Below are 72,089 nucleotides of genomic sequence, written 5' to 3' on the forward strand. Positions count from 1 at the left end.
TAAGCTCCAGGGAAAGGCCTGGAGTGGATTGGAGATGTTAATACAGACAACAGTACTATAAGGGATTAAAGTTTTGATCCCTTGCCTTGAATGTATTAGCATTGTACTCATATCTTAATCAAGCTTTATTTTTTAATTACAAATATAATGTCACTACATTTGTCATTTTTGTTTAAAATAGAAAGTAGGCCATATCTTATATAAGAAAATTGTGTGCAATAATTACAGTAACTATATAAAATATATGCAAGGAATAAGTACATCTACAATGTATAATTCATTTGCATTTGACAAGTTCAGAGAAAATATTCCATTATCTATTCTATGTTGGTGAACCCGAAATGTATACCTATTTTGTTTTCTATCATAACATGCCTTACCAGCCAAAATTATCTTTTAATAGCTCTTAACCTTATACACTTTACATTTCTTTAGTGGATTTTTATCTTAGTCTCATAAATAAGGAAAACTATCTAATCTTCTAACACCTCAGGAACCCAAGATGAAATAATATTTACTGAGTAAGTAAAAAGTATGAAAAAGCAACTTCCAAGAAAATGTTAGAAATGACCAAAACAACTGGCAGTCTGAAAAAGTCACTCAAGGTACCCAAGCATCATTTGGGTATCCTGCTCAACCTAAATCATAATATATCCAAAATACTTTTCTGTGAAACAAGATATTCTGAAGGTCTGTCCCTCAACTTGAGAGTGATTGACAGTCATACTTTTTATATCTTCCTTGTCCAACTAGAAAAGCATACTCTCAACAGTCAAGGCAAGAATAATTACTTGACCAGTGACCTATTTTTGTCATGAAGAAAATATTATCTGTGTGGAGCTTATTCAATATCAGTCATCTTCTTAGATGTAGATTGGTGCTATCAGGAGCAAATATGTCTCATTGTCATAAACAAAAAACCTATATCATTAAAATATCTTTAATATCATATTCTCTGAGCTTTGAAGTATAGGAAGATGACCTGTCTGTCTAAAATATATCTTTGTTAGACCTCCAAAACCTACCTAATTTGACTACAAATTCTATTGTAGTAAGTGATTTACTATTAACCAACATTTCCTTATTGTCTGAAAAAGTTGATATACATTATTAAATGAGTTGTATAGATATAGTTGAATAGGCATTTCTTGAACAAGAGTAGAAATGTATGTACTGTATATTTTAACAAAATTAATCTCATAATTATATCAATATACAAAATTTGTAGGTATTATGCAGAAGTCAAAACCAATGTTAAACAATTAAAGTAGTAGTTGCTTTTTAAAAGTAGATTCAATAATCTACCAATTTATCTTACCATGACTATATCCTTCCCTTTTACTTATAAGAGTAGATTCAATAATCTACCCTTTTAGTCTGTCATGTCAGCATCTTTTATTTCTTTCCCAAACAAGAATTCTAAATCTCATCTCCTTGGTTCAACTTTCTTCTTGACCATGAAAAAAGACAAAATATAACCAACACATAACCCATTAAACCACCAAAAGTAGTAACTTCACCATTTGAGAATATAAGTGTCATATTCGTTTTATTTAAAAAAAAACTATCATTTTTTTCATTTTTTGAGGGGAGTTCAAGGCAACCTTTCAGGAGGTCTTGGTTCATAAAACTACATTGGTCTGGACTGATTACATAGGTTCTCATCCTGTGTAGAAATCAAACAAAAGCCTCCTGACAGAGCAATATATCCTAGATTCAAATTCTGAGGTCATGATACTTTTAAAGTACGTATGTTGGCTACTTAGCTTCTTTACAGTCAAAAATTTCAAAGAAAACATAGTAATCCAAACTCTCTGTGAGTTTTCTATCTTTAAGTGGCTTATTTTTTCTTTACTCCTTTTAATCTGTCTATTTCTTTTGATAACTCTCTGAATTTATATTCTTTTCTAACCCAAGCCCATTTACATTTATCCAACAATGTGTTCTATATAGAAGTTTATTATATCTAAATCTGTCCTCTTGTGTATCTGTAATCCTTTACTGTCCAGGAGCATTTCTTAAAATGTTAGCTTCTTTTATTTTATTTTTTATTTTTTTCAAAGTTTATTAAATTATAATAAATTATAATTTATTAAATTATGAAAAATATAATTATATTTCCATTTCCGCTCCTCCTCCCAACACCCTCCCACTACCCCCACTCCCTCTCCTCCTCCCTCGCCATCCCTAAGAGCAGTCAGGGTTTCCTGCCCAGTGGGAAGTTCAAGTTCCTCCCTCCTCCCGACAGGTCCAGGAAGGTGAATATCCAAACAGACTGGATCCCAAAAATCCAGTATATACAGAGGAAATAAGTCCCAGTGTCATTGTCAATGGCTTTTCAGAAAGACTCCAGGCCAGCCACATTCAGAGAACACGGCCACATTAAGAGAATCTGGTTGGATCATGTCCTCGTTCAGTCCCAGTCCAACTGGCCTTGGTGAACTCTCATTAGTTCAGTCCCCTTGTATCAGTGGGTGATCGCATCCCTCGCAGTCCTGATTTCCTTTTTCATGTTCTTCTTCCTTCTGCTCCTCATTTGGACCTTGGGGGGCTTAGTCCGGTGGTCAAATGTGGGTCTCCATCTGTATCGCCATCCATCGTCGGATGAAGGTTCCCTCTGGTCTTGCCTTCTTTGCTCACGTTCTCTTTTCTTCTGCTTCTCGTTTGGACCTAGGGAGTTAAGTCCAGTGTTCCAATGTGGGTCTCTGTCTCTATTTCCATCCATCCCCAGATGAAGATTCTATGGTGATAAACAAAATATTCATCAGTATAGTTATAGGCCAAGGCTGGTTCAGGCACCCTCTCCGCTCTCCAGAGAACAATCTGGGGATCTCTCCTTGGACCTGGGATCCCATTTATAATCAAGTCTCTTGTAAACCCTAAAATGACTCCCTTAGTTGAGATATATTCTTCCCTGATCCCGTATCCATCCTTCCTCCCTCCCCCCATCCCAGTCCCCGGAGCTTTCCCCATTCCTCCCCTACTCCCTTCTCTCTAACCCTCTCCCCTTCCAACAATCCTCTCACCCCCCCATGAACCCGAGGTTACCTGGCACTCTTGTCTATTTCCAATCTCCAGGAGGATAACTACATTATTTTCTTCAGGTTCACCTTCTTATTTAGCTTCTCTAGGATCACGAATAATAGGCTCAAAGACCTTTAATTATGGCTAGAATCCACTTATGAGTGAATACATACCATGTTCCTCTTTTTGGGTCTGGCTTACCTCACTCAGTAAAGCGTTTTCTATGTCCATCCATTTGCATGCAAAATTCAAGATGTCATTGTTTTTACTGCTGAGTAAAACTCTAATGTATATATGTTCCACACCTTCTTTAACCATTCTTCTATTGAGGGGCACCTAGGTTGTTTCCAGGTTCTGGTTATTACAAATAGTGCTGCTATGAACATAACTGAAAAAATGCTTTTGTGGTATGATAGGGCATCTCTTGGGTATATTCCCAAGAGTGGAATTGCTGGGTCTTGAGGGAGGTCGACTCCCAATTTCCTGAGAAACCGCCACACTGATTTCCACAGTGGCTGCACAAGTTTGCATTCCCACCAACAATGGATGAGAGTTCCCCTCATTCCACATCCTCTCCAGCATAGGCTATCATTGGTTTTAAAACTTAAGCTGTAGAATTACTAGGGTATATATGGTACTCACCGCTTTCCTCACCCAGCCCAGCTTGGCAAAGTTGTTTGTTGCCTCTGATAGCCATGTCCAGAACCCCATTCTCAGGGATACAATCAGGCTATGCTGCCATTAAGCAAGCTGTAGCAGTCTTCTCTCAAATCCATTTAAGTTTTCAGTAGTCAGAATGCCTGAAAAAGAGAGTTCATGCTGGCAGCATGGCCCAGAAAGCCAGTATTTCAAAACTGTGTGGCTCCTTTTGTTTGTGTTTTGCTAACACTATAGCAGAAAACCTTCTCTTAAAGGGACTGTTGCATGCGACCCTCAAACGCAAGAAGCTGTATTAAACTCTGTATTTTTGAATCTCAAATTTCTTTTCATGCTCTCCGGATTTAAGTGGATTTTGGTTGGCCATGTGGGCACCAATTTGTTGGAGGAGGGCTACTAGTTAGTGCCTGGCTAACTCAGTTAGTACAACATGAGACTCTTAATCTCAGGTCATGGATTTGAGCCCCACTTTCTAGACAGGTAAAACAGAGTTAAGAATGGCTTCTTGGTAGCAACATTTTCCCAGGTGGGCTCAGCAAACAGAACCACAACCCCTTTAAAGAGACTCTTTATCATAATCCTATTTTTTTTTCAGATACTCATAAGATTTGCAGTGCCCCCAGTCAGCAGGAAGTAGTCTAGAAAACTAGACTCACATTCCTACAAAAGGGATTATGTCTGTTGGTTTTTATTTAGAGTCTTGCTTGCTGGTTTTTACTGATAATGATCAGAAAAAGAGTTAAATAAACTAAATTAAATGTAAGATTCTTGTTTTAAAAAGAAAAAAGTGGAATATAAATATGATACAATAAAAGGGTAGATTATTTTATCTATTTGAAAATAAAAGTTAAGGATATACTGATAATTTAGAAAGGCATAGTATTGAATCTACTTAAAAAACAAATACTAGTTTTAAAAGTCTTACCTTGGACTTTTATATATTATATGCAAATTTTGGATATGAAATTAACTTTCTAAAATTATATAGCTCATTACACAATGTAATGAAAATCTCTAGTCTTTGAAAATTATTATTACCAACTGTTTAGGATAATCATGAAATGTAGGTTAGTAATTAGTTACCTATTATAATCAAACATGGGGTCACATTAGGTATGTTTTCATTGTCAAACAAAGATATATTTTAGATTGACAGGTCAACTTCAAACACTTTAGGCATCTACAGATTATGTCATTTGAGATGTTTTAATAACATAGGCTCTCTTTTAGATCTTCAGAGAAGATAATGGACATTAAAAAAACTCCACATGGAGTTAATTTCTTTGTGGAAAATTTAAGCCATAGGGGGAAAAAATGACCCTGCTTCTACTGCTGAGAATATGCTGTCCTAATTTCATAAGCAGAACACAAAAGAAAGTGACTGCCAAATATGTTCACGAAAAGAAGGGACATCCCTTCTGATTATCCTCCTTGAAAGAAAAAAATCTGTTGGATATGCTAGTCCTGTAGGCTGAAGATGGATGTGTTTGCAGAAGAACTTTAGGTGACTGTCCAGGCAGACAACTATTCATGTCATTACTCACATTTTATGGAAGTTCCTTGCTTCCACTCCCTGCTTATTCTGTTAAGATTATGTACTTATTGATTCTCTGAGGGAGTTGATGAATAATAGTTTTTATCACTTACCTGATGCAGAAAGAAAATTATGATACAAACTAAATTAGATGCAGGACTTCAAACTCACAAAGAAAGGATAGATATGGAGTATTTTCTATGAATTTTTCAAATGAAAATGAAATAGACATTTTTCTCATAGTTATTGCCCATATGTATTTTATATATGTATTATATTTATTGTATAGTATTTTTATATTATTTATAAACTTCTTTTTCATTTTAGACAAAAAATGAAAATGTAGTTGCATTTTATTTCTTTTAATAAAGATTGCCTGAAGATTATAAAAGTACAACAGTCCTAATGGCCAGCCTCACTGACCAGGCAGCAATAACACAGTTATAATCACAGTAGCTATACCAGATTGCCATAGAAACCAGGCAGTAGAGGTACACATTGTTAATCACAGAACTAGAGGGTATTATAAAATGTTAGGAGACAGCTCTCAATCTCTGTCTCATTCTGAGTTTTCCTGAAGGCAGTTTACCATTTTTGGGCTGAGTTTGAAGTAAGATACAGAGGCTGGCAGCTTTGATTTTACAATCTTCAAATTGATTTCCAATATCTGTTTCTGGGCTTTTATTAATCATGCTTCAATAACAAGTAAAGTGAAATAACCAAGGAGATCCATGGGAAAACAATTCAATTACAGGCAATTTTGCCTCCATGTGTCTCTTCATTCTGTTTTCTTTCTTGTACTCTGTTCTAATTCTTCTGTCTTAAGTCTTTACCATTTCTAAGTTGTAATTCTTTCTCAATCCTATACCAATTTCAATTTTCTGTTAACTTTTTATTTTTTACATGCTTCTTCCTTTGTCCAAAAAAAACCAAAGAGGTACAGACAGCCACATTTTTAATGTTTTACATGAAAATTCAATGTTTCTGCTGGCCCTTTCTAGTGACACCACAAGCAGGCAGAGGGTAGATACTCAGAAAGAAGTATAGCAAGAATCTGTGGTTTACTGTAATCTCTATGAAGGAGCCTTTGAGAATTAAGTTCTTTTTCTTTAAGAGCCAAGAAACTTTTTGATTAAGTGTTAGCTTCCACGGTGTCCTGGGATTGTGGTCACCATGAAGAATGTTGCATAATGGCTTGAATACAACCATGGGTTTCTCTATGTCTGATCAAACCCAATTACTATTTTTAAGCAGTCTTTGGATGTCATTTAAAGTTTATAAATGATTCATTTTGAACTGCTAAGGCTAGGCTAGGGACAAACAAAATGTGTTTGGATAAGAAGGTCCAAATAAGAAAGTGGTGGATATGTTTGGATTTACTCAGGGTGTCACCTGATACCAACAGAAGATTAAATGTTAAATAAGAAATTGTAACATCAGTTACAAATAGACTCAAATACAATATATTATCCATACAGTGAATAAGGAATACATCAGAGGACTTTATATAGACTGTAAAAAAATGAATTTACAAACTTCTGACAAAAGGTTCAGCTCATTTTAGTCATGTGTGACAAGGTTTTCCACTGTTGATAAGGTCTCTGGAAATTAGTTGGAGGTAAAATAAAATCAAAATGCTGAGAATTGCTGGGTTGTAAAGGTATGGTAAAGAAGAAATTCTGCAGATCTATTAAAATGATATGAGAATTTTTGTAAATGGCCATTGGAGATGGGAGCCAAGGTCTCTTTGGAATTGCCCAGATTATGTACAGCTGAGCAAAAGCATAACAGATGACTCAGACGTAGTATCCTGATGAGAGAAGTGTCCATTGCTTCCTAGGTAAGGAGTGTTAAACATGGTTCCAAATTCCTCAAGTGCTGTTAGGATATACTGAGAAGACACCCTGTAAGGCAGGTGCAGAGGAATGTTATAGATAGGTTTCCTGTGCCTGGAAATTATCTCTTCCTGTAATATGTATTGTGTAATCATTAATAGTATGATTTCTTAAATATTATATTTTGGAGGATGTCAATTTCATGTATACTGTGCTTTCCTCAATAATATTAAAATTACAAAACATATCTTGAGCTCTGGTCCTCCTGCATCATGTTATTCTTTTTTCAATGAAATATGGGTGTGGGACTGATCCTACCAAGGGCAGTGGTCCCTTTAGGGACAGCCATTCACACAAGGGGTTGTTGCAGTTGTCCCAGGCTCCAGCAAGTCTCCAGAGACCATAGTGTGTTGCGTCACCGTGGCAAGTGGAGAACACAGCAGGTGGGAGACAGTCGTACATCATTGAGAAAGAGTTTGGATATAGAGTTTAGTTACTGTGTTATGGAGTGGAAAAAAAAGGGGGAGGGGAGAAGGGGGAAGAAGAGAGAGAGAAAGCCACAATGAGAGTGGGGGATGAGAGAGAGAGACAGAGAGAGATAAAGAGAGAGACCTCTTTGAGAAAGAGAAAATAGAGTATATATGCTGGAGGAGGTGGGATATTCACTTCCCTTGGTGGAAGGGAGGAGGTTAGGAGTGGCCAGGGCTTGTCTCTTATAGGGACAGTGTACACTGGTGAGAGACCAGATCAGCAGCTCATAACATATCACCCCAAGAGTTTCAGTTGTGATGCAAGCATTATGACAGAGGGTTGTGAGGAAATGAATCCAGGGTTTTGTGCATACGAGGCAATTGATCAACTGCTTAACAACATTTCACTCAGTTTCTAATATTTTGATTTCTACATGGAAAAGTAAAGAAACTAATGAACAAAGAGTTTGTTTCTATTGTGAAATATATGTAAATATTTTTCAGATCATAATATACTTCATTTTCTTCTTTCCTTTCTACTGTACTAAGATTCCTTTGTTGACTTCTGTTCTTATTCAAGTTCTTTGCCTTTTTCTTTACTTTGTAAATATGTATGGTTCCTTTTCTTCCTTCCATGTTGTGTGTGTGTGTGTGTGTGTGTGTGTGTGTGTTTGTGTGTGTGTATGTCTGTATGAGTATGTTTGTATGCATGTATGTGTGCATCCCTAATTATGGAAATCCAATCCCATCACTCCATATAATGTTACTTTTAAGTATGTTTTTAGGACTGTGCAGTATTGGATAATGTGTAGGTATACTCTTATCACTTGAAAACTATTTTTCCTACTTAAATTGCCCACAATCCTTTAACTAGAGTTGAGCACAGTAAACTCTCCTTCTTTCATGTTTATTGGATTCATTCTGCATTAGGTCATGTTTCTGGAGTGTTGTCTGTTAGGTTTCTTGATTGTATCTTTTATAACACTTATAAGAGACATACTATTAGAGAAAAATTGGTTACCCTGGCTCATACCCCTTTCCATTTCCTCTTCCACAATATATTCTTAGCCTACGATGCATAAGTTATTTGTAGATATATTAGTTACAGTTTTCCTAACAACTGTGGATTTTGATATGTTTTTCTGTAATGGTCTCCAAATTTTTCACAGAGGAGTTCCCTTGAGGGGAAAGATAAATATGATAATTTGTATTAAGATAAGATTCATTGGTATATGGAACTTATCTAAAAAATGTCCATTTCTTTTACATTTTCCAACTTTGTGGCATATAAACTTTCATAGTAAGATCTAATGATTCTCTGAATTTCCTCTGTGTCTGTGGTTATGTCCCCCTTTTCATTTCTGATCCTATTAATTTGCAAGTTCTCTCTCTGCCGTTTGATTAGTTTGGATAGGGGTTTGTCAATCTTGTTAATTTTCTCCAAGAACCAGCTTTTTGCTTCATTGATTCTTTGAATTGTTTTCTGTGTTTCTATTTTGTTGATTTCAGCCCTCAGTTTGATTATTTCCAGTCTTCTACTCCTCCTGGGTAAATCAGCTTCTTTTTTTTCTAGAGCTTTCAAGTGTGTTCTTAAGTCTCGTATGTGTGTTTTCTCTGTTTTCTTTAGGTGGGCACTTAGTGCTATGAACTTTCCTCTTAGCACTGCTTTCATTGTGTCCCATAGGTTTGAATACGTTGTGTCTTTGTTTTCATTATATTCAAGGAAGACTTTAATTTCTTTCTTTCTTTCTTCCTTGACCCAGGGGTGATTTAGTAGTTGACTGTTCAACTTCCATGAGTTTGTTGGCTTCCTGGGGGTAGCATTGTTGTTGAATTCTAATTTTAATCCATGGTGATCTGACAAGACACAGGTGGTTACCAATAATTTTTTGTATCTGTGGAAGTTCGCTTTGTTACCAAGTATGTGGTCAATTTTCGAGAAGGTTCCATGAGCTGCAGAGAAGAAGGTATACTCTTTCCTATTTGGGTGGAGTGTTCTATAGATGTCTGTTAAGTCCATTTGATTCAGTACCTCCAGTAAATCTCTTATTTCTCTGTTAGGTTTCTGTCTGTTTGACCTGTCCATTGGTGAGAGAGGAGTGTTGAAGTCTCCTACTATTAGTGTGTGTGGTTTGATGACTGCCTTGAGTTCTAGAAGAGTTTCTTTTACATATGTGGGTGCCTTTATATTAGGGGCATAGATATTCAAGATTGAGACTTCTTCCTGATGAATTGTTCCTGTTATGAGTATGAAATGTCCATCTCCATCTCTTCTGATTGATTTTAGTTTGAAGTCGATTTTGTTAGATATTAGAATGGCCACACCTGCTTGTTTCTTAGGTCCATTTGCTTGGAAAACCTTTTCCCAACCTTTACTCTGAGTAGGTGTCTGTCTTTGTGTTTGAGGTGTGTTTCCTGTAAACAGCAGAATGTTGGATCCTGTTTTCATATCCAGTCTCTTAGTCTGTGCCTTTTTATAGGTGAATTGAGTCCATTAATATTAAGTGATATTAATAACCAGTGGTTGTTGACTCGGTTATTCTCTTCTCTTTTCTTTTTCTTTTTGTAGTAGAGTGTGTGTTTCCCTTCTTTGTGTTGTACTGGTGATGGGTCACTAGATGTCTGAATTATTGTAGGCAGTGTTGGCAATGTTGGATTCCTTGATTTATGATTTTCCTACTATTACTTTTTGTAAGGCTGGGTTTGTTACTACATACTGTTTAAATTTGTTTTTATCCTGGAATATTTTGTTTTGTCTGTTGATAGTGAATGATAGCTTGGCTGGGTATAGTAGTCTGGGCTTGCTTCCATGGTCTCTTAATTTCTGCAGTACCTCTATCCAGGACCTTCTGGCTTTCATGGTTTCCATAGAGAAGTCCAGTGTAAGTCTGATTGGTTTACCTTTATAAGTTACTTGACTTTTTTTTTCAGCTCTTAATATTCTTTCTTGAATCTGAATGTTTTGTGTTTTGATTATAATATGGCGAGGGGACTTTTTTTTATCCAGTATATTTGACGTTCTGTATGCTTCTTGAACCTTTATAGGAATATTGTTCTTTAGGTTGGGAAAGTTTTCTTCTATAATTTATTATGTTGAATATATTTTCTGGGCTTTTGATCTGCAATTCTTCTCCTTCTTCTACTCCTATTATTCTTAGATTTGTTTTTTATTGTGTCCCTAATTTTCTGAATGTTTTGTGATGAGACTTTTTTGGATTTGCTGTTTTCTTTGATCAGATCGTTTATATTTTCTCTATGGCGTCTTCAGAATCTGTGATTCATTCTTCTATCTCCTGTATTATGTTGGTTATGCTTGTTTCTGAAGTCTCTGTTTGTTTACCTAGATTTTCCAGATCCAGCCAGCCCTTTGTTTGTGTTTTCTTCGTTGCCTCCATTTTAGTTTTCAATTTTTGAACTGTTTTCATTACGTGTTTGATTCTTTTTCTTGATTTCCCAGGATGTCATTTACAGATTTACTCATTTCTTCAAACTTTTTGTTATACTTCTCTTCCATTTCTTTACTCATTTCTTCAATCTTTTTGGTATACTTCTCTTCCATTTCTTTAAGTGACTTATTCATACCCTGTTTAAGGGACTCTATTGCTTTCATAATGACACTGTTTTCCACTTCTTCAGGAATAGGGTGTTCAAGTCCTTCTGTTGTAAGATTGCTGGGATCTGTTGTTTTCATGTTGTTATTCAGATTATTGGAGGAATTCTTGCATTGGTGCCTGCCCATCTCTTTTTTCAGATGCTCCTCAAGGATCTTCTGGTACAGGGTTAGGTTCCCTTGTTGGCCAGGGACCTTGTCCTCTGACGAATCTTTCCTCCATTGGATCTTCTGCAAAAGGATCAGTGCTCATTGCTGGCCAGAAATCTTTCTGACTGAAGGTCTATCTTGCTGCAGGCAGGCAATTAAAACAAAGGAACTCCCTCCTGCCTGGTTGCACTCACTAGCCTGTTCTGTTGCCCACACCAGATAGGCTGGGGGATTTTATGGCCCCAAAAAGGGAAGGGAGGAAGGGAAGTGGTTCCTGGGTGAAAGCTGTGATAGGATAGGAGGAGAGAGGGCTTAGCAGGGAAAGCTGCCCCTGCAGAATCACCAGGGAGATAAGAGTGGCAGGGAAATTCTGTGTTCCCTTGCCGGGCTTCTGCCATGGGTCAAGAGCACACTTACCCCTCTGCTGGATCTTCTGAAACAGGATCAGTGCCCCTTGCTGACCAGAAATCTCCCTGACAGAAGTCCTGCCTTGTTGCAGCCAGGCTATTAAAACAAAGAAACTCCCTCCTACCCAGTTGTACTCACCACCCTGTCAAGGCACCCACGCAGGCTGGGCTTGGGGATGTTATGGCCCCAAAAAAGGGAGGGAGGAATGGAAGAGGTTCCTGGGTGAAAACTTGGGAGGAGATTTTAGCATGAACTCAGACACAAACCTTCATAGGCAGGAACTCAAAGACAGCAGAGAATATTAAGAACTACTAATGCTATTCGGAATGAACAAGTGCCACTGACATTATAGACAGTTTTGAATTTGTATCATGTGATTCCTTCTAAGCAAACACATGTCTGTTTACATGTGTTTACCTTTACTGTAGGCAAATCCTCCAGAACAGCATACATGGAGCTCAGCAGCCTGACATCTATGGACTCTGTCATTTCTTATTGTAGAAGACACAGTGTTACAACTACATGGTAAGTCTGTCAAAACCCTGGAAGAACAGGAATTTGAGCTGGTAGCGAAGATTAGCCTGGATAAAATATCAGAACCAATCATTCTGAGTGTCTATTTGTCAGCCATTTTTTCATGTTCTTGTAGGGTTTTTCTCAACATTACCAAAGAACATCAGAGAAAGAAGATATGCTGATTCTGGATGTCCCGTACCCTCCACCATACCTTGACAAGATTTTGTCACTTATTATCTTAGACTTGCTTCTGCTTAAGAGAAACAAAAATTTTTTTAGCAAATTCTGACATAGGAAACTTTAACATCATATTGTAATATTATCAAAATATTATAAAGCTAAGAGACTAGAACTATATTTGGTGTAAATGAGAATATACTATATGAATTTATCCAGTAAAACACAAATCAAAAATATCAGGGCAAACTAAGATTCAGTTTGATACATATGTACACCACATACTTTGTTGGAAGTTTTCCCCATAGTTTTATGGAAAGTCATTTTACCATTCTTCATTAATGCAATTTATTTAGAATTATTTATAATCCTAAGTTGCTTTAGGAAGCATTAATAAAATTTCTTATTGTTTTATAGTTAAAGATGTAGCTACATTTTATTCTGTGGATTATTCACATGTGTAGTCTCCTACTTTGTACTTTAACAACATTTTGGACCCTTGCTCAGAAGACAGTGGGCGAGAGGTGAAAGATTCCAAACTGGAAATGTTAAAGATTAGTTGAAGTTATGAGGAGTCCTGCATGCTCATTACCCTGTTTCCAGAAATGGAAATGTCTTTATATCAAGTACTAGATTGACATTGATGGACATTGAATAGACATCATTGTATAATACACCAGTCCTATAAACACACACAAATATACACACAAATACAATTTTTTATCAGAAGCAACAAGGTCAACATAGGACTCCTATTGATTTTTCACATTGTCATAACTTTCACATATCTGAAATCAAATATTCCTGACTATGTTTGGTTCTTAAATTTTGTTTTATTTATTTTTTTTAACTAGGAGATTTCACATATACATCGGTTATTAAATGCCTGAATCTCCAGAGCAGAAATAAAACTGCCACTGTTAACATGACTACAATCTAATATTAAAACAATTTAAAAAGAAAAATGAAAGCAACACAGTTGACACTGGAGTTTTCTGGTATAAATGGTTTATTTTATGTATTTATATGTTCATGTGATTGTTATCTATCTATTGTCTCAAATTAATACCAGACTGTTGTGTAAACAAGAACTTGCAACTAGAATACTCAATTTCTTTCCCATCTCACACGGCTTCTCTCAAATACATGAGCACCCACAGTTTGAGTGTAGATTACAGTGTCTGTTTTCCTGCCACTGCATTTATTTTCCTCCTGAAATTTATTCTCACCGATCATCATTATCCTTCCTTAACCTCTAGGCATTTTCAAGCAAATACTCAGAAAGTTTCTTCTGTACCAAGAAAAACTGAACAGAAATTTCTTAGCTTTTTGGCATAATGCCCTTTTGTGTCACATAATGTATCAATTCCACCATGAATACTCCTGTTCAAGTATAAACTTCAATGTCAATACAAAAATCAAAGACAGAGGTTTCCTTATCTAGAAATTCTGCATAAACATTAACAGAAAGACTAAGAGTGGTATGAATGTAGGGTTATTGTTAGAGTTTAACTGGCTAGACCCATGCAGGATTCAAAGTGCAGACTTTTGCAGGAATAAGCTAGCATTCTCAATAAGAGCAAAAGCTTCCATCCTTCAGAGAATTGTTCCTTATGCACACTCTGATGCATCACATTAACACAAGATTCCTAGGAGAGCCTATCTGAACTACACTGGATTGCTGACAGAATATAAAACTGGCTAAAAACATTTTAAAACAATCGCTACATGGGAGTGAGATTAATCAACTGATGATCATTTTCTGTCAAACTAAACAAAGAGAAAAACATTCAGGTATTGCATGTTATGAATTTGAAATGACGTAAAGTCCATATGATCAATACCTTTGCTAAACATTTTTGCCATAAGGCAGCAAAAACTAAAACCAAAAGAAATTAAGTATGCTCATCTTAAGGTGCAGGGACAGAAAGGTCAGCAGTGGTGTTTTCCTGACACTAGTCAGAGTTTACTCCTCTCATTTATTTAGATACAGGGCCCAGGAGACCATCTCTTATGGCTGTTAGTACCCTCTCCTATAAGGATACAAGATCTGACATGGAGAATTCAATTAAGTCCTAGAATCTATGACACTCTCCTGAGAATGTTACAATGACAGAAACGATCCAGTTAAAGGCCCTCTCAGTCATAATGAAAAAAGTTTATCTCAATGTAGAATCTATTACTCTATTGGAAAACTAAATCCTGACTCTCTTGTCTTTTATAGAGATTTTTTTTTAAATTCTTCATGCTGAGACTCACCCTACCCAGTATAGAGTGTCATGACCTATGAAGGGGTTAGTACTGGTTAGATGGAAGGAAATCAGATCAACACCCTATAGTGGAGGATCTAGAATACTCTTATCCTCTTGGAACTCATAATTATGTTTCCTTTATTACTATTGAATCCAAGGTCTGCACATTCAGGGATATCACCAAATAGAACCCACTAACAAAGGAGATGTGTGTGAAAGATGATTTAATTGTTGCTTTTAAATTTTTAATGAAAAATTTTTTGAGACTTCCTTAATCTGAGGACTATATTCATCAATTTTCCCTACTTAAATTTTCCCATATCCAACTCTTATTCCCTATAAAATTCATGACTTGTTAAATTTTTAAAGATAACATTTACCAGTCTCTCCTTCCTCTATGACTGTCTTAATGTGTGTTTGTGGTTCAATTCCCAGTAACCAGTTCCTGAGTTCAATTCCCAGTAACCACATGGTGGCTCTCCACCACCTGTGATCAGATCTGGTTCTCTCTTGAGGAAATTTACTGATCAGCTGTACTCATCAGCTTAGGCGATAAAACCAAATATGGACAAGTTCAACAGAACTACTATATATGTGCTTTCCACACTTGCTTCTGCAATGCCAGGGCATAAAATCATTTTAAATTTTTCAACCAATCAGGGAGCTTGTTCTTAAAGAAACCTGATTCTCTCTTTCTTTAAAACTATTGATTGAATGTAACTCTTCATTCAGGGGTGAGAAACAGAGAGATTTTCTCCTTTGGAAGGGTATCTAGTTTAGGTTTCAATATTGTCAAGATTTCATGGGTGCAGCATCCCTGGTCTATCTAGAAAATACCATCTCATAATTACATCCTGGTCCTCTAAATTTTACAATATTTCTGTCTCTTCTTAAGGACTTTCCCTAAGACTTTATTTTATGATTGTATTCAACAAATATCAACTGAAAATAATCATCACAGGGTAACATTCTCTTTACTTGTTTACCTGATATGAATCTCTACAACAGTCTTCATGTACAAATAAAAACAAGAACTTTATTAATGCATGTGTTTGAATTTTTATCTGAGGGCATAAATCTCAGACAATGGTTAAAATATAATAGTGACTTTCAGGGAGAAATTATTAGAGGTCAAACGAGTTTGTGGCTGTGTTTGTGCTCATCCTTTTTCTTTGGTACCATGTAAGCAGAATACCTTTTGCTGGTATAATCAATCAATCTGAGATTACATTTCAGAACTACTGTATAAGATTATACATATTACTGACACTGTTCATCTGGCCAAGAGCCAGGTACTAGATAGTTCGGGGAGTAATACTGCCCTGCTAAAGAAGGCATGGGGAGGAAAAATTCTAAAAAAATAAAACAAAACAAACAAACCAGTACCGTAGCACTTGGAAGAATGGACTTTGAGTAGGAAACGCATTTGGTAAGCAAGAATAATGTCAAATGGAGTGGAATTTCAATTGTATTTCAAAAAAAGCCTGCCTGAAAATCTGAGAGTAAAAGAGCCCCACTCGTCAGTCATTCAGACAAGGTAATCATAGTACACACTATAAATCTAAGAAAACCAAAATGCCATGTATTAATCCCAGTATCCACACTAGTTGTCATAGAAACCAGGCAGAACATGCATTAATCACAGTGGTACATGCTATTCATCTCAGCAAGACCATGGTGATGACTGCTCAAGATATTGCTCTTGCTTTTCTGAACTGCTTGTATAATAAAGCAAAATTAATAAACGAAAAAAATAAATTAATAAATAAAGCATGGTTAATAAAATTTCAGAAAGAGAAATTGGAGTTCAACCTGAAGGTGGAAAATCAAAACAACCAGCCACTGACTCTTATCTTGACCTTAGTCCAAAATGGTGATCCTGACTTCAGGACTCTCAGAATGAGAATGTGTGTCAAGAGTTGTTTTCTCCCATCATATAATCTTCTTTAAAGACATGGTGGTGTGGAGAGGTGTGGAGTTGTGTGGAGAGGAAGGTAACTGGAAGAGAGTGTATTTTGACATAGGAAGTATCTGAACTACATGGTGCTAAATGTCCTAAATGTCTCCTAAATGTCCAGGTGAATCTTTACTGACAGAGAGCATAGCTTGTTGTTAGGTAGAAAAATGGCAAGTCATTGAGGAACTCAAAAGCAGAAGGATATGACATGAAGGCATAGGCCCACTTGGATTTTTAAGAAAGCCATAAATATCTGGGAGTACCTTTGTCATGGGGAGCAGCAGTTATATATAGTAGGTGGGAAAGTTCAATCCTAGAAGACCTAAATGCTTAACATGGGTCTATTTCATGTGTTTTTTATCACTGATCAAATAATAATCAAAAATACTGTTTATTTTTATACAGTAGCACCTCTATTTTTGACAATCAATCTTAGGGCTTTAGGGCAGAAATTCTGTATCAGTGATCTATGGGCTCAGCCTCAATTTGAATCTTCAATTCAATGCAAACTTTTATTATTCACTAAACCTTATATAACCTGCATCAAGTCATATAGTATTTCTGATCTTAATTTCTTAATAAATCATTTAATAATTTATGCAAAGACAGTAAAAGGGTTTGCTATTTTAAAGGTTAATAATGTAAAAAAACCTTATATTTCTATATAAAATCAAAACTTTGTACTAGGTTCAATTTAAGAAAATATTTCCTTATTCTCTATTGGTTTTTTTTGCACAGTTTCATTCAGACAAATCACTACTCAAACCTATGCTTCTCCTGTTCCAATATCTCACTTGTCATGCCATGGTGGGAAAGAGCACAGGTCTTCAGGCATGCAAATACACTCTACCAACTGAGCTATATTTCAGAGACCTAAAGCTGGACAATATTCTGAGAGTGGGACATTCAGTTCTATACAAGATGTCTTCCTAAAATCCATTGTGTGCAGAATTGTCAACTGTTTCTCTCAGAATGTGCTTACATTCTACAAAATGGATGGATTAAGAATTAGGTGTGGTCCCTATACAACAACAATATGTCAATGGTCAAATTTTATAGGAAAATTGGAAACTTGTAGGCAGACTTTTCTTTCTTCAGTCTGCCTGTAAACAAATAACATAAACTGAGAATTTATAAAAAAATTAAATTTTTGGTATATCACTGGATTGTTACTCATCTTTATTTATATTAAAACATTTCTATGATTCTATATGTTTCCACATAGGTCTTCTCTTTACCTCTTCTCCATCCTGTTCCCTCTGCATCTTCTGGTGAGCTCTTCTAACACTGCCCTTCATCTTCTCAGAATTCTCTTAGTCTTACACTCCTGCACCATCTTTCCTACCAAGGTGTAGACCCATCAGATTTTTAGTAACCAGTGAGAATAATGCATATTTAAAGTGTGCAAAGATTGTTGCATATCAGAATCCCATTTCATTGGTGAGAAAAGGGAATAACACTAGTAGCAGTGTGGGCATACGAATCAAAAATCAAGAACTCTGAAAATGTAGTGTGAACAGAAGATTAGTACTGAGTGGTGACCTTCAACGACAGGAAGAGAAGAACTTAGTGGGGATGGTGGGCTAGGAAGTGGGTGTGGTTTCATGTCAAGATGCGTTTACTATAATGAATGTAGTACTTATGTTTTCTTATTCCATACACTATCTGTAGGAAGTCAGACAAAATGTTGACCATCTTTTATTAACTGAGTAGGGTAGTATCCACCTCCAGTTTATAAAGTCTAACCTGACTACCCTCATGCAAATGTATCTTCTAGCTCTATGTTAAATTCCCTCCTGTACTGTGGAAACTCACATCTTTCTCAAGGAGGCCGACCTCTGAAGAAAAGGAGGTGTATTCTACAAGATGAAACTGTTTGATCTGCTTTACCTGGTGACAGCCCTTCCTGGTGTTCGAGTGTTTCCACTTCATACATGTGTCCATGCGGGGTTCTGACAACATGTGATTAACAGAATTGACTTTTTTGTCTAAAGGAATTCTGTCCCAGATTCTGCTTCAGGAGTCAGGACCTAGTCTGGTGAAGCCATCACAATTACTGTCCCTCACCTGCTCTGTCACCGGTTACTCCATTTTCAGTGGTTACGACTGGAGCTGGATCAGGCAGTCCCCAGAGAAGAAGTTGGAATGGATAGGATTCATAAATAGTTTTGGTGGTACTAATTACAACTCATTATTTAAGAGCCGCATCTCCATCACTAGAGACACATCCAAGAACCAGTTCTTCTTGCAGCTGAACTCTCTGACCACTGAGGACACAGCCACTTATTACTGTGCAAGAAGCACAGTGAGGGAACTTCAGCAATAGCCCAGACACAAACCACCCTGCAGAGGACCTGTGGAATGGCAGGGGGAGCTCAGCCCTAACTGATCTCAGGAACTTTAAAACTTCAGGCAGAGAAAGAAAAACACATGATTTTCTCTGACTTTTCTACTAACTGCCTAAGGACAGAGAAGATGGAGGTTCATTCCTCTCTCTGATCATGAAATACTTTGTTTCTATGAAGTCACATTTATTTATTTCTGACTGTGTCACTAAGACAGGGTATGAGGCAGTATTTCACGTCATTTTGAATGAGATTGAAGCCTTTACCAACAGAGCCATCTTTCTGGTTGTAGGAATATATTTTAATGATAGTAGCTCTTTAAAACTCAGCAGATTTCACGTGACAGTAATTTTCCTGTAACAATTGAGATTCCACTTTTGATTGTTATACACTCCTCTCTGTATGTTGGAGCACATCCTAGTCTGTTCACACAAACCAGTTGCTGGGATGCCTACAGATTGATACACATTGTGCTTTGGGGCTCCACATACCACTACTGCTGTATTACCAACTGTCTAATGTACAGCAGTGTATGTACTGGTGTCAAGTGTGTATGAGGGAATGTATGCAACTCTGTTGTCAATGTTTACTGTCTTGCAAAGACAAAATATTTTGTGTAAGAAAATATATCAGTTGGTTGTAGAATTTCAAACATCACATCAAATAAATATTCATGTTCACACTTATTATTAATATATTTAAATGTGACAGAAAACAATCCACCTCTGACGTAGAACAGAATTGAAAAACTTGTGTTTAAATATATTTGGACCTTCACCTTGAGAGATTGTTCATTTACTTGTGATTTCATTCAAATATTATTAGACAAATGTAATTCTAACGCAATATAGACCCTGAAACACATTGTCTCACTTATGTAACTAAAACAAAATCAACAGTGTAAATGGAATCTTTTCATACTCCCACTTAAGTGAACAACCACTCTATTCAGTTAACAAGACTTATATTAAATTCTGGGATTTTTTTGTGAAACTCTTTCTGAACATTAGAAAAATTTGAACAAAACAAATGTGATTAATATTGTCTGAAATTAATAGCCCCCAAACTATCATAATTTTACCAACAAGGTAAGACACCATGCATCGTTGTTGCAGTACCTCAGAACCTGCTCTTAACATCTGCCTCTTTATTGCAAATATCTGTCACCATCATGGAAAATAACAGCCTAAAGATAATTCAGAAAAAAATAGCGACTGAAATATAAGATTTCTAGGAATGAAGAAATTGACGGACACCCAGCCTGGCCAATCAACACCTACAGGCTATCCTCAGTTTTAAGGATAGCCTTGTGAAAAAAGTAGTGGGATTCTAGTCAAGATTGAATGTTAGAGCAGGGATTCTGTCCTCAGCAACCATGGATTGTGCTCATTCCCCACATTTCTGAACCTGGATTGTGTCTTTTTTTATTTTTATTTTTCTTAAAAATATTCAACTTCTATACTCCTCCTATTTTCTTCCCCCTCCCCTACTTTCCTCCCCCTCCCTCTCTAGTACAAAGAGCAGTCAGGGTTCCCTGCCTAGTGGGAAGTCCAAGGTCCTCCCCTCTCCATCCAGGTCTAAGAAGGTGTGCATCCAAACAAACTAGGCTCCCAAAAAGCCAGTATATGTAGTAGAATCAAAACCTAGTGCCTATGTCCTTGACTTCTCAGTCAGCCCTCATTTTTAACCACATATAGAGAGTCTGGTTTGATCAGATGCCCCATCAGTCGCAGTCCAGCTGGCCTTGGGGAGCTGCCATTAGATCAGTCCCACTGTCTCAGTGGGTGGACGCACCCCTCGAGGTCCTGACTTCCTTGCTCATGTTCTCCCTCCTTCTGCTCCTCATTAAGACTTTGGGAGCTCAGTCCAGTGCTCCAACGTGGGGCTATGTCTCTATCTCCATTCATTGCCATATGAAGGTTCTATGGTGATATGCAAGATATTCATCAATGTGGCTATAGGATAGAACCAGTTCAAGTGGCCTCCCCTCTGCTGCCCAAGGAAGAAGCTGGGGACATCTCCTTGGACACCTGAGAACCCTTCTAGAGTCAAGTCTCTTGCCAACCCTAAAATGGCTCCCTTTATTAAGATATCTACTTCCCTGCTCTCATATCCACCCTTCCTCCATCCTAAGCATCCCATTCCCCTGAGTTCTCCCCATCCTACCTTTCTGCCTTCTCTCTCTCCCTCTCCCCTTACCCTCACCTGACCCCCATCCACAAATTCTCAATTTTTGCTTGCCAATCTTTTCTATTTCCAATATCCATGAGGATACCTATATGATTTTCTTTGGGTTCACCTTCTTATTTAGCTTCTCTAGTACCATGAATTATAGGCTCACTGACCATTAGATATGGCTAGAATCCATTTATCAGTGAGTACATACCATATTCATCTTTTGGGATTTGGGATAGCTCATTCAGGATAGTGTTTTCTATTTTCATCAATTTGCATGTAAAATTCAAGATGTAATTGTTTTTTATTGCTGAGTAGTACTCCAATGCATATATATTCCACACACTTTCTTTAAACATTCTTCCACTGAGGGGCACCTAGGTTGTTTGCAGGTTCTGACTATTACAAATAATGCTGCTATGAATATAGCTGAACAACTGCTTTTGTAGTATGAGAGGGCATCTCTTAGGTATATTCCGAAAGTGGTATTGCTAGATTTGGGGGTAGGTTGATCCTGAATTTCCTGAGAAACTGCCATACTGATTTACAAAGTGGTTGCACAAGTTTACTTTCCCACCAAGAATTGGATGAGTGTTCCCCTTAATTCACATCCTCTCCACGTTGGTGTTTTTGATTTTAGCAATTCTGGCAGGTGTAATATGGTATCTCAAAGTTGTTTTGATTTGCTTTTTGCTTATCACTAAGGAGGTTAAGCATGACCTTAAGTGTCTTTTGACCATGTGAACTTCTTCTGTTGAGAATTCTCTGTTCAGTTCAGTGCCCCATTTTTAATTGGGTTAATTAGCATTTAACGTCTAGTTTCTTGATTTCTTTATATACTTTGAGATCAGACCTTTGTCTGATTAAGGTTTGGTGAAGATCTTCTCCAATCAATATGTCACCTTTTTTCTTAATGACAGTATCCTTTACTTCTGAGAAGCTTCTCAGTTTTAGGAGGTCACATTCATTTAATGTTGCCCTTATTGCCTGTGCTATTGGACTATACATTGGAAATAGTCTCCTGTGCTCATGTGTTGCAGACTACTTCCCACTTTCTCTTCAATCGGGTTTAGTGTGTTCAGATTAATATTGAGGTCTTTAATCCATTTGGACTTGAGATTTCTGAATAGTGATAGATATGGAAGTATTTTCATTTTTCACAGGTTGACATCCAGTTTTGCCCAGCACCATTTGTTGAAGATGCTTTCTTTCTTCCATTGTATAATTTTAGCTTCTTTGTTGAAAATCAGGTGTTCATAGGTTTGTGGGTTAATATCCGGGTCTTCTATTCGATTCCATAGGTCGACTTCTCTGTTCTTATGCCAATACCAAGTGGTTTTTATTACTGTAGCTCTGTAATAGAGTTTGAAGTTAGGGATGGTAATGCCTCCAGAAGTTCCTTTCCTGTATAGCGTTGTTTTGGCTATTCTGATTTTTTGTTTGTTTGTTTGTTTTCCATATAAAGTTGATTATTAGTCTCTCAAGGTCGTTAAGATTTTGTTGGGATTTTAATGGGAATTACATTGAATTCATAGATTGCCTTTGGTAGAATTACCATTTTTACTATATTGATCCTCCCAATCCAAGAACATTGGAAATCCTTCCATCTTCTGGTGTCCTCTTCAATTTCTTCCTTCAATGCCTTAATGTTTTTACTAAATATATCTTTTAATTCATGGGTTAGAGTTACCCCAAGATATTTTATGCTATTTGTGGCTATCATAAAAGGTGAGGGTTCTCTGATTTCCCTCTCTGCTTCCATATCCTTTGTGTAGAGGAAGACTACTGAGTTTTTTGAGTTGATCTTGTAACTTGCCACATCACAGAAGGTATTTATCAGCTGTAGGAGTTGTTTGGTAGAGTTTTTGGAGTCACTAATGTACACTATCATATCATCTGTAAATAATGAGATTTTGACTTCTTGCTTTCTGATTTGATTCCCCTTGATCTCTTAATGTTATCTTATTGTTATTGCTAGAAATTCAAGAACTATGTTGAGGAGATATGAAGAGAGTGGACAGCCTTGTCTTGTTCTTGATTTTAGTGGAATGACATTGACTTTCTCTCCATTTAATTTGATATTAGCTTTGGCTTGCTGTATATTGCTTTTATTATATTTAGGAATGAACCTTGTACCTTTATCATAAAGGGGTGTTGAATATTGTCAAATGCTTTTTCAGCATCTAATGAAAAGATCCTATGTTTTTTCTTTCAGTTTATTTATATGATGGATTACATTGATAGATTTTCATATGTTGTACCAACCCTGCGTCTCTGGGATGTAACCTACTTGATCATACCGGACAATTTTTTTTAATGTGTTCGTGGATTCTGTTTGCCCAAATTTTACTGAGAGTTTTTGCATCAATGTTCATGAGTGAGATTGGTCTGTAATTCTTACTTGGATGATTTTTGTGTGGTTTTGGAATCAGGGTGACTGTAGTTTTATAAAAATAATTTGGCAATGACTCTTCTGATTCTAGTATGTGAAACACATTAAAGAGTGTAGGTAACTGCTCTTCTTGGAAGTTCTGATAAAATTCAGCATTAAAACCATCAGGACCTCGCCTTTTCTTGGCTGGGAGATTTTTATGATGGCTTTTATTTTCTCATGACTTTTAGGTCTATTTAAATTGTTCATCTGGTCTTGATTTAATTTTGGTAAATGGTACTTATCTAAAAACAAGTCCTTTCTTTTACATTTTCCAACTTTGTGGCATGTAAGCTTTTGTTGTAAAACCTATGATTCTCTGAATTTCCTCAGTGTCTGTTGTTATATGCCCTTTTTCACTTTTGATCTTGTTAATTTGCATGTTCTCTCTCTGCCTTTAGCTATGTTTGTAGAAAGGTTTGTCAATCTTGTTGACTTTCTCAAAGAACCAGGCCTTTGTTTCATTGATTCTTTGGATTGTTTTCTGCTTTTCTATTTTGTTGATTTCAGCCCTCAGTTTGGTTATTTCCAGTCTTCTACTCCTCCTGAGTGAATGCTTTTTATTTCTAGAGCTTTCAGATGTCCTGTTAAGTTTCTAATGTGAGCTTTCTCCATTATTTTTAATGTGGGCTCTTAGTGCTATGAACTTTCATCTTAGCACTGCTTTTATAGTGTCCCATAGATTTTGTATGTTGTGTCTTTCCTTTCGCTGAATACAAGAAAGACTTTAATTTCTTTCTTTACTTCTTCCCTGACCCAGGGGTGGTTAAGTAGTTGACTGTTCAGCTTCCATGAGTATTTAGGCTTTCTGGGAATAGAATTATTGTTAAATTCTAACTTTATTCCATGGTGATTCGAAAAGACACAGGTGGTTACTAATAATTTTTTTTTTTGTATCTGTGGAAGTTTGCTTTGTTACTGAGTATGTGGTCAATTTTGGAGAAGTTTCCATGTGATGCTGAGAAGAAGACATATTCCTTCCTATTTGGGTGGAATGTTCTATAGATGTCTGTTAAGTCCATTTAATTCATTACCTACATTAATTCTCTTAATTCTCTTTTAGGTTTCTGTCTGATTGATCTATCCATTGGTGAGAGAAGAGTGTTGACGTCTCCTACTGTTAGTGTGTGGTGTGTGATGTCTGCCTTGAGTTCTAGTAATGTTTCTTTTACATAAGTGGGTGCGTTTATGTGGAGGCATAGATATTCCGGATTGAGACTTCCTCTTGATGAATTGTTCCTGTTATGAGTATGAAATGTCCATCCCTATCTCTTCTGATAGATTTTAGTTTGAAGTCAACTTTTTAGATATTAGAATGGCCACACCTGCTTGTTTCTTAGGTCTGTTTGCTTGGAAAACCTTTTCCCAACCCTTTACTCTGAGTAGGTGTCTGTCTTTGTGTTTGAGGTGTGTTTCTTGTAAACAGCAGAATGTTGGATCCTGTTTTCACATTCAATCTCTTAGCCTGTGCTATGGTGAAACAAGGTGCTTAGCCTGAGCTAAGGTGAATTATAGGTGAATTTAGTCCATTGATATTAAGTGATATTAATGACCAGTGGTTGTTGACTCCGGTTATTTTTTTTTTTTGTAGTTGTAGAGTTGTGTGTTTCCCTTCTTAGAGTTGTGCTAATGAAGGGTCACTAGATGTCTGAGTTATTGTGGGCATTGTTGGATTCCTTAGGTTGTGATTTTCCTTCTATTACTTTCTGTAAGACTGGATTTGTGGCTACGTATTGTTTTAATTTGTTCTTATCCTGGAATATTTTGTTTTCTCCATTGATGGTGATTGAAATTTTGGCTGGGCTTTCATAAATGGTCTCTTAGTGTCTGCAGCACATCTATCCAAGACCTTCTGGCTTTCATGGTTTCCATAGAGAAGTCAGGTATAAGTCTGATAGGTTTACCTTTATAAGTTACTTGACTTTTTTCTTTGCAGCTCTTTATATTCTTTCTTTATTCTGCGTGTTTTGTGTTTTAATTTTTATATGGTGAGGGGATTTTTTTGAACCAGTCTATTCAGTGTTCTGTATGCTTCTTGTACCTTCATAGGAATATCCTCCTTTAGGATGGGGAAGTTTTTTTTCTATAATTTTGCTGAATATATTTTCTGCACCTTTGAGCTGTAATTCTTTTCCTTCCTTTACCCCTATTATTCTTAGATTTGGTCTTTTTATTGTGTCCCAGATTTCCTGGATGTTTTGTGATGAGAATTTGTTGGATTTGCTGTTTTCTTTGATCATTGCGTTTATTTTCTCTATAGTGTCTTCAGCATCTGAGATTCTTTCTTCAATCTCTTGTATTCTTTTAGTTATACTTTTCTCTGTAGTCTCTGTTCATTTACCTAGATTTTCCATATCCAGCCGGCCCTCGATTTGTGATTTCTTCATTGCCTCCATTTCAGTTTTCAAGTCTTGAACTGTTTCCATTATCTGTTTGATTATTTTTTTTTTAGATTTCTAGGGTATCTTTGAGGGATTTATTCATTTCTTCAAACTTTTTGTTATTCTATTTAATAATTTAAAATAATATTAAATTTTGTTAATTTAATATTAACAAACTTTTTGTTAATATTAAATTGTTATAACAATTTATTATTGTTATAATAAATGCATGTTATTCATACATTTCTATAAGGGAGTTTTTCACATCCTGTTTAAGCGACTCTATCACTTTCATAATGTTGTTTTCTTTCTATTTCTTCTGGAATAGGGTGTTCAAGTTTTCCTGTTGTATGTTCATTGGGTTTTGCTGTTATCATTTTGTTTTTCCTATTGTTGGATGAAATCTTGCATTGGTGCCTGCCGATTTCTTCCTTCAAATGCTCTTTGATGTATCTTCTGGTACAGGGTCAGGACTCCTTGCTGGCCAGAAACCTCACAGACAAAAGCTGGATTGTGTCTTTCACCAGATTCAGCTGAATATCAACAAGACCAATGAAAATAAGTTTTATATTTTGGAAGTGTTTTAGAGAAAAGTTTTTTCTTTTTTTTACATTGACTATACGTAGCAAGTTTTGTTTGCAAAGATTGTAGAAATGGATATTTTCTTCCAAACAAACACATACTTTTGAAACACACAGGAGAACACAAGGATATTGACATAATCTGAGTCTTATGTTTCTCTGTGCCAATATTTTACAATGGTTTTATCAAATCAGTTATAGTATGAGAATTGTTAGAAACTATAGCATGGAGCTTCTTATAATTAAAAGAAACAAGAAAGAATCACCTTCTTTACTTTCCTTTTTCCTGAATAACACTAGTTGTATACAATCAAGAGAGTCATGAAGGGCCCTAAAGTTTCTGTCTATAATCAGAACATTGCCTGTTGAAGAAGTATTATCAGAAGCTTTATTCCAAGCTTTTAATATTAGCTTGGGTTCTTTGGTCATTAACGATATGAAGACTGGCAAACCATTGGGCAACTGTTTAAAAGTCTCATTACCCTATACTTTGATAATAAGTAATTCCTAGAGGAATCCTTGTATTTGGTTATAAGCTGCATTGGATAGGGATTTGTTGATACTGTACTGAAGTCAGAGATTAGACTGATGGGTGGTGAGATTTTTCATAGTTTGCCACTCAAAGGGTATCCTGTCATGTATACTTGACCTATATCTACTATTCATGTAGTTAAAATACTCTCATCCCCATTCTCTGTAACACTTTTTTAAAAATTGTTATATATGGTGAATGCAGGATTTTCAAGTGCAGGATTTTGCTGAACTTCTTTTTCTAATTGATTTCTTATTGAGCTCTACATTTTTTCCTACTTCCATGCCTGTCTCTCCCTTCCCCTTCAACTTTCCCCCTCAAAGTCCCAATGATTTCAATTTAGTCAGCAGATCTTGTTTTTTTTTTTTCTACTTGCCATGTAGAATAGATCTATGTACGTCACTCTTAGTGTGTTCCTTTTTGTCTGAGTTCTCTGACATTGTAATTTAAAGGCTGGTTTACTTTGGTTTATGATTAAAAACCACTTAGGAGTTAGAACATGTGATAATTGTCTTTCTGTGTGTGAGTTACCTCACTCAAAACAGTTTTCTAGTTCTATCTATTTTCCTGCAAAATTCAAGGTGTCATTATTTTTTTCTACTGTGGAATACTCCATTGAGTAAATGTACCTCATTTTTCTTATCCATTCTTTGATCGAGGGACATATAGGTTGTTTCCAGGTTCTGGCTATGGCAAACAATGCTGTTATGAACATAGTTGAGCACATGTCCTTGTGGCATGATTGAGCATTCTTTGGATATATACCCAAAAGTGGTATTACTGGGTCTTGAGGAAGGTTGTTTCCTAATTTTCTGAGAAATCTCTCCACTCACATCCAAAGAAACTGTACCAGCTTTCATTCCCACCAGCAATTAGGAAGTGTTCTTTTACACCACAACCTCTCCAGCATAAGTTTTCATCAGTGTTTTTGATATTACATTCTTATAGGTGTAAGATGGAATCTCAGAGCTGTTTTGATTTGCATTTCTCTGATGACTCAGGATGTTGAATATTTCTTTAAGCATCTTTCAGTCATGTTAGAGTACTCTGTTGAGAGATCTCTATTTAGGTCTGTACTCTATTTATTATTGTAGTATTTGTTCTTTTGAGGACCAACTTTATGATTTCTTTGTATATTTGAGGATCAGCCCTGTGTCTGATGTTGGGTTGTTTAAGATCTTTTCCCATTCTGTAGGCTGTTGTTCTGTCTTGTTGACCATGTTCTTTGCTTTGCAGAAACTTTTCAGTTTTGGAGTTCCCATTTATTAATTGTTTCTCTCAGTTTTGTGCTGCTGGGGTTATATTTAGGAAGTGGACTACTCTGCCAATGCGTTCAAGTGTGCTTCCCACTTTCTCTTCTATTAGGTTCAATGTTGCTGAATTTAATTTGAGGTCTTTGATCCATTTGGACTTGAGCTTTGTCCCGGTGATGGATATGGATCTATTTTTATTCTTCTACATGTTGATATCCAGCTATTCCAGCACCACTTGTTAAATATGATTTCTTTTATTCCATTTGATAATTTTTGCATTTTTGTCAAAAAGCAGGTTTTCAAAGGTGTGTGACTTAATATCTAGGTCTTCTATTCAGTTCTGTTGGTCCTACTTTCCATTCTTATGCCTATACCAGGCTGTTTTCAGTACTATGGGTCTATAATAGACTTTGAAGACAGGGATGGTGTTACCTCCAAACTTTCTTTAATGGAAAAAATGTTTCTTCCTGAGGAGCTTTTTAAAAATTTCAGTGACTATGGATCATGTAATTTATTACTATTTGGCAGGAAATCATGCACAGATTATATAAGAAATTCAATAGGAAAAACATTTCTGATATTTCTTCTCCCTTTTTTGAGACTGTTTGGAAGTCCTATGTTGTAGGATGTTGCTTGTTCATAACCCATTTAAACAAACCTCATAAATAATTACACAAAAAGTATATTATTTAAATCACTGCTTGGCCAGTCACTTAAGTATATTGCTAGCAAGCTCTTACATCTAGAATTAACCCATTTCCATTATTTTATATTTTACTATGGAGTTTTTGGCCTACTGGAAAGGTGCTACCTGACAGCTCATGTCTTTCCTTTCTGGCAGCTACATAATGTCTTGTGATACTGCCTTCTTTCTCTCAGCATTCAGTTTAGATTTCCCCTGCCTAACTTTTTCTTTCCTGCACAGGCCAAAGATAGTTTCTTTATTAACCAATGGTATTCACAGCATACAGCATTCCACATTACCTCCCCTCTTCTCTTTAAATAAAAGGGAATGTTCCTTAACATAGTAAAATTTCATATAACAGAACAGTTATCATGCAAGTATTGTTGTTCCATTATATATATATATATATATATATATATATATTAATTTTCATAATTTAAGAAAACTATTATTATAATTATCTATTCTTCAACTGCATCAAAGACTCAAGAATGATCTAATATTACCTAAGTAAACAGGAAAGTCATTTTGAACAACTTCCAAAACTAGAATTGACAGAGACATATCACTGCCTGAATAGCATGTCCGGTAGTTTCTTTTATGAAGCAGCAACGCAAAAGGACTGCCTCACCTTTCTTTTAAAACTTTGACAGTTATGTCTCTGTGGATCCTTCATGTCTATTTTATGCAGCATAACACCAAGCAGCCCAGGCAAGAGCAGTTTCTTCATCAAATGGCTAGCAAACTCCATAAGGAACCTCTACAGTGCACATCTTCCTTTTAAATTTTTCAGTGGCTCCAGGAGCAGATGTTTCATACTGCTATAAAAAGTCCTAAGTTCTTAAAATATTTTAGCACCATATTCTGAAGGTCTCTGAAAGATTTGAAGAATACCTAATTAACTGAAATATAACTCTAAATATCTAGAAAACCTAACTAACATAACTATAATTTTGACTATTATAGATGGTTATCTGTTAACCTATATTTCTTATTTATGCATCACATTTATAAATTATCTGGACAAACATAATACCTTAATCAAGACCAGGAAAACATATACACAGAATAACAAAATTCACCTAAAATTTGTATCAATAAAGTGAGATCCATACTAATGAAAATCTCTATAGCATATCACCTTTTAAATGGAAACAAACATTTATAAATAATATTTGTAAATCTGGGCATAGTTCTCTCTAAACTACTTTCTGTTTCTTGTTGGGTAAAGTATTTTTGGGGGTTATAATGGTGAACATTTGGGGGTTCCATCAACCCTTATTAGTCTGGAATTAGTCTACATGTTCTCATCCTCCATGGAAACAAAGAAAAGCCTTTTTTCCAAAGCAACACATCCTTAGATTCAAACATTGAAATCAAGGTAACTTTAAAGAATATATGTTTGCTTAGCTTGGTAGTTACCAAAAGTGTCTCTCTGCAGTCAAAATATTCAAAGAAAGCACAATAGTATACATAATCCAGACTCTGTGTATATAGTATCAATATGTGTCTTATTTTTCTTTACTACTTCAGTCTATGCCTGTCTGTACTCTGTCTCTTTAAATACTTCACCTTTATAAAGATATTGATTTTCTTTTATAAATGTCTATATTCTTTTTCTTCTATCCCTCAAGCCCTTCTCTCCCTTAAGAATCTGGGGACCTCTTCTTGGGCCTGAGAACCCCTCCAGAAACAAGTCTCTTGCCAACCTTAAAATGGCTCCCTTATTTGAGATATATACTTGCCTGCTTCAATATCCATTCTTCCTCCCCCCCATCTCATTATCCTACGTCATCATCAATCCTCCCCCTCTCCCTTCTCTCTAACCATCTCCCCTTACTTCCAACCCCACACCCCCCACCCCCCATACACTGGAGTTTGCCTGGCAATCTTGTCAACTTCCTATATCCAGGAGGATAACTATATAATTTTCTTCAGGTTCACCTTCTAATTTAGCTTCTCTAGGATCACGAATTATAGGCACAAGACCTTTAACTATGGCTAGAATCCACTTTTGAGTGAGTACATACCATATTCCTCTTTTTGGGTCTGGGTTACCTCACTCAGTAAAGCATTTTCTTTTTCCATCCATTTGCATGCAAAATTCAAGATGTCATTGTTTTTTTACACTGAGTAAAACTCTAATGTGTATATATGTTCCACACCTTCTTTAACTATTCTTCTATTGAGGGGCACCTAGGTTTTTTCCATGTTCTGGCTATTACAAATAGCGCAGCTATGAATATAGTTGAACAAATGCTTTTGTAGTATTATAGGGCATCTCTTGGGAATATTCCCAAGAGTGGAATTGCTGGTTCCTGAGGGAGCTAGACCCAAAAAGAGGAACACGGTATGTATTCACTCATAAGTGGATTCTAACCATAATTAAAGGTCTTTGAGCCTATTATTCGTGATCCTAGAGAAGCTAAATAAGAAGACGAACCTGATGAAGATTATTTAGCTATCCGCCAGGAAGTAGGAAATAGTCAAGAGTCCCAGGTAACCTCGGGTGCATGGGGGGGAGGGTTGTTGGAAGGGGAGAGGGTTAGAGAGAAGGGAGTAGGGGAGGGATGGAGAAAGCTCCATTGACCGGGATGGGGGGGAGGGAGGAAGGATGAATATGGGATCAGGGAAGAATATATTTCAACTAAGGGAGTCATTTTAGGGTTTACAGGAGACTTGATTATATATGGGAACCCAGGTCCAAGGATAGATCCCCAGATTGTTCTCTGGACAGAGGAGAGGGTGCCTGAACCGGCCTTGGCCCATAACCATACTGATGAATAATTTGCTTATCACCATAGATCCTTCATCTGGCGATGGATGGCGATACAGACCCACATTGGAGCACCAGACTGAGCCCTCCACGGTCCAAATGAGGAGCAGAAGGAGGAAGAACATGAAAAACGAAATCAGGACTGCGAGGGATGCTATCACCCACTGATACAAGGGGACAGATCTAATGAGAGTTTACCAAGGCCAGTTGGACTGGGACTGAACGAGGACGTGATCTAACCAGATTCTCGGAATTTGGCCGGATTCTCTGAATGTGGCTGGTCCGAAGTCTTTCTGAAAAGCCATTGATAATGACACTGAGACTAGTTTCCTCTGCATATACTGGATTTTGGGGATCCAGTCTGTTTGGATACTCACCTTCCTGGACCTGGAGGGAGGGGGGAGGAACTTGAACTTCCCACAGGGCAGGAAACCCTGACTGCCCTTAGGGACAAAGAGGGAGGAGGAGGGGAGGGAGCGGGAAGGTGTTGGGAAGAGGGGCGTAAATGGAAGCTTTTATAATTTAATAAAATTACTTTCAAAAAAATTAAAAAATAAATTTATATTTACATTTTATTCTGTTTTGTTTTGAGATAGGTCCTCATGAAGCATAGGTGGGTCCCACACTGTCAAGGGAGCCAAGAGAGAAGGCAAACTCCTGATTCCCTTGCTTCCACCTCCCACATGCTGGGCTTGTATTGTGCTCCAGCATGCCTGACTTTACTCATTAAAGTGTTTAATTCTCTGCATTTCTTTGCTTAAGTAATGATGTCCATTAAACAAGCTCAATGATGTGGAAATGAACAAACATCATCTCTATAGAAATCCTTATTCTCTGGAATCTAAGAAACATCACCTGTGTGGTAGAGCTGTCAGCCTCAGGTTCTTTTTGATGTTTATAACCTAGTTAGCACTCATCCAATGCTTAAAGCAATAGAGTCCTTTGTCAGAGACATTCAGTTCTTAGCAGTTACTCCACAGGAGGTAGGATTAGAGAAACTGTGCTGGGGAGACTCAAGGGCTTTCTGGGTGCAGGCTTGAGAACCTGAGGTCCATACCCAGGACTCATGTAAACAGCACACCTGTAGACCTGAGAAATGGTTCAGTGTTTAAGAGAAAGGACCTCTCTGGCTGGCAGAGGGCTCAGCCAGCACCCCCATGGGCAGCAAACCTGTCAGTAACTCCAGTCGCAGGGGATCTGATGTCTGTAGTTTTGAAGGGGAGCCACATTCATACATACATGCCCAAATAGATACAAATACAGAAACACAGAAACACACACACACAAATAAAAAAAAATAGACAAAAAAAATAAAGAAAAAAAATAAACTTTTGGCCAATATCAATGGATTGTTACACACTTTTATTTATATTAAAACATTTCTATGATTCTACATGTTCCCACATAGCTCTTTTCTTTACCCCTCCTCCATTCTGAACCCTCTACATCTTCTGGTGACCTCTTCTGAGTTTGTCCTTCATCTTCTCAGTATTCTCTTAGTCTTACTCTCCTGCACCATCTTTCCTACCCAGGTGTAGACCTATCAGATTATTAGTAACCAGTGAGAATAATGCATATTTAAAGTGTGCAAAGATTGTTACACATCAGAATCCCATCTCATGAGTGAGAAAAGGGAATTTTAATAGTAGCAGTGTGGGCATACGAATCAAAAATCAATAACTCCGGAAATGTAGTGTGAACAGAAGTTTGGCACTGAGTGGTGACCTTCAAATACATGAACAAAGAATTAGGTGGGAATGGTGGGCTCAGAAGTGAATGCGATTTCATGTGAAGATGTATTTACTATGATGAATGTAGTATCTAAGCTCTCTTATTCCAGACCCTATCTTTACGAAGTCAGAGACACTGTTGACCATCTTGTATTAACTGAATAGGGTAGTATCAACCTCCAATTTATAAAGTCTAGCCTGACTTCCCTCATGCAAATGTATCTTCTAGCTCTATGTTAAATCCCATCCTGTACTGTGGGAGCTCACATCTCTCTCAAGGAGGCTGACCTCTGGAGAAAAGGAGGTGTATTCTACAAGATGAAACTGTTTGATCTTCTTTACCTGGTGACAGCCCTTCCTGCTGAATGTCCCTACTTCATACATTTGTTCATGTGGAATCCTTACAACATGTGATTGACAAAATTCACTTTTTTTGTCTAAAGGAATTCTGTCTGAGATTCAGCTTCAGGAGTCAGTACCTGGCATAGTGAAGACATCACAATCACTGTCCCTCACCTGCTCTGTCACCGGTTACTCCATTACCAGTGGTTACAACTGGCACTGGATCAGGCAGTCCCCAGAGAAGAAGTTGGAATGGATAGGATTCATAAATAGTTTGGGTGGTACTATTTACAACTTATCATTCAAGAGCTGCATCTCCATCACTAGAGACACATCCAAGAACCAGTTCTTCTTGCAACTGAACACTTTGAGCACTGAGAACACAGTCACATATTGCTGTTGATGAAGCACAGTGAGGGAACTTCAGCTTTAGCCCAAACACAAACCTCCCCATAGAAGACCTCTGGACCAGCAGGGGGAGCTCAGCCCTAACTGATCTCAGGAACTTTAAAACTTCAGGCAGAGAAAGAAAAACACATGATTTTCTCTGACTTTTCTACTAACTGCCTAAGGACAGAGAAGATGGAGGTTCATTCCTCTCTCTGATCATGAAATACTTTGTTTCTATGAAGTCACATTTGTTTATTTCTGACTGTGTCACTAAGACAGGGTATGAGGCAGTATTTCACGTCATTTTGAATGAGATTGAAGCCTTTACCAACAGAGCCATCTTTCTGGTTGTAGGAATATATTTTAATGATAGTAGCTCTTTAAAACTCAGCAGATTTCACATGACAGTAATTTTCCTGTAACAATTGTGTTTCCACTTTTGATTGTTTACATCCTCCTATCTGTATGTTGGAGCACATCCTAGTCTGTTCACACAAACCAGTTGCTGGGATGCCTACAGAATGATACATACTGTCTTTCTGGGCTCCACATATTACTACAACTATATTACCAACTGTCTAATGCAGAGGAGGGTATGTTCTCATGTCAAGTGTGTAGGAGGGAATGTATATAATAACTCTGTTGTCAATATATACTTTTTACAAAGACAAAATATATATTTGATAGTATAATTTAAAACACCATGTCAAATAAATATTCATGTTCATACTGATTATGGAGTTAATTTCTTCATGTAAAATTTAAGCCATAGGGAAAGAAAATAATAATCCTGCTTCTACTGCCAAGAGTATGCTGTCCTAATTTTATAAGCTGGACACAAAAGAAAGTGACTGCCAAACACGCTCAAGAAAAGAAGGGACATCCATTCAGAATATCCTCTTTGACAGAACAATCTGTTGGAAATGTTAGTCCTGTAGGATAACTATATGTTTTTCTTCGGGTTCACCTTCTTATTTAGCTTCTCTAGGATCACAAATTATAAACTCAAAGACCTTTAACTATGGCTAGAATCCACTTATGAGTGAGTACATACCATATTCCTCTTTTTGGGTCAGGGTTACCTCACTCAGTAAAGCGTTTTCTATTTCCATCCATTTGCATGCAAAATTCAAGATGTCATTGTTTTTTACCGCTGAGTAAAACTTTAATGTATATATTTTCCACACTTTTTTTAACCATTCTTCTATTGAGGGGCACCTAGGTTGTTTCCAGGTTCTGGCTATTACAAATAGTGCAGCTATGAACATAGTAGAACAAATGCTTTTGTAGTATGATAGGGCATCTCTTGGGTATATTCCCAAGAGTGGAATGGCTGAGTCCTGAGGGAGATTGACTCCCAGTTTCCTGAGGAACCACTACACTGATTTCCACAGTGGCTGCACAAGTTTGCATTCCCACCAACAATGGATGAGTGTTCCCCTCACTCCACATCCTCTCCAGCATAAGCTATCATTGGTGTTTTTGACTTTAGCTATTCTGACAGATGTAAGATGGTATCTCAAAGTTGTTTTGATTTGCATTTTCCTGATCGCTAAGGAGGTTGAGCATGACAATTTTGAAAAAAAATATTCTCCTACTCATAGTTTCTTAATTGTCTATATTCCCTTTATTAGAATTGAGGAACAATAAAGTGTCATTCTTCCATAATATCATGTTTATTGGTTTCAATCTGCATTAGGTCATATTTCTGGATCCTTGTTAGTAATACTTCTTGATTGTATCTTCTCTAACACTTTTGACAGTCATAACATTAGAGGAAAATTAGTTACCTTGGCTCACACCCTTTCCATTCCCTCTTCCACAATAACTTCAGAGCCTATGATGCATTACTTATGTTGTAGATATAACATTTGCAGTTTGCCTAACAACTATGAATTTTGATCTGTTTTTCTGTAATTTTCTCCAAATTTTGCAGAGAGGAGTTTCTTTGAGGGAAGAGATAACTATGCATATTTGTACATATGAAGACAAGATTTAGAGTAAGTTAGAAATTAGCTAGTTTTGTTACATTTTAATATTTATTTTATTTCCTTTAGTTTTATGCACGTATATATTTATCCAACACTGTGACCCATTTAGAGGTTTTATTTCTGTCTAAATCAGCATTTCTATTATATCTATAATGTTGTTTTTTACAACAGCACTTTTAAAATGTCAAAAAGCTTGACTAGGGTAACACTGTGGCATTGCTTTTTGTCTATGCCTCACTAAACATCGTAGAAGTATATTTCCTGCCATCTCTGTGAGCCATGCTCACCTCCCCAATTCCAGGGGTGCATCAGGTCTATGTTGCCATTAAGCAACTTGTAGCTCTCTGCTCACAAATCCCATCTAAGTGCTCTGTAGCAGGACATTCTGAAAGGGCTTTCAGAAAGAACCAGGAAGCTATCTCTTAAAGAAGCTATGCCTCTGATTGTGGCCAGTAAAAAGAGCTAATCTGGACAACATGATGCTCCAATTTAATCCATTTGGAGGGGGGTCTAGAAGTCCTTTTTAAGTTTTCTTAGGCTTTATGTGGATGTACATTGCTGAACATTAGGTGCTCTTATTTAAGCAGAGAACCTGCTTTGTTTTCCTGACTACTCAGACTCATATTGTCACAGAGAAACTATATTAATTTGTACTCAGTTTGGCCAATGTTCATGACATATAACTAGTTAGCTCTTATAACTTAAATTAACCTATTTCTGTTAATCTATGTATAAACACGGAGCTGTGGCTTACCAGTATAATTTTAATCTTTCTCCTTTGGCAGCTACAAAGTGTCTCTTTGACTCCACCTACTCTGTAGAGTTGTGTTTGGGTTTCCCATCTGAATATACTCTGCCTTCCCATAGGCCAAAGCAGCTTTCTTACCAACTAATGGTAATAAACTACATTCACAGCATTCAGAGAGAAAACCCACATCAGGTTACAAACAATTAATTGTTGTTGAGTGAAGAATGACTATTTGGCGAACTACAATTACCATGATAGGTGATACTTACATAAATATTAGGCCTAAGTAAGTTGACTCAGTACATTTTACAAATAAATGTGTGTGTATGTATGTAAGAATGAAGATATCTCTGAGAGGTGATATTATGTCCCTTTATAATCACTAGCAATTTATAACTGAATTCTGTTGGTGTAGAGATTTATACAAGGTGTATGTTTTTATTTATAACTTTTCTTTTCCTATCATAAAACTATGTCGTCAAAGACAATTTAAGAAAAGAAATTTTGTTTTGCCTCATTACTTCAGAGATAGTATCCAAAGAAGCATGGAGGAACCAAGTAGCACATAGTGGAGAGAAATCTGAGAGATCACAGGCATAATGCAGAGAGAAGTTGAATGAGGGTGTGAACTCTCAGAGCCCACCATTAATGATGCTGTTTCTGCAGGAAAGTCACCCCTCCCAAATCTTTCCAAAAAAATCATCTGAGACCATGATCAAAGGACTAATATTATAATACACATTTTCATTCAAATCAAATATTCTTCTGTCACAGAGCCCTTGGTCTGCTAACCCTTACACCTTAATACTGATCTCACAAAGGCAACATTATTCTTGTGAAAAAGAAAATAATCGGTTCTTCCCTGATCTTCTAGTGATCAACAGATAACATGTACTTTTGTTAAATAACTTTTTATTTGTGAATGGCATTTTTATTTAAAAATACAAGTCATCTAGGTGACAAACTCATGTCATCTGTGAAACACTTTTTTTGACTTTTTCTCTTTTAATCTCTTACTTCTCACAAAAACAAATGGAAATATTTTAATCTACAGAAATTTTAAAATATTAAAAGCTTAGAAAGCGTCAGAAATGAATATTATTCACTTAATTTGAAGACAGAAATGATGCAATGACAGTTTAAAGTTCATTTTCAATAAAATTTAGGATTCACAAAGTGCATATGATAATAAAATGGCGATCTTATTTTATTTATTTATATCTTATTTTTATGCAAAAAAGCAATGTACAGATTCAATGCATTGAATTCCATTGCATTGAATTCCAAAATCCCAGCAAAATTCTTCACAGACATCAAAAGCACAATACTCAACTTCATTTGTAAAAGTAAAAAATTTAGAGGAGCTAAAACAATTCTGCACAATAAAGGAACTTCTGGAGGCATCACTATCCTTGACTTCAAACTCTTACTATAGAGCTATACTAATAAAAACAGCTAGGTATTGGCATAAAGAGACACATAAACCAATGGAATCAAATCGAAGATCCTGATATTAATCCTCACATCTATAAACATCTAATTTTTGACAAAGAAGCCAAAATGTTACAATGAAAAAAAGGAAATCAACTTTAATAAACGGTGCTTGCATAACTGGATGTCAACATGTAGAAAATTGCAAATAGATCCATATCTATCGCCATGACAAAACTCAAATCTAAGTGGATCAAGGACCTCAACATAAAACCAGTTACACTGAACCTGATAAAAGAGCAAGTCGGAAGTAGCTTTGAATTCATGTGCATAGGAGATCACTTCCTGAATATAACACCAGTAGCACAGACACTAAGAGTAACAACAATCAATAAACGGGATCTTCTGAAACTGAAAAGCTTCTATAAGGCAAAGGACACAGTAAATAAGACAAATGACAGCCTACAAAATTGGAAAAAATCTTCACCAACCCCACATTGAACAGAGGGCTGATCTCCAAAATATATACAAAGAACTCAAGAAAGAAGACATCAAAATACAAAATAATCCAATTAAAAATAGGGTACAGAGCTAAACAGAGAATTCTCAGCAAAAGAATCTCAAATGGCCGAAAAACTTTTAAGAAATTGCTCAACATCCTTAATTATCAGGGAAATGCAAATCAAAATGATTCTGACATGCCATCTTACACCTGTCAGAATGGCTAAGATTAAAAGTACTGAGGACAGCTTATGTTGAAGAGGATTGGAGTCAGGGAATCACTCTAATACTGCTGGTGGGAGTACAAACTTGTACAGCCACTTTGGAAATCAGTATGACAATTTCTCATAAAGATGAGAATAAGTCTACCTTGAGACAACTCCTAGGCATATACCCAAATGACACTTAATCATACCACAAGGATGTTTGCTCAACAATATTCATAACAGTGTTATTCATAATAGTTAACACCTGAAAACAACCTAGATGCCTCTTTTTTTTGAAAGTAATTTTATTAAATTATAAAAGTTTCCATTTCCGCCCCTCTTCCCAACACCCTCCCACTCCCCCCACTCCCTCCCCTCCTCCCTCTTCGTCCCTTAGGGCAGTCAGGGTTTCCTGCCCTGTGGGAAGTTCAAGTTCCTCCCCCCTCCCTCCAGGTCATTTTGAATGAGGCTTCTGTTCCATGAATGAGGATCAGGCTATTTGATTCAAGTGCACATTGTCAAGCTGGGGTCCTAGTCCCCTGTCCCTGGCATATCTCAGCCCCCAGGCCTGGTCTGGACTCCAAATCCCAGCAGGCCACATCCTGACCCCTCCCTGGGGATAGGGTCAGGACCACTCCCCAGGGTACTTAAGTGATATCCCTAAAGAGCAACATGTGGTCTCCCTTTCTTCCTCCTGAGCATCATGTTTCTGCAGCTTCCCGGTTACCCCTAGGGACCAACCGAGAGCAAAGATCTCCCATTAAACCTGGATATTTCTTAATTTGACTTATTTTGATTTGGCTTGATTGGGAATTTTTGCATTGGCAGGGAGCTTGTGTTAAGAAATATTTATAACAGACATAGTTATATTGTCCTATATTAATGAGACAAATTCTTTTATGCATTTCTTGATGATTATGATTATAGTTGTTTTGTGCCCTGTGATTATTTCTCTCTGAAGGTATTCTATCCATATTTCTTTGTGTGTCTCTCTGTTTGTGTGTGTCATAGAGAGGGGTGAAAGAGAGAGAGGTAAGGGTGGAAATGTGAGTACCAGTATAGACTGTATGTTGAGATTAGAAGACTTTCCACCTTTTTGATACAGGGTCACTAGTTGTCTATCACTAGATATGTCAGGCTAGGTGACTGATGAATATCAAAATTCTCTTAACGACACCAGTCATCTCAAAGTAGGAATGGTTGTGTTTCAGAAAAAAGACTACCAATGTCTTACAAAGTTACTGGAGAACTTAATTTTTGACCTCACGTTTGTACAGCTAGTTCAGCCACTTGTTTCCCACAGTGTAAAATACATTAATACATTTTCTTTCTTTCTTCCTAATGTGTTTGTAGCTTTTATACTGAAAGTACTTAATTTTATGAATTATATGTTTTACATTATTGGAAATATATATGTTACCTTTCTGTTAAATCACATTGTTCATTTCCATGTTTAATTATGTTAAGAAACCTCAAGTGGTTCTCTTTTCATTGAGGTAAATAAAATACTTGATGTAATTCATAAAATTTTCTAGAACATTCTGAGGAAATTTCCATCCACATTCATGAGTTATTTTGCTGTGCTTTCATATTAATATTATCCTATATTATTTCTAAAATCAATGTCTTTCACTATGACATTTTCATACATGTATGAAGGCATAAGTCACAAAAAATCCCACACCAGTTTTGAATTATGATTAATAGAATGGTTATTTATTCAAAAGAGGAAAAAACTTACAGATTACGGTCATAAACAACAGCCCTTCTGTGCAATCAGGAAAGGAGTCTAGGAGCCAGAAGTGGATCCAGAAGCCAGAGAGAGAGTGAAGGACAGCTGCTGCTTTTTTAAAGACAGTAAGACCACACCCCAATGGTCTGGTATCTCAGCGGCTATTGGCTGAAGGAGCAGAAGGAGCTTCTGCAGCATCTCCCCCTTTTGTTTAAGTAAGAGAGTTCTAAACCTACTATGAAACTATATACAATAAGTACAAATCTATGAAATTATATTCAATAAATACAAATATCCTTTTCTAACTAGCTAAAGTCTTGTATAACAAATAACTTGGCCAAGTCATGAGAGAAAAGTAACTACATTTATATAACCTTCAACCCCATCAAATATCTGAGAAGGGAAATAAGGTTACCTGAGTAATTAGGAAGTGCAATTCCTAAACAACTTCCAGATCGTGTAACAAATCACAGAGACAACTACCTGGGCAAACACCCAAAGTCACATTTGCAGCGTTGAAGCAACCAACTTTGGCTGAGGGCTAATGTTACTGACATACCATTTTCAAAGGCAAGAAACTTTTCAAAACAATCTTACCCTGTCTTGGCAGGATATGACAGTCCTGTTTTATCCATTTACGGATACTCTGTAACTCTGTCAGTAGTTGAGATATGGACATTTCTTTACTCAAAGTCCAGTTCTGCCAAGGAGAAAGGCTCCAGGTGGAGTGTCTTTGGTGCTCAACATTCTCTCGGGAATAGATCGGTGTTGCTATGAGTGATTGTGTCTCACTACCACAGAACTCTGAGTTAGAATAAAGGCCATTTTCTACAGCTCTTTGAAGAGGTTGAAGATTAACTATCTATACTGAATATAATCTCTATGTCTAAAGAACCTGATTAGCCTAATTATAAATGACTAAATTGGATGACTATTGATCTATATGATTCTCAATACCTATCTAACTTAAAGACTAAGACAATACACAACTGTGCAATAAATGAGGACAATATGTCTTCCAAATATAAACAATGTACAAGTTTACATTGCAATATGATAAATATATATCAATACATAAACAATATATAAGTATCTTAATCAGAGGTAGAAACATACAATGCAATATGGTAAATATACATATATCAATACTATATATATGTATATATATATATATATATCAATACATAAAAATGTTTTAAACAGAGGTAGAAGCATGCATGCATAAAATAGTCAACATAATTTAACTTCGTATCAATATATAAGAATCAATAACAATATATTTGTCTAAAAACAATAACTCACAAGTACAAATCTATTATCCCATAATCCAATTATCCCTCTTTTTTTTAAAGATTCCTGCACTTATAAAATTCCTTCCTCAACCCTCAACCATATATTAATTATAACCAACCCCTAAATGATGTCCCTAAACCCAAGGACAAACTTTACTGGGAGAGGGGACATCGTTCTCTAGAATTACTTCCAGCTGTCATGGGGGCGACATTCTTTCTGGGGGATCCTGTGAAAGTAAAATGATGGTTAAATTTAAATATCAATGTCTTTTAAAATTGCAAATAGTCTCTGAGTATTTTGTGGAGGTCTGGCCATAAAGTTGTACAAGATGTGCACCATTTCAGCTAACAACGTTGGAACCGTCTTGTGCAGCTTGTACCCAAAACAGTCCTTGTAGGCGTGCTATCAGTATCATGATATCATATCAAACAGGTGGAGTTGTTGTTATGGGGCCCCATCTTCTTCCTGGAAACTTCAAATGTCACAGCAGGAAAAACTCATTTTTCATTGTGGAAAACTTAAACATTAATCATATAGACATATACAGACATGCATATATTCAATGAATGGCATGATAAATATATTTAATGAAAGGTATGATAGATATGAAGAAAAGTAAAGATGTTTTCTAAACTCATATTTCTTTCTGTGCCATATCATGACTCTTGACATGAGACAGAAACTCCAGAAACTCTGGGTTATTCTTTTAACAACAGGCTTGGAATTAGAGAGGGACTGAGCCAGAATCCAACTCCAAAACCAGCTCTATAAATTTAGAAATATGATTTAGTATATTTTTATGAATAGGTAACAGAACCTATTCAGTTTTTTTGATAGTCCCTATTGGGCCATTATTTTCCATCTGCCAGTATTCAAATATCCAGGGTCCCCTTGAAATTTTCTAAGATGAGTGTTTTCCTCTGGAGATAAGAACAGAACCCTGCCCCATTCTATATATTTTTCTTACCACCTGTAGGAATATCATCATTGTGGATGAGCTGTCATTTCTCCTTTCCAAGAGGTTTCTCCTCTTCAAATCAAACCTTTATTTATTTTGATGGTATCCACAACTTTTCTTCTCCTGTGGAAACAAGAGAAAAACCCCTTCCCCAACATAGCACATCCCCTGGCTTCCATTGAGAGGTCAGCACGTCTTTGAAATAAACAGGTTGGTTTAATTCAGAATTATTTTCCATTATCCAATGCCTCTCTGCTGTTGTTGTTCCTTTATCATTAGCATTAAGAAAATTCAAGGTTAATAAAGCATTATGCAATCTATTTCTGGGGGTATCTTTCATCCCTTACTGTTTGTTCAACATATCCTTTATAGTACGATTTGATCTTTCTATAACTGCCTGACCTGTAGGATTATTTGGTATACCTGCAATATGTTTTATATTATAATAAGCAAAAAAGCATTTCATTTTCTTAGATACATATGCTGGACCATTGTCTGTCTTTATTTGTGCAGGTATACCCATGACGGCCATAACTTCCAATAAATGTGTGATTACTAAATCAGCCTTTTCTGAGCTCAGGGCAGATGCCCTTTGAAAACCTGAATACGTGTCTATGGTATGGTGTACATATTTTAATTTACCAAATTCCATAAAGTGGAACACATCCATCTGCCAGATTTCATTCCGTTGAGTACCCTTTGGGTTGTTCCCTGCAGGCAACGGTGTTTGATTATAGAAAGAACAAGTAGGACATCTCTTTATAATGTCCTTAGCTTGTTGCCATGTAATGGAAAACTCTTTCTTTAAGCCTTTACTATTGACGTAATTTTTTATGAAATTCTGAGGCCTGCAATATACTTCCAATCAATAATTGGTCAATTTCAGTGTTACCTTGTGCTAGAGGGCCAGGCAGACCGGTATGGGACCGGATGTGTGTTACGTACATTGGACAAAGCCTATTCCTAATTATGTCCTGTACCTGGAAAAACAATGAAGTCAACTCTGTGTCATCTGGTATGAATTCAGTGGTTTCAATATGTAAGATAACTCTTTCTGCATATTGTGAATCTGAAACTATATTAAGAGGTTCTTTAAAATCCCTTAGCACCATAAGAATGCCATATAATTCTGCCTTGTGGACAGAATTATAAGGGCTTTGTTCCACCTTACTCAATTCTTCAGATTTACAAATTGCTTTCCTGATTTATTTGCATTGGTATAAAATGTTCGGGCTCCAGTTATTGGAGCATCATGTACAATTTTAGGAAGAATACAAGAAGTTCTCTTTATGGGGCTAAGTCTATCACTTTTGGGATAATTGCTGTTAATATCTCCCCAAAAATTAGCACAAGCTCTTTGCCATGGTTCATTATCTTCCCATAACTTTCTTATGTCCTCAGTAGTAAAAGGCACTATAATTTCTGCTGGGTCTATTCCTCCTAGTTGACAAAGTCTCAGTTTACCATTTATAATTATTTCAGAGACTTTTTCTACAAACGTTTTTAATTTTTTACTTGGTTTATGAGGTATAAATATCCACTCTAAAATAATATCTTACCTCTGCATTAAAATCCCTGTAGGAGAAATTCTGGAAGGCAATATGACTAGGATGGAACTAAGATTCGGGTTCACCCTATCCAAATGTGCCTCCTGTAATGTTTCATCAATCATTGTCAGTTCCTTTTCTGCTTCAACTGTCAATTTTCTGGGACTATTCAAATCTTTATCACCATCTAAGGTTTTGTTTAAATGAACTATTAGATCAGGTGTTATCCCAACAGCTGGTCGTAGACTTGAAATGTCTCCTATCAATCTTTGGAAGTCATTAAGAGTCCATAACTGGTCTCTCCTAATTTGTGCCTTTTGCGTTCGAATTTTCTCTAACCCTATTCTGTAACCTAGGTAACTAATAGAATCTCCTCTTTGAATCTTTTCAGAGGCAATTTGTAATACCAACCTAGGCAAGACTTTCTTTACTTCTTCAAACATACTTTCCAAAGTATCTTTATTTGAATCAGATAAAAAAAATGTCATCCATGTAAAGATAAATTATGGACTTGGGAAATTGCTTACAAATTATTTCCAATGGCTTATTAATAAAATATTGGCACAATGTGGGACTATTGAGCATCCCCTGTGGGAGGACAGTCCATTGATATCTCCTAGTAGGCTGAGAATTATTATAAGTAGGCACTGTGAAGGAAAATTTTTCTCTATCCTTTTCTTGCAAAGGTATAGTGAAAAAACAATTTTTCAAATCAATAACTATACGAGGCCATCCTCTTGGTAATAAAGAAGGCAAAGGAATTCCAGATTGTAACAGACCCATAGGTTGAATTGCCTTGTTGACAGCTCTTAGATCTGTCACCATTCTTCATTTACTAGATTTCTTTTTTTACAACAAACATGGGAGAATTCCAAGGGCTGGTTGATTCTTCAATATGGTTAGCATCTAGTTGCTCTTGTACCAGCTGTTCCAAAGCCTGTGACTTATCTTCAGCTAGAGGCCACTGTTTGATCCATATTGGCTTCTCAGTTAGCCATTTTAAAGGTAGGGCTGTTGGTACCTCTAAAAGTTTGCTATTTGCTATATGTTCTTGTACAGCCTGAATGGCTGGTGACCTTTTTCCATAATAACTCATTATATCCTTCCTAGAATTGTGAGTTCCTGGAACTACAGGAATGTTAATCTGGGTATTCCATTGCTGTAGCAAGTCACGGCCCCATAAATTTATTGCAATATTGGCTATATATGGCCTTAGTCTTCATATTTGCCCTTCAGGTCCTATGCATTCAGCCCATCTCGTGCTTTGTTTTACACGAGATAGGGTTACAATTCCCAGGAAATGAACATCTACCTCTTGAAGAGGCCAATACAGATACCAAGATTCTGGAGTAATGATACTTACATCTGCACCTGTGTCTAATAAGCCTTCGATAAAAATACCATTTATACAGACTCTTAGCTTTGGTCTTTGATCATTAATAGAAATCTGCCAAAATATACGTTTACTCTGTCCTACTGAATTTTTGACTCATTCTCCACATGTAATTCATCATTTAGACCAGTATTACTTTTTACAGCAGACATTAGAGTTTTCAACTTACTTGGCGAGACAAATTTTCCACAGTAACTGGGAATAACTGTGCCACTTTTGGCTTGGGGGCCTGCGAGAGGCCCCTCAAGGGGTTTCCCAGTGGTATTGGTTTGCCTTGTCTGTCTCTTGTTGACCTGCATTCGTTGGACCAATGTCGGCCTTTACCGCATCTCCTACATATACCTGAAGGCTGAGGTCTCCTACTTTTGTCATTCCCAGAGGAGATATTATTCCTAGAATTTCATTGCCTGCAATCCCTTTTCAGATGTCCTAATTTACCACAATTAAAACACCTGGTAGTTTGAGGTCTCCTCATAGCTTTGGAAATTGCTTCTCCTACCCAGGATTCATCATTATAGCTAAACGTCTCAACATTCATTGTATGCTGTATCCATTCTTCCATAGGTGCTGATCTAGACCTTAAAGGCCCAATCATCTTTTTGCATTCTGTATTTGCATTTTCAAAAGCTAGAGATTCAAGAAGTATTTGTCTAGCTTCTGGGTCTGTTACCCCTATGTCCAGAGCCTTAATAAATCTTTTCACAAAGTCAGTAAAGGTGTTCTCTCTATCCCTGCCTAACCATGGTATATGATTCGACCCTTTTTGCTGGATCTTGTTTTCTATCCAAAGCATTCAAGGCTGCTTTGTGACGTAATGACAGAACTTCTTCGTCGTAAAGAGCTTGGACCTGTGGATCAGCATATGCTCCTACGCCAAGAACTTGATCTTGGGAAACCTCCACACCTTTTGCTCTTCCTTGCTGTTCCATATGTTTGGATTCTTCTCTGAAATAAATTTCAAACATCAAGGAAGGTCCATCATCTAAAACTGCTGACACTACCTGAGAGAAATCATGGGGGATAGCTCTGATATTAGAAGCCCAAATCCTTATCATTTCCTTAACAAATGCAGAGTGCAAGCCATAATTAACAACAGCTTGCTTAATTTCTTTTAAATCATTCATTACTACTGGCATCAATTTAGCTTCTTTAACTCCCTTTAAACCTTTAGAAGTTGATGCTTTTTCAGAATAAATTACAGGGTATGTTGTTAGAACCCTGGGTAAGCCAGTTCTAACAGCTGGTGGTGGCATTGTATCCTGGGCCTTCTTACTCTGTTCACCAACTCCAATAATTTCTTCAATCATTTCAAATCTTTTTATCATTGTCTATCTTAAGTCATGAATCTCCTGACCTACCTGTGTTTCTAGGAATTTCACTAAGGTATCAGTTTTTTGGTTCCCATTCTGGAGGTACATTCTATCTGTTACCTTATCAAAACTTTGTGATAACGTCTGAACGTCAAATTCAACAGCCTGAACCCTTTCGCGTAACTTCCTAGTACCCTTGGATATGGAGTCAATTTTGTCTATCATAGTATCCACTTGTTCAGATAACCCCTGATTTTCAGTAATTTTAATCCTTTCTACTAGTCGTTCATTATTAGTCCGTAAAAATCGTATCTTCCTTAATGATAAAATATTGAAAAGAAAACCGAAACCTAGTAACAAGTAAATTAATGTATTCCCATAGTCATATAAACCTTGCATGACATAATTCATTGTATTAATAAAGAAAACAGTAAAATTGGTGTTGGAAACAAAAACTGCCATATTATCTATTACCTAGTAGGTGGTGCTGTTGCCAATTCACGACTAGAACCACTGCAAAGGTGACAGAAACGGGGTCCTGTTTCAGTGTCCGCCTTAGTATTTGTTAAAAACTAGGAAATAAAAGTTGCTTAACAAAGAAAATGTAATTAAATCAATTCCATACACGGAAGCAGAAAGCCAGAATCCAGGGGTGGAGAAGAGCAACCTGGAAGCTGCACATGCCTCCACGTGACCGAGTTGCCCCGAGAAGTTGCAGCTTTTGGCAACTGCTTGCTTTCTGATTCACGCCACTCAAGCGCCACACTTACAACTCAGAAAAGAGCAAACCAGGCAGGCAGAGACTGTCCTGAGCCTGTGGAGCTCAAGAGGCATGGGCTTTAATTGAACTGCTGGCTCCACACACAGGGCACACGCCGCAGCTGAGGGAGGGCTCGTGCCTAGCCAAGCTGGCAGCTGGCAGCTGAGTGGGGGGGAAGGGGGGGTTCTACAACCAAATGTTGGGTGACAGATGAAAGCGTAATTCACAAACAATCCCATACCAGTTTTGAATTATGATTAATAATGGTTATTTATTCAAGAGGGAAAAAACTTACAGATTACTGTCCCAAACAACAGCCCCTCTGTGTGATCAGGAAAGGAGTCTAGGAGCCGGAAGTGAAGCCGGAAGCCAGAGAGAGAGAGTGGAGGACAACCACTGCTTTTTTAAAGAGAGAGAGAGACCACACCCCAATGGGCTGGTATCTCAGCGGCTATTGGCTGAAGGAGCAGAAGGAGCTCCCGTAGCACATGTATATGGCATACATTTATGATTTAGAATATTGAGGTAAAATTCACATGGACATTCATGTTCAACTTACAGATATAAAATGAAAATATGAAATACACTCACTGATTGCAAAATAAAAATGATTTATAAAAATTATTTCAGTGATATATTAACTTGAAAGTCAGATGGTGCAAATACAAATGTTTAATAACCAGGTTATGTGTTAAACCTGTATTTATGATTTAGACTCTCTAATTTTTTATCTGTGTGTGTCTGTACATAGAGCAATTTGCATTCTCATACACATTATAGAAATGATGCCACATCTCTCTATAACTTCCACAACCTGCCATTTGTTTTCTTCTTTCTTCTTTTTATTTAATTTTTTTATAAAATACATTTGAACCACAGACTTCTCTCCCTGCATTTCTCTGACATCCCTCCTTCTAGCTTCCTCCACCTTGTCTAATCCTTCTTTTCTTTTCAGAAAAGAGAAGTCCTCCTGGTGATATCAACTGAATAGGGTATAACATGATTCAATAAGACTAAGCACAAAACCTCATATCAAGATTGAACTAGGCATTGTAGTAGGAGGAAAAAAAACGATTCCAAGAGCAAACAAAAGAGTCAGAAAAATTCCTGTTCTCTCTGTTAGGAGTCCAACAAAAATGCCAAGTTCATCATGGAATGTATGCATTGGACCTAGTGCAGTCTGATGAATGTTTCATGAATATCTCCACAGTCTCTGTGAACCTTATTCTCCCTACTAGGTTGATACAATGTGAAATGTTCTGCTGAAATCCTAGAAACCTCTGGTTCCTAAAATTTTTTCTTCTGCCTGGTTCTCTAAATTTTGCCTAATGTTTTGCTGTGGGTCGCTACACTGCTCACATCAGCTAATACGGAAAGCCTCTGTGATGATGACAATGTTACATTGCAAACTATGAGGACATAGAAATATCACTAGAAACCATTTAATTGACGTATTCCCCACTCATATTTCGACCTACCATAGATTTTCTGATTCATCCATCTTCCAGTCCCTGTAGTCCAGGTATGGTCCTGTTGGGTCTTCCTATTGTGCTTGTGTCTCAAGTTAGACCAGACATTGGTCACTCCCTTAATCTCTGAACCACCTTAACCCTAGCACATTTTGCAGGCAGGATACACCTTTGTTGTGTTGAAAAACACATTTCAATATTGCTTTTATGAAAATTTCCACTGATCTTTAATAAAAATGAAGCAAATGTTGTTAGTTTATGAAGAATATTAATATAATAGATGTATATCTTCTCAAGACATTGACAGCTAAGTTATAAATGTACCCATAGAACAATAAGTATAAATTGCAAAATTTAAGTGGATTAGAAGTTATAAATATTTGTGCCATTGATATTATAGGCAGTTTTGAATTTCTATCATGTGATTTCTTATAAACAATCACATGTCTGTTTACATTTTAGGATATGTGTTTTTCCCTTCCTGTTCAAAAAATCTTCTAGAGTACATTTCCTTTGTTATATTCTATGACAATTATTATTTGCTTAATGTCTAACAAGCATATTGTTATTTCCAAATGGAACATCTAAGATAACCATTTGTCACTTGTTTTCAAATAAAAAGAAACATAAAAATTTATTTTCATATTTTTCCACAAAGTCTATAATTTTAAGACTTGGTCATGATAGTTTAGTTAGAAACTACTGGGAAATTTAAATAATCTGAAAGTAATTCTATTTATTTCCTCTCATGGTGAGTAAAATACAGATCTTCCATGAATGAATGTTATTACCACAGATAGATGGGAAGATAAGTTGCCTATTCTTTCCAGATCCCAGTGTGTTAATGCTCTAACAAGGTAGAAATAATTAATATTTTTCACACAATGCATATTTAAAATTATCATGCTACTAAAGGTTACTTTACAACCCAATTTCTCATATAATGATTCCACTGGAGGTGTTTCTTGTATCCTCATCTTGTTGAAAAGTCTGAGAGGCCAATGTGCACATGCCAGATGATAAGGCAACAGAGTTCCTTATCACAGTTTTATGCTTTTTGCTAGTGTTTTTCTGTAAACATTTCCTGCAGGATTGCTGAAGTGGAACTCTTTATTGCTGCTGAATGTAGGAATGCTTGAACGTTTAATGTCTGAGTTAGATTAGCATTAGTGGAGAAGTGAAGTTTGGTGTTGGTCCAGTGTTAAGAATTACATGTTTTAGGAATTTGGAAAAGGAAAGGGGACTTTCCTGCTCCAGGCCTGAGACTTCTCTGGATAGTATTATAGTGATCTCAGATTTATATTAAGAAGTTTTGGAGAACAAGGAGGCTATAGGATATGGGATTACTGAGATTAAGACAAACACAGCTCAATGAACAACACAGTGTAAGGTGAAAACCAAGGAATCTACAGTCTGTTCCCAAATAACAGGAAAAAAAGCAGCCCACATGGGTGCCATTGACCTATGATTACCACAGTGAACCTGAATGTTGGGCATACTCTTGATTCCAGGAGTCAGTCCATGAATTCCTTCCTGATATTCTACAGGAATATTGAAGAAAGTTATAAATATATGATCCATGTTTAATGGATGTGAAATGAGATTTTTTGGCTAGTATTTGGGAAAATAATTCTTCAACAATGAGATTGCCACATTTGATACAATCCTGTAACCTCCAGTACTTACTTACCAAGCCAGGGTTTCCTGAGTATGGTCTGTGAGTACTGAATTTTCACCAGCTCAGTATGAAGCAACCACACCAAGACTTAAGCTGTGACAAGTTTATTGCTAACAATCTAAATTTTTACATACTTCTTTAGAATGACAATTGTATAAAATAATAAGAATAGTAAATTGTATTGGTAAGTTCAGTGACATACCAACCTGCAGGGTACTCAAGACCAGCAGAGGGCACAATGGAGTCAACAATCAAAAAGACAGAAATGAGGAACGTAGGGGATTCCACAGACTCTGTGAACTCACTCCTTAAAGTGCATTAGCTGAACAACATATGCTACAATTGATATGTGATGTCTCAAATTTTCAAACCCAGTGTCATGACCTAGGGAGGTGTTAGTACTGGTTAGATGGAAGTTAATCAGATTGGGGCCCAATAATGGAGGGTCTAGAATACTCTTAACCTTTTGGGAATGATAGTTATGTTCCCTTTACTACTATTAACAGTTCAAAAATACTGACCTGTTATATTGGAGTGCTACATCTTACACAGTCAATACCAGAATAGCAATAAATATTAATAGATGAGTTTAAATTTTAGGATTTATTTACAGAAAAAATCAAAGAATATGGACCATACATATTTCTGTTTTTTAATACTGGATATAAAATTCCAGGCATTTTTTAAGAATCAGCTCTAGCATCCAGAGGGCCATTGGAGGGGTGAGTTTGCTTCGGGCCTGCGGCAGGGGCCCGGTGAGGAGGAGCTAGGACTTTCCCCAACCTCTTAGACTCCCAGGTCAGCCTGCACTGCTGGCTCCACCCTGCTAGCGCCCCAGCCAACCATCCCAGCTTCCATCCAGAGGGCCATAGGAGGGGTGAGTTTGCTTCGGGCCCGCGGCAGGGGCCCGGCGAGGAGGAGCTCGGATTTTCCCCGACCCCATAGATGCCCAGGTCAGCCTGCACTGCTGGCTCCACCCTGCTAGCACCCCCGCCAGCCATCCCAGCCTCCAGCCAGAGGGCCATTGGAGGGGTGAGTTTGCTTCAGGCCTATGGGAGGAGCCTGGCGAGGAGGAGCTTGGACTTTCCCCAATCCCATAGACTCCCAGGTCAACCTGCAGTGCTGGTTCCACCCTGATAAACTCTCCCGCCTGCCACCCCAGCTTCCATCCAGGTACAAATTTCTATATTTCTCCCTTCCCACTGGGGCCATAAAATTTCCCCAGCTCAGCTGCCTTGCACACTGGGCCTGCTCTGTAGGCGCATCCCGGAAAGAGGGAGAGCCTGTGCTTCAATAGCCTACCTGAGGAAAGGTAGGCATTCTATCAGTGAAATCCCTGCCCAACAAGGGAACCTGACCCGATACCAGAAGTTCCAATAGAGAGCATTTGAATGAAGAGATGGGCAGACGCTAAGGCAAGACCTCCTCCAACAATCTGAAAAACAACATGAAAACACCAGATCCCAGTGACCCTACAACAAAAGGACTTGAACACTCTAACCCAGATGAAGTGAAAAAAAAGTGCCATTATGAAAGCAATAGAGTCCCTTAAACAGGATATGAATAACTCCATTAAAGAATTGGACGAGAAGTATAACAAAAAGTTTGAAGAAATGAGTATAGAAATGGATGAGAAATATAACAAAAAGTTTGAAGAAATAAGTAAATCAGTGAATGATACCATGAGAAACCAAGAAAAAACAATCAAACAAGTAAAGGAAACAGTTCAAGAATTGAAAACTGAAATGGAGGCAATGAAGAAAACACAAACCGAGGGCCAGCTGGATATGGAAAATCTAGGTAAACGAACAGAGACTACAGAATCAAGCATAACCAATAGAATACAAGAGATAGAAGAAAGAATCTCAGATTCTAAAGATGCCGTAGAGAAAATAAATGCGCTAATCAAAGAAAACAGCACATCCAACAAACTCTCATCACAAAACATTCAAGAAATCTGGGAAATAACAAAAAGACCAAACCTAAGAATAATAGGGGTAGAAGAAGGGGAAGAACTGCAGATCAAAGGCCCAGAAAATGTATTCAACAAAATTATAGAAGAAAACTTTCCCAATCTAATGAACGATATTCCTATGAAAGTTCAAGAAGCATACAGAACGCCAAATAGACTGGATCAAAAAAAAAGTTCCCTCGCGATATAATAATCAAAACACAAAACATTCAGATTAAAGAAAGAATATTAAGAGCTGCAAAGGAAAAAGGTCAAGTGACTTATAAAGGTAAACCTATCAGGCTTACACCAGACTTCTCTATGGAAACCATGAATGCCAGAAGATCCTGGATAGAGGTACTGCAGAAACTAAGAGACCATGGATGCAAACCCAGACTACTATACCCAGCCAAGCTATCATTCACTATCAACAGAGAAAACAAAATATTCCAGGATAAAAATAAATTTAAACAATTTGTAGCCACAAATCCAGCCTTACAGAAAGTAATAGAAGGAAAATCGCAACCCAAGGTATCCAACATTGCCATCACTGCCTACAATAACCCAGACATCTAGCGACCTTTCACAACCACAACTCAAAGAAGAGAAACACACAAACTCTACTACACACACACACAAATAATAAACCGAATCAACAACCGCTGGTCATTAATATCACTTAATATTAATGGACTCAACTCACCTATAAAAAGGCACAGACTTAGAGACTGGATAAGAAAACAGGATCCAACATTCTGCTGTTTACAAGAAACACATCTCAACCACAGAGATAGACACCTACTCAGAGTAAAGGGTTGGGAAAAGGTTTTCCAAGCAAAACGGACCTAAGAAACAAGCAGGTGTGGCCATTCTAATATCTAACAAAATTGACTTCAAACTAAAATCAATCAGAAGAGATGGAGATGGACATTTCATTCTCATAACAGGAACAATTAATCAGGAGAAAGTCTCAATCCTGAATATATACGCCCCTAATATAAAAGCACCCACTTATATAAAAAAAAAACTTTTAGAACTCAAGGCAGTCATCAAACCATAGACACTAATAGTAGGAGACTTCAACACACCTCTCTCACCAATGGACAGATCAATCAAACAGAAACTCAACAGAGCAATAAGAGAATTGCTAGAGGTAATGAATCAAATGGACTTAACAGATATCTATAGAACATTCTACCCAAAAAGGAAACAATATACCTTCTTCTCTGCAGGTCATGGAATCTTCTCGAAAATTGACCACATACTCGGTAACAAAGCAAACTTACACAGATAAAAAAAATATTAGTAATCACCTGTGTCTTGTTGTATCACCACGGAATAAAGTTAGAATTCAATATCAATTCAAATTTCAGAAAGCCTACAAATGCATGGAAATTGAACAGTCAACTACTGAATCATCCTTGGGTCAAGGAAGAAATAAAGAAAGAAATTAAAGTCTTCCTTGAATTTAATGAAAATAAAGACACAACATACTCAAACCTATGGGACACAATGAAAGCAGTGCTAAGAGGAAAGTTCATAGCACTAAGAGCCTAATTAAAGAAAACGGAGAAAGCATATATTGGAGACTTAACAGGACACCTAAAAGCTCTGGAAAAAAAAGAAGCAGACTCTCCCAGAAGGAGTAGAAGATTGGAAATAATAAAACTGAGGGCTGAAATCAACAAAATAGAAACACAGAAAACAATCTAAAAAAATCAACAAAACAAAAAGTTGGCTCTTGGAGAAAATCAACAAGATTGACAAACCCCTAGTCAAACTAATCAAACGGCAGAGAGAGAACACTCAAATTAATAAGATCAGAAATGAAAAGGGGAACATAAAAACAGACACAGTGAAAATTCAGAGAATCATTAGATCTTACTATGAGAGTTTATATGCCACAAAGTTGGAAAATGTACAAGAAATGGATTGGTTTTTAGATAAATACCATTTACCAAAGTTAAATCAAGAGCAAGTGAACAATCTAAATAGACCTGTTAGTCGTGAAGAATTAGAAGCTGTTATCAAAAACCTCCCCACCAAAAAAAGCCCAGGACCAGATGGTTTCAATGCAGAATTCTACCAGAACTTCCAGGAACAGCTAATACCTATACTCCTTAAGGTATTTCACAATATAGAAACAGAAGAATCATTGCCAAACTCTTTTTATGAAGCTACAGTTACCCTGATACCACAAGCATACAAAGACACAACCAAGAAAGAGAATTACAGACCAATCTCACTCATGAACATTGACAATAAAATACTCAATAAAATACTGGCAAACCAAATCCAAGAATACATTAGAAAATTTATCCATTATAATCAAGTGGGCTTCATCCCAGAGATGCAGGGCTGGTTCAACATACGCAAATCTATCAATGTAATCCATCATATAAATAAACTGAAAGAAAAAAACCATATGATCATTTCATTGGATGTTGAAAAGCATTTGTCAAAATTCAACACCCCTTTATGATAAGGGTGTTGGAGAGATTGGGTTTACAAGGATCATACCTGAATATAATAAAAGCAATATATAGCAAGCTGACAGCTAACATCAAATTGAATGGAGAGAAACTCAAAGCCATTCCACTAATATCAGGAACACGACAAGGCTGTCCACTCTCTCCATACCTCTTCAATATAGTGCTTGAAGTTCTAGCAATAGCAATACGACAACATAAATGGATCAAGCGGATTCGAATTGGAAAGGATGAAGTTAAACTTTCGTTATTTGCAGACAATAAGATAGTGTACATAAGAGACCCCAAAAACTCTACCAAAGAACTTCTACAATTGATAAACACCTTTAGTAATGTGGCAGGATACAAGATCAACTCCAAAAAATCGGTTGTCCTCCTATACACAAAGGATAAAGAAGCATAGAGGGAAATCAGAGAAACATCACCTTTCATGATAGCCACAAATAGCATAAAATATCTTGGCGTAACTCTAATCAAGGAAGTGAAAGACCTACTTGACAAGAACTTTAAGTCCTTGAAGAAAGAAATTGAGGAGGATACCAGAAAATGGAAAGACCTCCCCTGCTCTTGGATAGGGAGAATCAACATAGTAAAAATGGCAATTCTACCAAAAGCAATCTATAGATTCAACGCAATTCCCATCAAAATTCCATCAAACTTCTTCACAGACCTTGAGAGAAAAATAATCAAGTTTATATGGAAAAACAAAAAACCCAGGATAACCAAAACAATCTTATACAATAAAGGAACTTCTGGAGGCATTACCATCCCTGACTTCAAACTGTATTACAGAGCAACAGTATTGAAAACAGCTTGGTATTGGCATAACAACAGAGAAGTCGACCTATGGAATCGAATAGAAGACCCTGGTATTAACCCACAAACGTATGAACACCTGATATTTGACAAGGCAGCTAAAGGCATACAATGGAATAAGGAAAGCATCTTTAACAAATGGTGCTGGCATAACTGGATGTCAACCTGTAGAAGAATGAAAGTAGATCCATATCTATCACCATGCACAAAACTCAGGTCCAAATGGATTAAAGACATCAACATTAATCCGACCACTTTGAACCTGATAGAAGAGAAAGTGGGAAGTAGTCTACAAGATATAGGCACAGGAGACCAGTTCCTAAGCAGAACCCCAGGAGCACAGACAATAAGAGAAGCAATGAATAAATGTGACCTACTGAAACTGAGAAGCTTCTGTAAAGCAAAGGACACTGTCAGGAAGACCAAAAGGCTACCTTCCGACTGGGAGAAGATCTTCACAAATCGCTCGTCAGACAAAGGTCTGATCTCCAAAATATACAAAGAACTCAAGAAACTAGACACTAAAACTCTAATTAACCCAATTTAAAAAATGGGGTACTGAACTGAACAGAGAATTCACAACAGATGAACTTCGAATGGCCAACAGACACTTAAGGTCATGCTCAACCTCCTTAGCGATCAGGGAATTGCAAATCAAAACAACTTTGAGATATCATCTTACACCTGTCAGAATAGCAAAAATCAAAAACACCAATGATAGCCTATGCTGGAGAGGATGTGGAATGGGGGGAGCACTCATCCACTGTTGGTGGGAATGCAAACTTGTGCAGCCACTGTGGAAATCAGTGTGGCGGTTTCTCAGAAAACTGGGAGTCAACCTCCCTCAGGACCCAGCAATTCCACTCTTGGGAATATACCCAAGAGATGCCCTATCATACTATAAAAGCATTTGTTCCACTACGTTCATAGCAGCACTATTTGTAATATCCAGAACCTGGAAACAACCTAAGTGTCCCTCAATAGAAGAATGGTTAATAAAGGTGTGGAACATATACACATTAGAGTTCTACTCAGCAGTAAAAAACAATGACATCTTGAATTTTGCATGCAAATGGATGGAAATAGAATATGCTTTACTGAGTGAGGTAAGCCAGACCCAAAAAGAGGAATATGGTATGTATTCACTCATATGTGGATTCTAACCATAATTAAAGGTCTATGAGCCTATTATTCGTGATCCTAGAGAAGCTAAATAAGAAGGTGAACCTGATGAAAATCATGTAGCTATCTGCCTGGAGATTGGAAATAGACAAGAGTCCCAGGTAACCTCGGGTGCGTGGGGGGGTGGGATGGTTGTTGGAAGGGGAGAGGGTTAGAGAGAAGGGAGTAGGGGAAGAATGGGGAAAGCTAGGTGGACTGGGATGGGGGGAGGGAGGAAGGATGGATATGAGATCAGGGAAGAATATATTTCAACTAAGGGAGTCATCTTAGGGTTTACAGGAGACTTGATTATAAATGGGATCACAGGTCCAACGAAATCCCCAGATTGTTCTCTGGACAGAAGAGAGGGTGCCTGAAACGGCCTAGGCCCATAACCATACTGATGAATATTTTGCTTATCACCATAGAACCTTCATCTTGCAATGGATGGAGATAGAGACAGAGACCCACATCGTAACACTGGACTTAACTCCCTAGGTCCAAACGAGAAGCAGAAGGAATGAGAACGTGAGCAAAGACGGCAAGATCAGAGAGAACCTTCTTCCCACGATGGATGGCGATACAGATGGAGACCCACATTGGAGCACCGGACTGAGCCCCCCAAGGTCCAAATGAGGAGCAGAAGGAGGAAGAAAACGAAAAAGGAAATAAGGACTGCGAGGGATGTGATCACCCACTGATACAAGTGGACGGATCTAATGAGAGTTTACCAAGGCCAGTTGGACTGGGACTGAACAAGGACGCAATCCAACCAGATTCTCTGAATGTGGCTGGATTCTCTGAATGTGGCTGGCCGGATTCTTTCTGAAAAACCATTGACAATGGCACTGGGACTTGTTTCTTCTGCATATACTGGACTTTGAGGATCCAGTCAGTCTGGACACTCACCTTCCTGGACCTGGAGGGAGGCGGGAGGAACTTGACCTTCCCACTGGGCAGGAAACCCTGACTGCTCTTAGGGATGGAGAGGGAGGAGGAGAGGGAGTGGGGGGAGTGGGAGGGTGGTGGGAGGAGGGGCGGAAATGGAAACTTTTATAATTCAATAAAATTACAAAAAAAAACACAAAAACAATACAAAAAAACAAAAAAACGTATCAGCTCTAAGCTGCACCATTGCAAACCATTTCTTCAATTCATATCTGGATTCAACATTCATAAAAACTTGCTAATCTTTCTAAACCAATTCCCATATCCAGCTCTCATTCCACATAAAAGTTACGAATTTTTAAATTTTAGTTAGCATTTATCAGTCTTTCCTCCCTCTATCTCTGTCTTAATTTGTGTGTATGTGTGTGCGTCTGTTTGCCTATGTCTAACATGTTGACCTCAGTTATAGCTACTTTTTTCTACATATATGTAAAGCAGCCTAATTGAGTGGTTATGGGTACTGCCTGCCCTTCCAAATTTCATGAGTTCAATTTCCAGCAAGCACATGGTGGCTCATCAGCATCTGTGATGAGATCTGGTTCTCTCTTGAGGAAGAGTCAGCTTCGGCAATGAAACCCAATATGAACAAATTCAACAAAACCGCCAAATATGGGCTACCTGTGCATCCTTCAGCAATGCCTGGTCATACCATCGTTTTCCATTTTTCAACCTATTAGCGAGCTTGTCCCTGAAGAAACCTGACTCTTCCTCTCTCAAAAGCTATTGATTAACTGTAGTTCTTTATTTATGGGGGAGAAACAAAGACGTTTCCTCCTATGGATTGGTATCCAGTCTAGGCTTCAATATTGTCAAGATTCCATTGGTGCAGCATTCCTGCACCATCTAGAAAATACTATCTCACTATTACATCCTGATTCTCTAAATGTTACAATAGTTCTGTCCCTTCTTCAGGACGTTCCCTGAGACTTTATATATGATTTGTATTGAAGATATATCAACTGTAAATGATCATCACAGCATCACCTTTTCTCTGAATGCTTACTTAATACGAATCTCTGCAATAGTTTTTATCTACAAATAAAAGCGAGAAGTTTATTAATGTGCATGTTAGAATTTTTAACCTGACAGTATAAGTACTCAGAACACAGTTAAAAATATGTTAGTGACTTACAGGCAGAAATTATTAGAGGTCAAAATAGTTTGTGGCTGGTTTGCTGTTTATCCTTTTACTTTGGTACTATGTAAGGAGATTAACTTTTGCTGGTATAGCCAATCAATCTCAAGTTGCATTTCAGAACTACTCTCTGAGATTATACATATTACTGACACTGTTCATCTGACAAAGAACCAGATACTAGACTCTTCTGGGACCTAGGAGAAAATGAATTAATACTGTCCTGCTAAAGAAGGCATGGGAAGGAACAATTCTGAAAAATCCAAGCCAGTTTGGCTGCACTTTGGTGAAAGAACTTTGAGGAAGAAACATATTTGCTAAGCAAGAACAATGTCTAATGGAGTGGAATTTCAATTGTATTTCAAAAAATAAAACCTGTCTGAACATCTGAGAGTAAAAGAGCTCCACTGCTCAGCCTTACAGACAAGGTAATCATAGTACACACTATAAATCCAAGTAACCACAATGCCATGTACCTTTAACACCAGTATGCACACTAGTTGTCATAGAAACCAGGCAGAACACACTTTAATCACGGTGGTACATGCTTTTAATCCCAGCTTTAGAGAGGCTTATATGATGGGAGGAAACAGGTCTTGACACATTCTCATTCTGAGAGTCCTAAGGCAGGATCACCATTTTGGACTAAGGTCAAGGTAAGAGTCAGGGGCTGATTGTTTTGCTTTCCAACCTTCAGTTTGAACTCCAATTTCTCTTTCTGAAATTTTATTAATCATGCTTCATTTATTAATTTATTTTTTCATTTTATTAATTGAACTTCAGTCTACTAATCAGTTCAGAGAAGCAAGACTGAAGTGATGGCTGCTTAAGATATTGCAAGAGCAAAAACAACATGGTGGTGTGGAGAGGAAGGTAACAGGTAGAGAGTGTATTTTAGCATAGGAAGTATCTGAACTACCAGGCGCTGCATTTCAGGCAAGTCTCTTAAATATCCAGGTGAATCTTTACTGTGACAGAGAGCATAACTTGCTGTTAGGTAAAAAAAAAATGGCAATGCATAGAGGAACTCAAAGGCCAAAGGATATGGCATGAAGGCATAGGCCCACTTGGATTTTTAGGAATTTTTAGGGAGTACCTTTGTGATGGGGAGCAGCAGTTATATATAGTAGGTGGGAAAGGTCAGTCCTGGATGACCTAAATGCTTAACATGGGTCTATTTTATGTGTTTTTTATCATTAATCAAAGAATAACCTCAAATATTGTTTATTTTTATATAGTAGCACCTCTATTCTTAGGGCTTTCAGGCAAAAATTCTGTATCAGTGATCTATGGCCTCAGTCTCAGTTTGTTTCTTCAATTCAGTGCAAACATTTATTATTCACTAAACCTTATATAACCTGTGTCAAATAATATAGTATTTCTCATCTTAATTTCTTAATAAATTATTTAATAATTTATGCTTAGACTGTAAAATGGTTTGCAATTTTAAAGTTTAATAATGTAAAACCAAAAACTTATATTTCTATATAAAACCATAAATTTGTACTATGTAAATTTTCTATTTTTTAAAAAATTTCTCCCTTAATCTCAATTGTTTTTTTACACAGCTCCATACAGACAAATCACTACTCAAACCCATGCTTCTCCTGTTCCAATATCTCATTTGTCATGTCATGGTGGGAAAGAAAACAGGCATGCAAAGCAATACTCTACCAACTGAGCTATGGTCCCAGTACAATAAGTGATACTTTATGCTACCAAAGGTTTACAGACTAAAAGGAATAATCTTGCCTTATTTTTTCAACATTCATTGTTATACAGTTACTTGGTAGCTTAGGACACATATTTCTTCCATGAGGACATACATGAATCTTTACTTTCAGATAAGGATTATCCACAGTTTCTTTGAATGTTTAAACTTAATAAAAATGATTTAAAGTCTCAAATATTCTTTGCTTGAGAATATCACTGTCACCACAGATAATATGGATCTCAACAGTTGCTAGAAATTTCAGGTGAAGGTCTAGAAGTGTGTCAACACCAATAAAAAAATTTTCATTATTTGCTGCTGAAATTAGGGAAATCTCTATACACAAAGAAGTTCCTTCAAACATAGATAAATAAGACTCTTATTTTCTAGATGATTTGCTAGTGTCTTTGATTTTCTACATTTTCTCTAAAGCCTCAGTAAAAGGACCATGCAGAAATTCTTTTGATAAAATTGATCATGGAACTTCAATGACACATCAGTAAATAGATTCATCTCTCCATTATTACACATAGCTCTATATAGACAAGAATAGGAATTTTCACACTTTGAGAGATAGAGAAGTGTGAAGATAGAAAACTTCCTTTGAGTGTTGTTGTCTACCACCTGCAGAGAACCCTCATTCTCTTTGCCTATTTTACCATACAGTCATTTGTCTTGTTGGAAGGAGCAGCTCATAAACATCATTGCATGTGATCGAAGTGCAGTCAGTAGAGTTAAAAAATTAATCATAGCAGAATTTTTACATTACTCAGAACTTATACATGTGGTGTTAAGGCAATGGCAGAGTCATAGCATTGACAGAAATCAGAGGAGCTGACCCAAATATTATGATTTTCCAGGTTCCACAGCCTGTTGTGATTTTACTGATCTTACATATTAAAAGCTGCAAACTATGACCAGGCAGGTTCTAATCCTAACCTCAGTCACTATAATCTTCCTAACTCTTCTTCTTTGCTATTATGACCCCCATAGGGATCACACAACAGTACACAATGCTCCAACAGATAATCCTGAGCAGTTTTATTAATTGATCATGCACTCTATATATAGACAGAGCATCCCAAACAGGGTATAGGTTGAAACTCATTATAAAAATAGAAAGGTGGTTCTTCCCTGATTTGATGGAAAGACTAATAGAGTTCTTTATAAAGACTTTTACAAACCAAGAATCAGTTCATTCTATAGAGAGACAGCAGTGGTGTTGTGAGAATTTTCATAGGTTTATCATCTGATGGAAACACATGAAATGTGTTTAAATATTTGGGCAATAAATATTTTTTCATGTTTTATTATTATTATTATTATTATTATTACTTTAAAATTTTCACCTTCTCCCCTCCTCCCATTTCCCTTCCCCTCCTTCTTTTCCCCTCCTCCTGCCTCTCCAGTCCAAAGAGCAGTCAGGGTTCCCTACCCTGTGGAAAGTCCAAGGTCTTCCCCCCAATAAAGTTCTAGGAAAGTGAACCTCAAAACATACTAGGTTCTCCCAAAGCCAGTACATGCAATACAATCAAAACCCAGTGCCATTGTCCTTGGCTTCTCAGTCAGCCCTCCTTGTCAGCCACGTTCAGAGAGTCCAGTTTGATCACATGCTCCATCAGTCCCGGTCCAGCTGGCATTGGTGCTTTCCCATTAGATCAGCCCTACCATCACAGTGGGTGGGCACACCCCTCGCAGTCCTGACTTCCTTGCTCATGTTCTCTATCCTTTGTTCCTCATAAGGACCTTGGGATCTCAGTCCTTGCTTCAGTGTGTGTATCTGTCTCTATCTCCATCCATTGCCAGATGAGGGCAGGAAATATTTTAAACAAGTGACTAATAAATACTTTTAAAGCTTTCAGCATATTGTTCTATTAAAGAATTGCAAATTGGAGAATAGCTGTGAGATTTTCTTTTATTCCAGTAAGAATGATATTTAATAGGTAAACAAATGAAACCAAATCTTAACGATCAATTGTAGAAAGGATATATATAGTTGGAGAGAGTGTTAATTTCTGCAGTCTCTATAAAATTTCATCTGGAATTTCCCCCAAAACCTGAAAATATATTTCTCATGTGGACTTATTATATCACTTCTGGGCAGAAACCTAAGGATTCTTTACTGCCAAGATACCAGGTCATTTCTGTGAAATGTCACCCTCTTCATAGCAGCTAAGAGCTGAAACCTAGAGACCTAGCAATGGATGAATGGACAATAAAGAAGTATTTGAAACTCACTTCTTGTTCTACATGTACAGGCACTCAGGTACATGCTCCTTTTTCATGAAACTTGTTAGATTTGCAATGGAAGATTCAACAAACATATAGGATATTCAATTATATTTCATACAAAACAGTTGGGTTACTGTTTCAAATTACAGATGTACTTGATGACCCCTTTTTATAACTATTAGTTTGAAATGTGTTACATTCATTTATGCTTTCGATTATTTGTTCAATTTTGCAAAGATGCCTGCTGCAATTTTTATGTTGCATTTGTTTAAATTTGTAAAGCTGTGTTACTTTCCCTGTCTTAATTGCCTGACTGATCTATTAAAGATCTAAACGGTCAATTTCTAGTTAAGAAAAAGAAGTCAATATGGCTGTTAAAAAAAAGAGAGAATAAGTAGATGGAGAAAGTTAGGAAAGAGAGTGAAGAGTGCAAAAAGGAAGAGAGGAGAATACAAATGGGCCAACCACACAGCCACACAGTCATCCCTGGAGTGGGAAGAGAAGAAAAAGGTATAGAATAAAGAGAGGTAAAAAGTCTAGAGGCAAAATGTAAAATGAATCAGAATAATTTATGTTAGAAAATATGGTGAGAAGGAAGCAAAAATAAAGACAACATTCACAAATAAGAATATATCTCTTTTTTATTTGGGATCTGGTTTGCAGAACTCCAAATAGTTACAAAAATGAACTACAATACCTAATATTTAAAAAGAAATGTTATGTCCATTTATGTGATAGAGACTCCATCAACTTCCTGGTCTCATTCTTAAGCCTCCAGTGAAGAATGAATTATCCAGGGCCAGAATTAAAAGACTAATTCACAGGAAACAATTTTAAGCCTTAAGAGATTGGAGTCAAGAGGATATATCTCCTTTAGGAATCATAATTATTATAGATGGTGGTGGATGCGTTGGGGAATGGTTGGAAGAGAGGATCAAAGGGGGACAAAAAAGAAAGAGAAGGGAATAAGGGGGAAAAGAGCTAAAAGTAAGAGCCAATTAAGGGATAGTTTATTAACCTAATGCAGTAGAAGTTTCTAAAGAAGAAATGAAAACGTAAAGATAAGTTACAGCTCCTTTGATTTATAATGATTTCCTGCCAACATTATATGCCAGGTCATTGGTGGAACAAAACTTGTTTGAGTAACCAAAGATATCTGCTTTGCATTAAGGCTTTTCCAAGAAATAGAGCCCATAGTCTACACTGCTTGAGTAATCAATAATCTGAGAATATATAATCTAGGAAACCACAGTAAAATAAATATTATACTTTTTTAAAAAAAATAGTATTACATTAAAATGACTCTCTATAACATTCTGATACATGCAAAGATCGGTGGATTGCTAAGCAATGATTAGAGAAGCTTCCTCCTTCAGCAGATGGAAACAAATACAGAGACCTAAAGTCTGACAATATTCTGAGAGTGAGAGACCTTAGACAATCAGTACTGTACAAGACATTTTTATCAAATCCATGGTGTGCAGAATTCTCAGCTGCTTCTCTAAGAATTTGATTACTCTACATTCCACAAACTGGATGGATTAAAAATTATGTGTGGTCCCTATGCAACAACAATATGTCAATGGTCAAATTTTGTAGGAAAGATGGAAACCTGTAGGAGACATTTCTTTCCCCAGTCAGCCTGTAAACAAATAACATAAACTGAGAATTAATAAAAATTTTAAATGTTCAGTCAATATCATTGGATAGTTACTCGCTTTTATTTATATTAACACATTTATGTGGTTCTTTATGTTGCCACATAGCCCTTGTCTTTACCTCTCATCCACCCTGTACTTCTCCCTCTGCATCTCCTGGTGATATTTTGTAACTCAGCTCTTAATCTTCTCAGAATTCTCCTAGTCTTACTCTCCTGCACCATCATTCCTACACAAGTCAGATTTTTAGTAACCAGTGAGAATAATGCATATATTAAGTGTGCAAAAATTGTTACACATCAGAATCCCAACTCATGGGTGAGAAAAGAAAATAACATTATTAGCAGTGTAGGCATAATAATCAAAAATCAAGAACTCAGAAAATGTAGTGTGAACAGAAGTTTGGTACTGAGTTGTGACCTTAAAATACAGGAACAGAAGAATTTGGTGGGGAGGGTGGGCTAGGGAGTCGATACAGGTTCATGCCAAGATGTGTGTATGTATATGTATAGTACCCATGCTATCTTATTCCAGACTCTATCTGGACACAGTAGACGATATTGTAATAACCAAGTAGGGTAGCATCCACCTCCAATTTATAAAGTCTTGCCTGACTTCCCTCATGCAAATATATCTTCTAGCTCTATGTTAAATCCCCTCCTGTACTGTGGGAGCCCACATCTCTCTCACAGCAGGCTGAGCTCTGAAGAAAAGGAGGTGAATTCTACAAGATGAAACTGTTTCATCTTCTTTACCTGGTGACAGCCCTTCCTGGTGAGTGTTCCCACTTGATACATGTGTTCATGTGGAGTTCTTACAACATGTGATTGACAGAATTCACCTTTTTTTCTGAAGGAATTCTGTCCCAGATTCAGCTTCAGGAGTCTGGACCTGGCCTGTTGAAGCCGTCACAATCATTGTCCCTCACGTGTTCTGTCACCGGTTACTCCATTACCAGTGGTTATGCCTGGAGCTGGATCAGACAGTCCCCAGAGAAGAAGTTGGAATACATGGGATACATACATTATAGTGGTAGTACTAACTACAATCCATCATTTAAGAGCCGCATCTCCATCACTAGAGACACATCCAAAAACCAGTTCTTCTTGCAGCTGAACTCTCTGACCACTGAGGACACAGCCACTTATTACTGTGCAAGAGGCACAGTGAGGGAATTTCAGCATTAGCCCAGACACAAACCTCCCTGCAGAGGACCTTTGGACCAGCAGGGGGAGCTCAGCCCTAAATGATCTCAGGAACTTTTAAACTTCAGGAACAGAAAGAAAAACACTTGGTTTTCTCTGACTTTTCTTCTAACTGCCTAAGGACAGAGAAAATGGAGGTTCATTCCCACCTCTGATCATGAAATACTTTGTTTTTGTGAAGTCACATTGATTTGTTTCTGACTGTGTCACTGAAGACAGGGTACGAGGCAGTATTACATGTCTTTTTGAATGTGATTGAAGCCGTTACCAACAGAGCCATCTTTCTGGTTGTAGGAATGTGTTTTAATGATAGTGGCTCTTTAAAACTCAGCAGATTTCACATGACATTAATTTTCCTCTATCAATTGTGATTCCATTTTTGATTGTTTACACACTCCTCTCTGTATGTTGGAGCATACACTTGTTTGTTCACACAAGCCAGTTGCTGGGATGCCTCCGTAATGATACATATAGTCTTTTGGGGCTCCACATATCACTACTGCAGTATTACCAACTGTATAATGCATAGCAGTGTATGTACTGGTGTCAAGTGTGTATGAGGGATTGTATACAACTCTGTTGTCAATGTTTAATGTCTTGCAAAGACAAAATATTTTGTGCAAGAAAATATAACAATTGGTAGTAGAATTTAAGACATCATATCAAATAAATATTCATGTTCACACTTATTATTAATATATTTAAATGTGACAGAGAACGATCTAACTCTGACATTGAAGAGAACTGAAAAGTTTGTGTTTAGATATACTTGGACCTTCACCATGAGAGATTGTTCATTGATTTGTGACTTCATTCCAATATGTTTAGAGGAATATAATTCTAATCCAAATATAGACCTTGAAACACAGTGCCTTAAAACAAAATCAATAGTGTTAATGGAATCTTATCATACCCCCACTTAAGTGAACAACCACTCCATTCATTAAACAAGACTTATATTAAAATCTGGGATTTTTTTGTCAAACTCTTTCTGAACATTAGAAAAATATAAACAAACCAAGTGTGATTAATATTGTCTGAAACTAATAATCTCAAACTATCATAATTTTCCCAACAATGTAGGACACTATGCATAGGTTTTGCAGTCCCTCAGAACCTGCTCTGAACATCCGCCCCTCCATTGAAAATATTGTCACCATCATGGAAAACTACAGCCTAAAGATAATCCAGAAATAATTAACAACTACAGTATAAGATTTCTAGGAATGAAGAACTGGATGGACATGCATTCAGACTAACCAACACCTACTGCCTATCCTCAGTTTTAAGGATGGGCTTGTGAAAAAAGTAGTGGGATTCCAAGCTGAGATTGGTTGTAACAGGACTGATTCTGTCCTCAGCGGCCATGGCTTGTGGACATTCCCCACATTTCTGAAGCTGGATTGTGACTTTTGTTTATTTTTATTTTTATAAAAAATTTCCATCTCCTCCTCTCCTCTACTTCTCCTTCCCCTCCCTCTCGATTCCAAAGAGCAGTCAGTGTTCCCTGCAGGTCTTCCCCCCTCCACCTAGGTCTATGAAGATGAGCATCCAAACAAACCAGGCTCCCACAAAGCCAGTCCATGCAGAAGAATCAAACCCAGTTCCATTATCCTTGGCTTCTCAGTCAACCCTCATTGTCAGCCACATTCAGAGAGTCCTGTTTGATTAGATGCTCCATCAATCCCAGTTCAGCTGGCCTTGGTGAGCTCCCATTTTTGTTGTTTAAAAGGCAGGCATGTTCCCTGGCAGGCTCATAGAGAAGCATCTAGTACGACAAGGATGGCTGTGGGTCCCTGCAAGATCTCCAGGGTGGCAGGCTGGTTCCACCATATGGCCTGAAGAGTAAGGCGGGCGGGTATGGTGGATAAAAGGCTCACAGGACATAGTAAATAGACGTTAAGGCTAAGCATAAGGGTAAATATTTATTACTTAAAGAAGAAGGAGATAAAGAAAGGCAGAAATAGAAAAGAGGACAGAGAAAGGAAAAACACGTGTGCACATGCCAAGAGACGGGGATAGAAGAGAGACAGTTAAGATGGCAAACAGAAGGTCAGAAGTCTCTGGAAATGGGCGTCAGTCTCAGTGGGTGGGCGCACTTCTCTCTCCCCTCTCCCCTTACCTCCACCCCAACCCACCCCCAATCTCTCAATTTTTGCCTGGCAATCTTGTCTACTTCCAATATCCAGGAGGATAACTATATGCTTTTCTTTGCATTCACCTTCCTATTTAGCTTCTCTAGGATCCTGAATTATGGGCTCAATATCCTTTATTTAAGGCTAGAATCCACTTATGAGTGAGTACATACTGTATTCATTTTTTTGTGTCTGGGTTACCTCACTTAGGATAGTGTTTTCTGTTTCCATCCATTTGCATGCAAAAATTCAAGATGTCATTGTTTTTTACTGCTGAGTAGTACTCTAATGCATATATATTCCACACTTTCTTTATCCATTCTTCCATTGAGGGGCACCTAGGTTGTTTCCAGGTTCTGGCTATTACAAATAAAGCAGCTTTGAACATAGTTGAACAAACGCTTTTGAAGTATGATAGGTCATTTCTTGGGTATATTTCCAAGAGTGGTATTGCTGGATCCTGGGGTAGGATGATCCTGAATTACCTGAGAAAACTCCACAGTGATTTCCAAAGTGACTGCACAAATTTGCATTCCCACAAACAAAGGATGAGTGTTTCCCTTACTCCACATCCTCTCCAGCATTGGCTTTCATTAGTGTTTTTGACTTTAGCCATTCTGACAGGTGTAAGATAGTATCTCAAAGTTATTTAGATTTGCATTTTCCTGATCACTAAGGACGTTGAACACGATCTTAAATGTGTTTTGGCCATGTGAACTTCTTCTTTTGAGAATTCTTTGTTTAGTTCAGTGCCCCACTTTTTAATTGGGTTAATTAGAGTTTTAGTGCCTAGTTTCTTGAGTTCTTTGTATGCTTTGGAGATCAGACCTTTGTCTGATTCAGGGTTGATAAAGATCTTCTCCCAATCAGTATGTTGCCTTTTTGTCTTAATGACAGTATCCTTTGCTTAGCAGAAGCTTCTCAGTTTTAGGACGTCCCATTCATTCAATGTTGCTCTTATTGTCTGTGCTACTGGGGTTATACTTAGGAAGTGGTCTCCTGTGCCCATGTGTTGTAGACTACTTTCCACTTTTTCTTCTGTCAGTCTCAGTGTGGTCAGATTAGTATTGAGGTCTTTAACCCATTTGGACTTGAGTTTTGTGCATGGTGATAGATATGGATCTATTTTCATTCTTCTACAGATTGACATTGAGTTTTGCCAAGCATCATTTGTTGAAAATGCTTTTTCTCTTCCATTGTATACTTGTATCTCCTTTGTCGAAAATCAAGTGTTCATAGGTTTGTGGGTTAATACCTGGGTGTTCTATTCGATTCCATTTGTCGACTTCTCTGTTTTTATGCCAATACTAAGCCGTTTTCTTTTCTTTTTCTTTTTTTTTAAGTAAATTTTATTAAATTATAAAAGTTTCCATTTCCGCCCCTCTTCCCAACACCCTCCCACTCCCCCCACTCCCTCTCCTCCTCCCTCTTCGTCCCTTAGGGCAGTCAGGGTTTCCTGCCCTGTGGGAAGTTCCAGTTCCTTCCCCCTCCCTCCAGGTCCAGGAAGGTGAGTGTCCAAACAGACTGGATCCCCAAAATCCAGTATATGTAGAGGAAACAGGTCCCAGTATCATAGTCAATGGCTTTTCAGAAAGACTTCGGGCCAGCCACAGTCAGAGAATCCGGCCAAATTCCGAGAATCTGGTTAGATCACCTCCTCGTTCAGTCCCAGTCCAACTGACCTTGGTAAACTCTCATTAGATCCGTTCCCTTGTATCAGTGGGTGATAGCATCCCTCGCAGTACTGATTTCGTTTTTCATGTTCTTCCTCCTTCTGCTCCTCATTTGGACCTCGGGGGGCTCAGTCTGGTGCTCCAATGTGGGTCTCCGACTGTATCGCCGTCCTTCGCCAGATGAAGGATCTATGGTGATAAGCAAAATATACATCAGTATGGTTATGGGCCACGGCCGATTCAGGCACCCTCTCCTCTGTCCAGAGAACAATCTGGGGGATCTCTCCTTGTTGCTCTGCAATAGAGTTTTGAAGTAAGGGATGGTAATGCCTCCAGAAGTTCCTTTACTGTATAGGATTGTTTTGGCTACCCTGAATTTTTGTTTTTCCACATAAAGTTGATTATTGTTCTCTCAAGGTCTGTGAAGAATTTTGTTGGGATTTTGATGGGAATTGTGTTGAATTTATAGATTGCCTTTGGTAGAATAGACATTTTTACTATGTTGATCCTCTGAATCCACGTGCATGGGAGATCCTTCCATTTTCTGGTGACCTCTTCAATTTCTTTATTCAATGCTCTAAAGTTCTCGTCAATAGATCTTTCACTTTCTTGGTTAGAGTTACCCCAAGATACTTTATGTTTATTTGTGACAATCATAAATATGAAGTTTCTCTGATTTCTCTCTCTGCTTCCCTATCCTTTGTGTATAGGAGGACTACTGATTTTTTTTAGTTGATCTTTTAACCTGCAACATCTCTGAATGTATTTATAGGCTATAGGAGTTCTTTGGTAGAGTTTTTGGGGTTACTAATGTACACTGTCATATCATCTATAAATAATGAAAGTTTGAATTCTTCCTTTCAGATTCATAGTCCATTGATCTCCTTATGTTGTCTTATTGCTATTACTAGAATTTCAATAACTATGTTGACGAGATATGGTAAGAATAGACAGCCTTGTCTTGTTCCTGATTTTAGTGGAATGGCTTTGAGTTTCTCTCCATTCAATTTGATGTTAGCTGTCAGCTTGCTGTATATTGCTTTTATTATATTTAGGTATGATCCTTGTATCCCTAACCTCTCCAAAACCGTTATCATAAATGGGTGTTGAATTTTTTCAAATGCTTTTTCAGGATCTAATGAAGAGATCATATGTTTTTTTTCTTTGAGTTTATTAATATGATGGATTACATTGATAGATTTTCATATGTTGAACCATCCCTGCATCTCTGGGATGAAGTCTACTTGATCATAATGAATAATTTTTTGAATGTGTTCTTGGAATCTGTTTGCCAGAATTTTATTGAGAATTTTTGCATCAATATTCATGAGTGAGATTGGTTTGTAATTCTCTTTCTTGGTTGGGTCTATGTGTGGTTTTGGAATCAGGGTGACTGTAACTTCATAAAAAGAGTTTGGCAATGACTCTTCTGGTTCTATTATGTGAAACACATTAAGGAGTATAGGTATCAGTTCTTCTTGGAAGTTCTGATAAAATTCTGCATTAAAACCGTCTGGTTCTGGGCTTCTTTGGGCTGGATTTTTTTATGAAGGTTTCTATTTCCTCACATCTTAAAGGTCTATTTAAATTGTTCACCTGGTCTTAATTTAATTTTGGTAAATATTACTTATTTAAAAACAAGTCAATTTCTTTTACATTTTCCAAATTTGTGGCATGTAAGCTTTTCTTGTAAGACCTAATGATTCTCTGAATTTCCTCTGTGCCTGTTGTTATGTCCCCATTTTCA

General features: G+C 37.2%; 1 pseudogene and 1 gene segment (V, D, J or C); both read left to right on the forward strand.

Moving 5' to 3' along the window:
• Positions 1-16,587: 16,587 nt before the first annotated feature.
• LOC148120349 (Ig heavy chain V region 1B43 pseudogene) lies at positions 16,588-18,916 on the forward strand (annotated as a pseudogene).
• A 47,144-nt stretch (positions 18,917-66,060) lies between these two features.
• On the forward strand, positions 66,061-66,516 carry LOC148120350 (Ig heavy chain V region 3-6-like). The segment is given in 2 exon segments: positions 66,061-66,103; positions 66,185-66,516. Coding segments are annotated over 2 exon segments (375 nt in total).
• Positions 66,517-72,089: the final 5,573 nt, after the last annotated feature.

Source organism: Myodes glareolus, chromosome 11 (genome assembly GCF_982192425.1).
Source record: "Myodes glareolus chromosome 11, mMyoGla1.1, whole genome shotgun sequence".
NCBI classification, from domain to species: domain Eukaryota; kingdom Metazoa; phylum Chordata; class Mammalia; order Rodentia; family Cricetidae; genus Myodes; species Myodes glareolus.